The sequence below is a fragment of the Rutidosis leptorrhynchoides genome, chromosome 7 (assembly GCF_046630445.1).
Source record: "Rutidosis leptorrhynchoides isolate AG116_Rl617_1_P2 chromosome 7, CSIRO_AGI_Rlap_v1, whole genome shotgun sequence".
NCBI lineage: Eukaryota > Viridiplantae > Streptophyta > Magnoliopsida > Asterales > Asteraceae > Rutidosis > Rutidosis leptorrhynchoides.
In genome coordinates this window covers 347,251,828-347,323,916 of record NC_092339.1, presented here as the reverse complement: position 1 = coordinate 347,323,916, position 72,089 = coordinate 347,251,828, and positions in this window count along the sequence as shown.

The window sequence follows — 72,089 nt, the reverse complement described above, 5'->3', positions numbered from 1 at the left end:
TTAGAGAAACAAAAGATAAAATTTAGATCGCTGATGGTACAAAATAATATCGAAATATAATGAGTCGCAAAAACGTAGATTATAACTTTAAAACTAGCTTAAAGCCCGCGAATTTGCGGGGCTTTTTTATGGGTCAAATCAAATTCTCATTATAATCAAATGATTTTGGAAGATTGTCTCCAAGGAATACACAATACCCAGATGTAGAGCGACGAGTGTTGGGGCAGCCTCCCCAATCTGCATCAGAGTAAGCGATGAGTTTCGTGGTGGATGAAGGAAATATCATAAGCCCATTATTAACTGTCCCACGAACATAACGTAATACACGTTTAAGAGCACCGAAGTGAGGCTCTCGTGGGTCATGCATGAACAAACACAACTGTTGAACAGCATACGTAATGTCAGGTCGAGTAAATGTCAAATATTGAAGTGCACCAGCTAAACTGCGATATAAAGTGGGATCGGTGACTGGAGGCCCATCAGGTCCAAGTTTGGACTGTGTATCAACAGGAGTGCTGCAAGGCTTACAATTAGACATATCAGCCCTGTCCAAAATATCAAGTGCATATTTCTGTTGAGACAGAAACATGCCCTGTGTAGTACGAGTAGCAGATATCCCCAAAAAATAATTAAGCGGTCCAAGATCAGTCATGGGAAACTCCTTGCCAAGAGAGGTTATAATCTTTTGTAGGAGAGAGGTGGACGAAGCAGTAAGAATAATATCATCTACCTATAGTAGTAAATAAGCAGTATGAGTCCGTATCGGTAAATAAACAATGATGAATCACAACGGCTATGTTGAAAACCAACACGAAGAGCATACTGAGCAAATCTATGAAACCAAGCACGAGGAGCCTGCTTGAGACCATATAATGATTTGCGAAGATGACATACATAACCTGGTTTTGTCGGATTATGAAACCCTGGAGGTTGATGCATGTAGACGGTATCTGTAAGATCACCATGTAAAAAAAGCGTTCTTGACATCTAGTTGATGAATCGGCCAGTGTCGAGAAACGGATAGGCTAAGAACAGCCTGAATAGTTGCTGGTTTTACCACCGGACTAAAAGTCTCACCACAATCAATACCAGGTCATTGGCTTTTGCCATTAGCCACTAAACGAGATTTGTACCTATCTAAAGTGCCATCAGAGTGTAACTTATGTTTGAATTGCCACATAGATCTCACAATATTAACACTTGAATGTCTCGGAACCAGAACCTAAGTACCATTTTTAATTAAAGCATTATACTCATCAAGCATTGCCCGTTTCCAGTTAGGGTCGTGAAGGGCTTGGATGTGAGATTTAGGAATATCGGGTGAAGTGTTTGTAGTGACCCGGGAATTTCCGTTCAAATTTAAACTTTAACCTTTATATATTTCCGAAACGATGAGCAAAGTCTATTTGATTGAATCTCAAAAGTTTTAGAACTATATTCATGTAATCAATTACCCATTAACTATGCTCGACGATTCACGAACCTTTAGATATGAATGAAAATGTTTATATAAATAAGAATATATGTAAATAAATATATATTATAAATAAAAATATTATGCGATTTAGTTTTTATTAAATATAACTTAAGATAATTTAAAAACTGTTATTTAAAAATGTCTAGTTAATTATTGAGAGTATATTGAATGTAAATGATTTTGAATATAATTTGTCAACGTTAGCAAAGTAATTAAAAATGTATTCTGAGATTATTGTTTCAATATATATAATTAATATATTTGTGTTACATGCTATCTAAAACATAATTAAATATGTAGTAGAAGATATATATATATATATATATATATATATATATATATATATATATATATATATATATATATATATATATATATATATAATCTATAGATACGAAATTGTTATATATAAATGATTGTAGTATTATTATTACTAATATTATTATTAACGTTAATAACATTAGTACTATTATAATTAGTATTATTATCACCATTAATAATAGTATTATCATTTTTATTATTAACATTGTTACTTATTATTATTATTATTATTATTATTAATATATATGAAACTCGATTAGTGTTATTAATATCATTGATATTATTATCATTATTTTTATTATTATTATTATTATTATTATTATTATTATTATTATTATTATTATTATTATTATTATTATCATTATTATTATTATTATTATTATTATTATTATTATTATTATTAATTTCAATATTGTTAACAAAATTAATATTAAAAATTAATACATGTATAATTAACATTATCATGTGTTCTTTATAAATTTAATATACATATATACAGCCATACAAATTCAGTTATATATAAATACATGTATGTATACTAAATACAGTTATATTATATACAAATATCTATACTGCTATATATATATACATAAATACATTTACGGTTTATTATACATAAATAAATAATGAAGCATTTGGTAATCGGTTGTAATCGTTTTCAGATTATAGGTTGATTGATTTCCCTGTCTCCAATTAGTACCAATTAGGAATGCAAACAAACAGAACCAAACAAAATCAGTTATACATCTACATCTACTTTATTTATTTTATTGATTCTATATTTTCGTTGGCTGAGTAATACAATCAATAGCTGTGTTCTTTATAAAACAAATCAATTAACAATTCAAAACCACACAAGAACACCACCCATTTATAACCATGAAGAATAACTTGGCGATGGAATTGAAGATACATTTTTTCTTCGTTCAGTTGGTATATTCCTCTATCTAACCGTTCCTCTCGCTTTATGATCTTGTTCATTCACCTGGGTTGCCACCTCACACCATCCATAACCGCCACCTTATTCGAAAACCCATTTACATCCTTCGATTACTAGTCTGTTATCTGTTTCAATCCGAATAAACCTCACAACCATCACCTTATAAACACCACCATGAACAACTTGTATTTCTTGTTTCCTACGAACACCATTCAAACCCACTACTATTGCTCATGTTTAACCTTGACCGAACAATAACTTGTTACTCCGATTGTCTGACCAAACACCCAATTATGTATTTTTTGTTTTCTCGACTAATATCAACACCCTCGATCTCTTTTCTCTATCGCTATATATTTCTTTATATCTTCCATCGTTATAATTAAACCCACCTCCGTAAATCACCATCGAAGACCCACAACAAACCTGCAACACCCACGACTATATCTGTATATTTCTGTTTCAACCATACTCCAACTCAAAACCATCGAACAAATCTACAACTAGTGTGTTATGGCCGTTCCTGGTGTTGATTGATAATGAGGTTGAAGATAAATAATGAAAAGGATGAAACAGCATAATAATTATAATAATAATACACGATGAGCTGTAAAGATTTATCTTTATCATAGTTGTACCTACCAACTGCATACAAACCTCGGTTTCTATATTAGATCCGTAAAGTTGGACTGCCATTTGATTCTATTGGGCCACTCCGTTTTTTTTCTTTTTTTTTTAAAAGTGATCCATGGAATATTAATTGGCCCGTGAACATACTAAAAGGTTACATGTATTGGGCTTATAATTTCTGTTGGGCCGAGTTCCTTCCTTTGTTGGGCCGAGGTCCATTGCTTGATTTGTGTTGTTGGGCCGAAAAGAAGAAAAAGGATTAAATATAGTTCTGGTACACAAAGTAACCAACAGCTTCATGGTTTGGTGTGTTTCTATTAATTGAGAGGTCTTGGGTTCGAGTCCCGTTCGTTGCAGTTTATTTTTTTTAAGGCTTCCTTATGAGGTTCGTGAATCCGAGGCCAACCCAGCATTGTTCAATGTCGTCATATGTATTTTTACTACAAAATACAGTAGTGTGAGTTTCATTAATCCCTTTTTAAATGCTTTTGCAATATATATTTTTGGGACTGAGAATACATACGCTGTTTTTATAACTGTTTTACGAAATAGACACAAGTAATTGGAACTACATTATATGGTTGAATGATCGAAATCGAATATGCCCCTTTTTATTAAGTCTGGTAATCTAAGAATTAGGGAACAGACACCCTAATTGACGCGAACTCTAAAGATAGATCTATCGGGCCCAACAAGCCCCATCCAAAGTACCGGATGCTTTAGTACTTCGAAATTTATATCATGTCCGAAGGAGGATCCCGGAATGATGGGGATATTCTTATATGTATATTGTGAATGTCGATTACCAGGTGTTCAATCCATATGAATGATACTTTTGTCTCTATGCATGGGACGTATGTTTATGAGAAATAGAAATATGAAATCTTGTGGTCTATTAAAATTATGAAATGATTATTTATGCTAAACTAATGAACTCACCAACCTTTTGGTTGACACTTTAAAGCATGTTTATTCTCAGGTATGAAAGAAACTTTCCGCTGTGCATTTGCTCATTTTTAAAGACAGTTTTTGGAGTCGATCATCGCAATGGAACCAGTTGTTGGTGACTTCGTCCAGATGGATTAGGACGGGTCCTCACAGTTGGTATCAGAGCGGTGGTCTTAGCGAACCATGTCTGCATTAGTGTGTCTAACTGATAAGTCGATAGGATACATTAGTGAGTCTGGACTTCGACCGTGTCTGTATGTCAAAAGTTTTGCTTATCATTGTGTGTCAAAAATTACCTGCTTATCATTCTTAGAGAATCAATTGCTTATCATTCTTAGTCTAGACACGTTTTACTGCATTGACTGCATGAATAGTGTATAGACAAAATTCATATCTTAGCGTATCTACTACCTCATATCTTAACATATCTGTTACTGTAAACTTCGTAGATTCCTCTGTAACTTATGGGATTTTTAGTATTATATATGCAGATGAAAATTATGTATTGTAGATTACTAATCTACATCCTATAATCTATTTCTTATCGAAAATCCTTCATTTGATCGTACGGGATAAATCCCTCAACCAGTTCGAGTCCCTCAGATTTCGATAGCTATTCCGATAGTTATTCCGACAGTTATTCCGACATGGATATTCACCTAAGCTCCGAAAGCGGTGTCACCGGAATGAATCAATCAATCAGTCATCCCCAATTCATTTGATGAGTTCATAGTCGACTTAAACAATGGAGACGCTAAGAAAGCGATCCCTTCCACCAACCGAATTCACCTTTTAACAATGAACCTGAAGCGTTTACCGGCGAACCTGTTCGAGACACCATTTTCAGTCTCATTTCCAGGGTAACTTGACAAGATTATATTCTATCCACAATTCTGAACCTTATTCATCCGCTCGTTATGACCGACAATCATCCTGGAGTAATAAGTCAACGAACTTCGCGCTCGAATAATCAATTCGGAGAATATGGTGCAAAACGTACCATCTTCAGCAACAACACCGGCACCAACAGTACCATTAGTAACAACACCAGTACCACCAACAACCCAAGTTTCAACAATCCATGCCTCAACATCTCATTCTGTACCTCGAGTATAGTCATCATTCTACGTATCATTCTACATCAACTATCTTCGTTCTTCATGGCGATTATGTAATCTCTAATGTTTTAGAGATTATATATTCTTGTTCTAACGGTAAATCAAATGAGTTTAATATCATATTAACTCATTAAATCCATGATTACATCTGAAGAAAATATATATGTATATATGTTTTCATAAAGATTGTAATTTAAAAATTCTTTTGTACAAACTGTTAATGATGAAAATATTTTAACGGGTAGGTAATACCCGAGGAATTTCCAAGATTTCACATTAATAAGTTACACTGTACATTCTTCGAAGCTGATCCAACAGTCGTATACAATCCTACTTACATTCACAGATATACGAACCTGTTCACCACAGAATAACCATTTTCATTTAATTTCATATTTGGATTTTTACCTATCAGAATCCAACAAGTGGCATAATGAAGAAATAATGGACACAGTAAAAATTGATTAGAAACAGACTAATTAATAATATGAAATTTTGTTAAGAATCCACGCTAACAAAATCCTAGCTAACTGTTCCTAGCTAACTGTTAATTCTGTATTACATTTTATTTATCGCAATTTATTTATCGCAATTTATATTCTCGTAATTTTATTTATCGTCATTTAATTTGTGTTATTTACTTTACGCATTTAATTTATCATCATTTAATTTCTGTTATTTATTTTACGCACTTTAAATATCGGGACACGTATACAAGGTTTTGACATATCATATCGACGCATCTATATATATTATTTGGAATCACCATAGGCACTCTATATGCAGTAATGATCGAGTTCTCTATACAGGGTTGAGGTTGATTTTATAATAATATATATACTTTGAGTTGTGATTGAGTCTGAGACATGTACACGGGTCACGATATGTATTAATTAATTCGTATATTATATATAAAACTATATATGAAATATTGGACTGTTAACTGTGGACTATCGACTATGGACTGCCAACATTGGACAATTAAAATGAATTAAAATATTGATTATAACATATGAAACAAAACAATTCTTCAAGTTTGCCACTTGATTTCATCTTAAACCTCATTTGTACCTTGACAATTATAATCTGCGTTCAAACCTTTCATGATTCATAAAAACACCTCAATCAAGAGAATGAACCAACCACACTTCATCTACGGAGAAAAAGATTTATGCAATTAGTTATGCACCTGAAAACTCTCGGAAACTGAGTAAATGTTTAACACATAGCTGTGTTAATTCCTTTCATTTTATTATTACCCAGGATAACTTTGCAATCCCTTTCCAAATTAGCCAATTTTGTCACAGCTCCAGCAAATCAACTTCGACTTTTCGTTCGAAACAACCTTATTATAACCATGATATATATGCGTACTCTTTTATTGTTACCGGGGAACCTTTTATATTCCACCATATTACCCTCAGCGTTTAATCATCTAAAAACACAATTCTCTTAAAACCACCTCGGATTGGTAATCGATGACTCAGATATGGTAGCATTAAATGCAGGGGAAACAGAAAAATTATAGATGGTCTAAACGGCAAAAAGTTTGATGATAAAGAAGGGAGTGTTAGGAACGCTCGATAGAAAATTTGGTACTGAAAAACAGATTGAGCAAACCACGAAGGAGACTCTGAACGAATTGCAAGGACTAAACTTGTATATCAAGAATCCTGATGATTCTATTTCTGATGAAATCTTTAGCGAATACCTTGCTTCTGACTCCAAACTTTTGCGGCAAATTTTCTTCATCATCCTTCGATATTAGAAATTCCAAGATATCATCATATCTTTCATTATAAATATCCTCCATATTTCTGAAGATATTTTCGTGACTATTCTTATCTGAAATCATTAAACTATTCATACTATCAGTGTTACATCATATAGAAATTGTTAGTTTCTATATTCTGTAAATTTTCGAGTTTAAAATATGAATGATTTTGAAGTAGTGTTGGAAATTGATGCATGAGTTAGTATAATATAATGACACTTGATCAACGTGATTATATTACAGTAAGTCATGCTGAGTTTCTAATGGAATGTGATGATTAACAGTACCATCACCATGTGCCATGTTACATGACTCTTACATTCTATTTAATCTCTAAATATATCAAGAAAATATTTTTCTTGATGATTCGATCTTTTCCGGGATATCCTGGTAATTTGATAAAACAAAATCGTACCATTACGATTCACTTTTTAGAACATTGACTATGTTCATTCCGAAACTCAAATATACGAATTTCGGACCATTACAAGCGATGCTTAATCACAGGAAGAAGAAACGAAATAATGAAACTCCGAAATAGAAATTAGAGTATAAATCGCCGCAAATAGGAGAGGACATTAACTATGGATAACAATGATTATAAAAGACAGAAGCAGGGACCTCAAACTATAAGGGAAGATATAAAACCCAACAACCACTCAGAAATTATAAACCGTAGATATCGATGTATATAGCAACATAAAGACACGGGAGAACTAGAAACACTATAAACCCAAGAGTATAGTAGAAGTAAATAGATTCTTCCGGCAGTAGATGAAAGAGAAGAATGACAGATACGAAAGTTAAGAGTATAACGAGGATCAAAACGGGATGGAGCATATTAACAAACACTATAAAGTATGAAGTGAGGGAGGAAGAATAAAGATGTGAGATATGGAAATAAGGAAACCAAGAGGACGGATTTATAGTGGGAAATTCGACAAATAAATCGAAACGGATTATTGCATTTAATTAAAGAAGATTCTGATTTCCTTAATCGCCGAAGAACCAAATCTTATTATGAAGATTTTCTTCTAAATTCTTTGAATTCCGGAAATCAATCTTGACTACGCCACCGGTTAAGTCAAACATGCATTTATTCATTTTCACTCTTAAGTGATGGCTTCATTCGTGCTCTTCACAAAAACAAATCGTTTTATCTATATTACTCAATGATGATAAAACTCTATTATTGACTCATATTCGTCATGAAAACATTTTTTATTGTTAGCCATGACAACCTCACTCAAATTTCGGGACGAAATTTCTTTAACGGGTAGGTACTGTAGTGACCCGGGAATTTCCGTTCAAATTTAAACTTTAACCTTTATATATTTCCGACACGATGAGCAAAGTCTATTTGATTGAATCTCAAAAGTTTTAGAACTATATTCATGTAATCAATTACCCATTAACTATGCTCGACGATTCACGAACCTTTAGATATGAATGAAAATGTTTATATAAATAAGAATATATGTAAATAAATATATATTATAAATAAAAATATTATGCGATTTAGTTATTATTAAATATAACTTAAGATAATTTAAAAACTGTTATTTAAAAATGTCTAGTTAATTATTGAGAGTATATTGAATGTAAATGATTTTGAATATAATTTGTCAACGTTAGCAAAGTAATTAAAAATGTATTCTGAGATTATTGTTTCAATATATATAATTAATATATTTGTGTTACATGCTATCTAAAACATAATTAAATATGTAGTAGAAGATATATATATATATATATATATATATATATATATATATATATATAATCTATAGATACGAAATTGTTATATATAAATGATTGTAGTATTATTATTACTAATATTATTATTAACGGTAATAACATTAGTACTATTATAATTAGTATTATTATCACCATTAATAATAGTATTATCATTTTTATTATTAACATTGTTACTTATTATTATTATTATTATTATTATTATTATTATTATTATTATTATTATTATTATTATTATTATTAATATATATGAAACTCGATTAGTGTTATTAATATCATTGATATTATTATCATTATTTTTATTATTTTTATTATTATTATTATTATTATTATTATTATTATTATTATTATTATTATTATTATTATTATTATTATTATTATTATTATTATTATTATCATTATTATTATTATTATTATTATTAATTTCAATATTGTTAACAAAATTAATATTAAAAATTAATACATGTATAATTAACATTATCATGTGTTCTTTATAAATTTAATATACATATATACAGCCATACAAATTCAGTTATATATAAATACATGTATGTATACTAAATACAGTTATATTATATACAAATATCTATACTGCTATATATATACATAAATACATTTACGGTTTATTATACATAAATAAATAATGAAGCATTTGGTAATCGGTTGTAATCGTTTTCAGATTATAGGTTGATTGATTTCCCTGTCTCCAATTAGTACCAATTAGGAATGCAAACAAACAGAACCAAACAAAATCAGTTATACATCTACATCTACTTTATTTATTTTATTGATTCTATATTTTCGTTGGCTGAGTAATACAATCAATAGCTATGTTCTTTATAAAACAAATCAATTAACAATTCAAAACCACACAAGAACACCACCCATTTATAACCATGAAGAATAACTTGGCGATGGAATTGAAGATGCATTTTTTCTTCGTTCAGTTGGTATATTCCTCTATCTAACCGTTCCTCTCGCTTTATGATCTTGTTCATTCACCTGGGTTGCCACCTCACACCATCCATAACCGCCACCTTATTCAAAAACCCATTTACATCCTTCGATTACTAGTCTGTTATCTTTTTCAATCCGAATAAACCTCACAACCATCACCTTATAAACACCACCATAACAACTTGTATTTCTTGTTTCCTACGAACACCATTCAAACCCACTACTATTGCTCATGTTTAACCTTGACCGAACAATAACTTGTTACTCCGATTGTCTGACCAAACACCCAATTATGTATTTTTTATTTTCTCGACTAATATCAACACCCTCGATCTCTTTTCTCTATCCCTATCTATTTCTTTATATCTTCCATCGTTATAATTAAACCCACCTCCGTAAATCACCATCGAAGACCCACAACAAACCTGCAACACCCACGACTATATCTGTATATTTCTGTTTCAACCATACTCCAACTCAAAACCATCGAACAAATCTACAACTAGTGTGTTATGACCGTTCCTGGTGTTGATTGATAATGAGGTTGAAGATAAATAATGAAAAGGATGAAACAGCATAATAATTATAATAATAATACACGATGAGCTGTAAAGATTTATCTTTATCATAGTTGTACCTACCAACTGCATACAAACCTCGGTTTCTATATTAGATCCGTAAAGTTGGACTGCCATTTGATTCTATTGGGCCACTCCGTTTTTTTTCTTTTTTTTTTAAAAGTGATCCATGGAATATTAATTGGCCCGTGAACATACTAAAAGGTTACATGTATTGGGCTTATAATTTCTGTTGGGCCGAGTTCCTTCCTTTGTTGGGCCGAGGTCCATTGCTTGATTTGTGTTGTTGGGCCGAAAAGAAGAAAAAGGATTAAATATAGTTCTGGTACACAAAGTAACCAACAGCTTCATGGTTTGGTGTGTTTCTATTAATTGAGAGGTCTTGGGTTCGAGTCCCGTTCGTTGCAGTTTATTTTTTTTAAGGCTTCCTTATGAGGTTCGTGAATCCGAGGCCAACCCAGCATTGTTCAATGTCGTCATATGTATTTTTACTACAAAATACAGTAGTGTGAGTTTCATTAATCCCTTTTTAAATGCTTTTGCAATATATATTTTTGGGACTGAGAATACATACGCTGTTTTTATAACTGTTTTACGAAATAGACACAAGTAATTGGAACTACATTATATGGTTGAATGATCGAAATCGAATATGCCCCTTTTTATTAAGTCTGGTAATCTAAGAATTAGGGAACAGACACCCTAATTGACGCGAACTCTAAAGATAGATCTATCGGGCCCAACAAGCCCCATCCAAAGTACCGGATGCTTTAGTACTTCGAAATTTATATCATGTCCGAAGGAGGATCCCGGAATGATGGGGATATTCTTATATGTATATTGTGAATGTCGATTACCAGGTGTTCAATCCATATGAATGATACTTTTGTCTCTATGCATGGGACGTATGTTTATGAGAAATAGAAATATGAAATCTTGTGGTCTATTAAAATTATGAAATGATTATTTATGCTAAACTAATGAACTCACCAACCTTTTGGTTGACACTTTAAAGCATGTTTATTCTCAGGTATGAAAGAAACTTTCCGCTGTGCATTTGCTCATTTTTAAAGACAGTTTTTGGAGTCGATCATCGCAATGGAACCAGTTGTTGGTGACTTCGTCCAGATGGATTAGGACGGGTCCTCACAGTGTTAACATTTAGGTTTAAGCGAGTGATGGGTTTATGGATTCCGGTTTTGGCTCGGGTGAGCATGGGGTGTTGATTTTGGGTTGATGGAGAGGGGGTGGTCGAACCAGACATACTTTCAGCCGAGGTGGATGGAACAGAGGTTGAAACATCAGTAGAAGCGACATCATCGACAGAAGGAGGATCAAGGTTAGCGGAAGCAGAAACCGAAGTAGAAGCAGGAGGAATGATGGTGTTATTGGTGTCGTGGTGGTGTGGGTGTGGTTGGAACTCACTAGGAATATCGAGAAATGAATATGATGGAGATGAGATTGGTTGCATGGAACCAAAGGGAAAGATAGTTTCATCGAAAGTGACATGACGTGAGATTATAATCTTTTTGGTTTCAAGATCAAGGCAACGGTACCCACGATGATTGCATGGATAGCCAAGAAAGATGCAAGGGCTGGAACGTTTGGCTAGTTTGTGAGGTGTTGGAATGTGTGGATAACACAAGCAACCAAAGACACGGAGATGAGAAAATTTAGGGTTTTTGTTAAAAAGTCTACTGAAAGGTATATCATTTGAGATGGAAGTGGCTGGAAGAATGTTGAGAAGGTGTGTGGCCATATGAAGTGCCTCAACCCAATATTCTGGTGGGAGGCGAGCATGAAAAAGGAGAGAGCGAATACTGTTATTGATAGTGCGGATCATTCGTTCTGACATACCATTTTGTTGGGATGTATGCGGACATGAAAATCGAAACTCAATGCCATGGGTTGCAAAGAGATCACGGAAAGAGGCATTATCGTATTCACCCCCGTTGTCGCATTGTAGGGCTTTGATTGTTGTGTTGAATTGATTTTTAACATATGTGTGAAAATTTAGAAATTTGGAAAAGGCGTCAGATTTCTTGCGAAGAGGGTATATCCATAGAAAATGTGAAAAGTGGTCTAATAATAACATGTAATATTTAAAACCACTTACACTAACAACCGGAGATGTCCATAAATCAGAATGTATTATGTCGAAAGGTTTGGAAACAATAGAAGTAGAATGAGAAAAAGGTAATCTAACATGTTTTCCTAGTTGACACGCATGGCATAAAGTTTTAGTCGGAGGCTTGTTACAGTTAAAGAAACCACGAGAGACTAAAGTTTGAAGAACATGATCGCGAGGGTGTCCTAAGCGATTGTGCCAAAGAGGTTGACTTGAAGTAAGCAGAGCAATCTTGGATACGTTGGATGTGGTGACAGGGTAAAGGTCACCATCACTGTCACATCGAAGGAGAGTATGTCTAGTCCGGGCATCTTTTATAGAAAACCCAAATTCGTCAAATTCAATGGTAGATTTATTATCTTTATTAAATTGTTTGACAGAAATTAAGTTTTTCACAATATTGGGCGTAACAAGGATATTGTGGAGGTGTAGTGGTCGGTAGGGATTGGGTAATGTGGTGTGTCCAGATGTTAATACTGGTATGGTGGAACCGTCACCGACAATAACTGATGGTATAATGCTCTTATTAAAATTAGTATCGAGTTTACCTGAATCCGAGGTTAAATAAGCACTGGCCCGTGTATCCATGTACCACTTATCATCATTCGAAGAAATAACAGTGTTGTACGCCTGAGGAAGAGAATGACTAAACATATCACTTTTGAGCTGCTGAGATAAATTAGACTTACACTGCCAAGTCCAATGAGGGTAGGCCCAGTCATATCAGTATCTGGCCCAATTAAAAGGTATGTAATTATCAGACTCTTGATGAGAAGCCCAAGGATAAATATTTGGTTGCTCCAAATTTCGTAAAGCCCAAGAAGAATAATTCCAGGGATGCCATCCATAATTCTGTATACTCATTGTTACCGCCGCAATAATCACAAGCGAAAAGCGGTTTTCGTACGAGTTGCAAAACGATAGAAAATCTTTATGTTATTGACTTGACTAGCCACGTAGCAATATAAGGTGATTTTTTTTTTTAATCAAAATAATGAGATAAGATGGGTATAAGAATTACACGTGCAACTTTTGTACTCCAATTTGTCTATGCAAATTTGCTGGAGAATTATGAAGGGTGGATAAATTTGTTACCAATTAATTTTGGCACTTGAATGATGAATCAACCAATTGCTTTTGGTTGATATTGAAGACTATTCTCTACGTATGTGTGTAGGTAGCCCAACACAACGAATGCTCTCAGCAAAATGAAAAAGAAAAAAGCAGCGGTACTTTAAGATGATAAAGAAGATCGAAGCAAAAATAGAATGTCCAAGATGAAGGACAAATCAGAGAAGATGATAGAGAATAGAGATCTTGCTCTTGATACCATATAATCAAATGATTTTGGATGCCCTTTCTCATTACATCAAAAGCCTATATATAATACAAACACTCCATATGTTTAGGAGTAAATTATGCTACCTACTTAAAATACATACCAAGAATTGATCTATACTAAAAATAAAGACATACTAAATATACAATAAAATATACATAGACTAATACTCATTTGTTTCATTAATAGGATTTTACATAGTATTTGTTAGGTTGATTAGAAAGTAAAATATTTAGAAATAATTGTTAAAATACAATGCAAATTTGATATTAGTAGATATATAAATGTAAAATATCTAGATATTAATATGTATAAGAAAATATCTAGAATTTAGAATATGGTAGGAAAAATCTAGAAATTTGTATTGGATAGGAAAAATCTAGATATTTGTATTTGTAGAAAATATCTAGATATTTATCCATGAAAATATCTAGTTTCTAGAATGTTCCATGGGGTAGTATAAATATGGGTGATGAGTAGTTCATTTGTGTAAGGAGTGAGTAAGTGAAGTGTGAAGTAGAGAAGAAGTAAGAAGTGAAGAAGAGTTAGAAGTAGAAGTTGTGAAGAAGTAAGAGTGTGAGTTGAATCCATAATATTGTAATTGTTTCTTTGTATTAATAAAAGTGTTCTTTGTTAAGTTTCCCGGTTAAGCCTTAGTTCGTGTTTGAGTTCTTAGTGCACTTGTGTTATTTTTATTATATGGTCGGCTCTGCCGCCTAAGTGATACATGGTCAGTTATACCGCCTAAATGATATATGGTCGACACTGTCGCCTAAGTACTATTGTGCACTAAGAATTCATAAAATTAAAGGCTAATCAACGTCAAAGTGTTGGTGTAGTGAGTTTAGTATAGTCTAGATCCTCTATAGTGGGTGTGTTGAGCTCGTCGAAGCTTCCAACAATTGGTATCAGAGCGGGTCGTTCGGGACCATTACTAGTGGAGGTACTCATCGGTAAACGTTGGACGTTTACATCGTCTTGTTAACACCAAGGCCCTAAGGGAGATTCTGTCGGAGCACAGTTAGGAACTGTGAAAGCTCATCGGTCAGGGACCAAGCTTATTGGACGATGGACGTCATGATGGCAGATCTTGCAAGTACGAGCAGTGGAATCAAGAGTCTCAATAACCACAACTATGGTTATTGGCGGACTTGTATAGAATCCTACCTACAAGGACAGGATTTATGGAAAATAGTTGCTGGCAGTGACACAACGCCTCCACCAAAAGAAAATGCTGAAGCCTTGAGAAAATGGAACATCAAGGCTGGAAAGGCTTTATTTATACTGAAGACTACAATCGAGGAGGATCTATTGGAGAACATCCGTGACGAGAAAACACCGAAGGCAGCTTGAGAAACTTTTGACAAGTTATTTTCAAAGAAGAATGAAGCACGCCTCCAGCTCTTGGAAAATGAGCTCGCAGGTATCTCACAAGGAAGTTTGTCTATTTCCCAGTATTTCACCAAGGTGAAATCTATTTGCCGTGAGATAACTCAGCTTGCTCCAGAAGAGAAAGTGAGTGATGCAAGGATGAAGAGAATTATCATCCATGGCTTAAGATCCGAGTATAATGGATTTATAGCCGCTGTGAGAGGATGACCTACTCAACCATCATTAATAGAGCTGGAGAATCTATTGGCTAATCAAGAGGCATTAGCCAAGCAGATGAATGAAGTAACCATAAACGACGGAGAAGATGCACTTTTCACCAATAAGAAGAAAGCAACATCTCGAAGACAAGAGGCGATGAAAGAAAGTAAGACATATGGGTGGAAGGGTCACCCAAAATCAAAAGGCAACACTTCAGGGGGAGCTCAACAAGGAAGAAGAGATCATCGCCAACAATACGGGGAAAATGATAAGAGAAAGAATGGTGAATGCTTCAATTGTGGCAAGAAGGGTCATTTTGCTCGAGATTGTAGATTTCCCAGAAGGCGAACTTTCGAAGGAAATGTGTCCGCCGCAAGAGATGAGAAGAAAGAGGTTACATTCGAAGCAACCATTAATGAGGAAACATGGGATGCAGAAGCTGGACTCTCTGTTGAAGCTGACATAGATGATCAAGCTCTTACAACAACTTTAAAGTCAAAATTAAACTACAAATATGATTGGATCATCGATTCTGGGTGCTCAAATCATATGACCAACGATGGGACAAAGCTGCAAGAAATGGAGGATTACAAAGGAAAGAGAGTCGTGTTGACAGCCAACAATTCAAGGTTGTCTATTTCTCACATTGGAAAGGCAATAATTCCAAATGAAGGTGACTCTCAAAAGCTCCAACTTGAGAAGGTGTATCTTGTCCCTGGCCTAAGAAGAATTTACTGTCAGTACCACAATTAACAGCAGAAGGGAACTATGTGCTCTTTGGACCAGAAGATGTGTCCGTATTTAAGAGAGTAAAGGTGGTTGGCAATCCAGTTATGCATGGAAGAAGAATAGAATCGGTCTATGTACTATCTGCTGAAACAGCATATGTGGATAAGACTCGGAAAAATGAGACGGCTGATCTTTGGAATGAACGTCTTGGGCATGTGGGCTACAACAAGTTAAAGGAGATAATGGTAAAACATATAGTAAATGGGCTTTCTCACATTGATATCCGAACAGATACAATATGTGCTGGATGTCAATTTGGCAAAGCTCACCAATTGCCATTCAAGAAGTCACAACATCAGTCCAAGACACCACTAGAGCTCATACACTCAGACGTCTTTGGCCCAGTGAAACAAACATCACTTGGAGGAATGAAGTACATGGTGACATTCATTGATGACTTCTCAAGGTATGTGTGGGTTTACTTCATGAAAGAAAAGTCGGAGACTTTTCTGAAGTTTAAAGAGTTCAAGAATAAGGTAGAAAGTGAGCTCAATTATAAGATTCGATGCTTACGCACAGATAATGGAGGAGAATATTTATCAACCGAGTTCAATATCTATCTTGAGAAGCACGAGATCAGAAGGCAATTAACTTGCCCTAATACTCCACAACAGAATGGAGTGGCAGAACGTAAGAATCGTCATCTTGCCGAAACTTGTCGAAGTATGCTTCATGGTAAGAATGTACCAGGTAGATTTTGGGCCGAATGTATGAGGACGGCGTCGTACGTGATTAACAGACTCCCACAAACAAAGTTGGGATATATTTCACCATATGAAAGATTATGGAAGATCAAGCCAATCGTCAACCATATCAAAGTTTTTGAATGTGTATGTTACGTCTTCGTGCCAGATCATTTACGAAGCAAATTTGATAAGAAGGCAATTCGGTGCATTTTTATTGGTTATGATGAATCAAGAAAAGGATGGAGATGTTGTGATCCAAATACTGGAAAGTGCCATACTTCAAGAAATGTGGTATTTGATGAAGCTTCTTCATGGTGGTCACCTCAAAAGATAGAGCTTCCAGAATCACATGGATTAGAAGAAGGTCCAGAAGAAAAAGAAGAACCTAAAGAGCAGATATTGGATCCAATAAAAGAAGGAGAAGGGTCGTACTCTAAGGAAAAGAGTCCATGGAAAACTGGTGTACATCAATCTATATCCGAGGAGGTTCGTCCATGCCAAAAGGAAGTCGAGGAGCATCCACAAGAATTAAGGAGATCAACAAGGCCAAGACAACCTAAACCGAGGTATGCCAATGCTGCTCATGTGGATGAATCAATACCTATTGAGCCTTCCACTTATGAAGAAGCAACACAAAGTCAAGAGTGGAAGAAAGCAATGGAAGAAGAAATTAATGCACTAACAGAAAATCAGACATGGAATTTAGTTCCAAAGCCAAAAGATGTAAAACCAATATCTTGTAAATGGGTTTACAAGGTGAAGACTAGATCAGATGGCTCCGTTGAAAGGTATAAAGATTGACTTGTTGCTAGAGATTTTTCTCAACAATATGGGCTGGATTATGAAGAAACGTTTAGTCCAGTGGCGAAGATCACAACAATTCGAGCTCTACTAGCTTTAGCCGCTAGCAAATCTTGGAAGCTGTGGCAGATGGATGTCAAGAACGCTTTCTTACATGGAGAACTTGACAAAGAAATTTATATGGAGCAACCAAGAGGCTTTGAGAACAAGTTCCATCCTGACCATGTCTGCAAATTAAAGAAAGCACTATATGGCTTGAAGCAGGCTCCAAGTGCTTGGTACGGGAAAATTGGTGAGTTCTTGGTACAAGTTGGTTTCACAGTTGCTCCTTCAGATTCTAGTTTATTTGTGAAACAAGATCAAGGAAAACTAGCCATAGTGCTAGTATATGTGGATGACTTAATCATCACGGGAGATCACTATGAGGAGATCCAAAGAACAAGAGAGAATCTGTCTATCAGATTTCATATGAAGGAGCTTGGAGAACTCAAACATTTTCTTGGACTCGAAATAGAGCAGAAAAGAGAAGGATTATTTCTGGGACAACAAAAATATGCGCGAGATCTTTTACAAAAGTACGGAATGCTTAATTGCAAACCTATCTCAACCCCAATGGATCCAAATACAAAACTATGAGCAGATGAAGGAAAAAGTCTTCAAGATGTTACCATGTATCAAAAGTTGGTCGGAAGTCTTATTTATCTCACACTAAGCCGGCCAGATATATCTTATGCAGTTGGAGTGGTTAGTCGATACATGAGCAATCCGAAGAAGCCTCACCTTGATGTTGTACGACGCATCTTAAGGTATGTTAAAGATACTATTAACTTTGGCATTTTATATAAGAGAACAAAAGAATGTCGGGTGACTGGATATTGTGACGCCGATTACGCTGGAGACTATGATACACGACGGTCAACAACTGGATACATGTTTAGTCTTGGATCAGGAGTAATATCATGGTACAGCAAGAGACAACCAACAGTATCCTTGTCAAGCACTGAAGCAGAATATCGATCGGCATCATCAGCAACACAAGAAATTACATGGTTGAAACAACTAATGGAAGATCTTCATCAATCAACAGATTATCAAGTAAATCTTCTTTGCAATAACCTATCAGCTATACGACTAGCAGAGAATCCAGTCTTTCATGCAAGAACAAAACATATAGAAGTGCACTATCATTATGTTCGCGACAAGGTCCTTGAAGGGAGAATCAAGATGATGCCAACAAAGACAGATGAACAGGTTGCAGATATATTCACCAAGAGCCTAAGTAAACCGAAGTTTACAAAATTCAGAGAAGCACTTGGAATGGTCTGCAAAACATCGTTGGAAGAAAATTTGCATTGAGGGAGAGTGTTAAAATACAATGCAAATTTGGTATTAGTAGATATATAAATGTAAAATATCTAGATATTAATATGTATAAGAAAATATCTAGAATTTAGAATATGGTAGGAAAAATCTAGAAATTTGTATTGGATAGGAAAAATCTAGATATTTGTATGTGTAGAAAATATCTAGATATTTATCCATGGAAATATCTAGTTTCTAGAATGTTCCATGGGGTAGTATAAATATGGGTGATGAGTAGTTCATTTGTGTAAGGAGTGAGTAAGTGAAGTGTGAAGTAGAGAAGAAGTAAGAAGTGAAGAAGAGTTAGAAGTAGAAGTTGTGAAGAAGTAAGAGTCTGAGTTGAGTCCATAATATTGTAATTGTTTCTTTGTATTAATAAAAGTGTTCTTTGTTAAGTTTCCCGGTTAAGCCTTAGTTCGTGTTTGAGTTCTTAGTGCACTTGTGTTATTTTTATTATATGGTCGGCTCTGCCGCCTAAGTGATACATGATCGGTTATACCGCCTAAATGATATATGGTCGACACTGTCGTCTAAGTACTATTGTGCACTAAGAATTCATAAAATTAAAGGCTAATCAACGTCAAAGTGTTGGTGTAGTGAGTCTAGTATAGTCTAAATCCTCTATAGTGGGCGTGTTGAGCTCGTCGAAGCTTCCAACAATAATGGGGTATTAATATTATTTACAACTGATACACTTTGACATGTCTAAATATTAACTTGGTCCATACAAAAAATTCGTGTGAGGAGATTACGCTAGCAACTAACATTATAAGATTTCTATTATTATAGATCAATTTGTTTGTAGTGTATGATGATTATATTTTTTGTAATTTTGCTACTCATACTTGATACTTAGAGATAAGGCATATTGCATATTATTTATTTGATTTCAATTTGGGATCTTACAAATCGACCCGTTTTAACCATTTTTAACGATTCATTTTTGGCTTTAGTTATTGACCTATTACAAATCTAGCATAAGTTAAATCATTTCATTCATGAATAAGTAGGTTAAAATTTGACACGACTACTAATTATCATACGCAAAAGTGAATTGATTGTGCAAGAAATATTTTTATATATCCCTAAATGCATAGAGAATATATATGAAACACAATTGAACAACAACAAAAGGTATTGACCCAACAATATTGTCATGAAGTCATATACCACTTGAATGATCTTGAACTACACATCAAACTCTTTGTAACCAACTGCTTAAAATAGATGAGGCAATGCATACTCTTTGTAGCCAACTACATACCTTTGTTTGATTACAAAATTTTCAGTTAGCTTATATAAGGGTTGGCATTGGTTAAAATTTCAAAAATGCATAAATTTGCTTAAGTTAATGAAGAAACTTATACAATTAAAAAGAAAACTTACATGAATTCTTGCATTCTTCCTCTCTCCGACACTTGGTGGATCTTGCTGTTAAGGATGACATATCCATCCCAAATAAAAATTATTACTCTAAAGTATAGACATGACAAAACACCTTAGCTTCTTACACTGAAGTTAAAGATGACATATCCACTCCTTCAAGATTTCCAAAGTGTCTTGTGTAACGACCATGGATTTTCCAACGTTTACTTATTAATAATTATTATTAATACTTGTGATTTAATGAATGTATTGTTTATATACATTTACTTGTTACCATGCTTGACTTTTAAATGCCCGAAACGTCTTTGTGACACACGTACATTACACGAATAATATTTTAAGATATTATTTGCATTCATGATTAAGTTTTATTAATCATTTTAATTAACTAAGGTTACTAGTTAATTACTTGGGCTTTTACTTGGATTATTATTTATTTGGACTTGGACTTGTGCTAATGGACTTAGAAGCCCACTATACCACACTTAATGGATTATTTAGCCCATCTTAAAATGCAAGTATCACATTAAGTTACAACTAGATTGATTAGTGCATGAAGAATATAGTTACAAGATACTTGCACCTTATCCCCATGAACATACACCTAATAACCAACTTTTGAGACCTTTACATGCATGACACTTGTGGACAACTCCCTCCTCCCTCCCCCCTTTGAGAACCGTCGGCTTTGTTAATACAAGGGAGGATTCAAAATCTTTTTTTTTGTTACATATTACTAGTATTACTCTCTCACTTTCTCACACACTTACTTGCTTTCATTTTCCTCTCAAACATTTCTCTCTAACTTGTAAGTAACAAGTTTACTTCTCCTTTCTTTTCTTGCTTGAAAACCGTAGCCCATACACCCCATCATCATCATTCGTGTTCTTGTTTAATGTCTAGATTACTTACTAGTTGTTATTGTTGTTGATTGTTACTTGTTCTTAGTTATTATTTACTTACTAGTACAAGAATCAAACTTTCTAGTTTGATTCTTCTTATCATCTTGTATTACAAGAACAAACAAGAACAAAACTTTCTAGTTTATGTTCTACATTTATTGTTTCAAAAGATTGTTAGTTCATATGTTGTAAAATCATACTTGTAATTCATGTTTGTAAACTTAAAGTTTACTTTCTTAAAGATCAAGACTTTGGCTTGAACCTTTAAAGTATGAACAACCATGACTTATTTACTTGTTTATTTAGCTTATTTCTTCATATTATACACTTTTAAATTCATGAATCATGTTGTTGTTGGTCAAGTGTTACTAGTTAACTTTGATCTCATTTTTCTTGAACTAAAATTAACTTTATAAGTTCAAGAACATGGAAGTATAACTTTTTAGTTATAACTTCATACACTTGTGTTAGATTTAACTTAATAACTTTAGATCTAGACTTTTGGGTCTTGGATCTTCAAGATCTAACTAAGAACTATGTTCTACAACTTAAGATCTTGATTAGTTAGTTTACTTTCAAGTTTGTAGTTCAAATATTACTTTTATAGTTCATGTATGTGTTAAATCTAAGACTTTGATGTAACTTTGGTTCATCAAACTACATACAACACTTAATTGAGTTGTGCTACATGTCTTAGACTTACACAAGTGTTATGATGGTGAAACCTTGGTTAAGATGATGCAAACACATCAACGAGTTGTACACTTGAAGCTATATGCATCAAGGATGAGAACCGTGATAAGCATCGAGCATCGAGAACCCACCGGAACCTACTGTTTACTGTTTCTGGGTCTGATCAGTACGACCTGGGCTACTATAAAGATGATTTTCAGTTATCTATGTTCGATTAGATAACTTTTCATTTAGGAATCGTCTTAATCTAAGTTACGGTTTAGGATTTATGGCCTTCCGATCGTCACTATGTCCTTTTAACGTTGTGCTGAAAATTCTGACCTACTCGCACTTAGACCGTCGCCACGGTTAAACGAAGACGAGTTTGCTTCTGGAATTTTTACCACAACTAAAGGACTCATATATGGAGCCATGGACACTGGTCTCACCTTATTTCAGTAGGTATTGAGGTCGTGGTGACTAACCAAAGTCAGCCTTTGTTTTAAACTTCTTTCATAAACGAAACTTACTTTACACCTTTTGTTTGATGATGATTGATGATGAACTTTAAGACCTTATTTACATACATTTAAACCTATTGGGACAATTTACTGACTTAGTACTATTTTACTTAGGTTGAGGACTTTCCGGACCTACGTACTTGCTTATTTCCCGACTCGACTTTACCACTACTTTACCACTGTGAGTTATAGCATCCCTTTTTACTTTAACTATTTTGGGAACTGAGAATACATGCGCATTTTACGTTTTACATACTAGGTACGAGTACTTAAACTTATATATGTGTGGGTTATACAACGGCATAAACATTCCCTTTAGCTCGGTAACGTTTAGTCATTGGTTTTTGAACCGGTGAACGCGAATCTTAGATATGGATCCATAGGGTTTGACATCCCCACTCGGGCTAGTAGCGCTAGCATTTAATGGGTGTTTAATACTTCGTAAACATACGCACTCGCCAAGTGTACTTTCAGGGGGTTATAAATGTTAAGTTAGTTACTAAGTGCCCACGGTTAAACATATACTTTATCATACTGTTTTGAAACTCTCTTTGTAGCACTGAAATCTCGTGGCCTACCTTACATTACTGTTATACTTAAACTATAGCTCACCAACCTTTGTGTTGACGTTTTTAAGCATGTTTTTCTCAGGTGCTTAAGGTTAGCCGCTTCCGCTGTTGTACTAGTCTTGCTGTAGACACCCGCTGCTTTACTAGAGATGTCACCGCATGAACTACTTTATCTTGCATTCAAACTTTAATATATTTGAACTATGATTTGTAATGACCTGAGGGTCACATACTATTTCTAATTTCTTCTGTTCATTGAGGCATACTTTTGATGTAAAACATTCGACGTTAGTTATGACGTCACCTTTTATCATGAATGCAAACTTATTTTGAAAACGCATATAGTGTTTGACCTTGTAATGATCCTGTTGTTGATGATTCGTACACGATAATTTTGTACGGGGCATCACATTTGGTATCAGAGCATTGGTTGTAGGGAATTAGGATGCATTAGTGAGTCTAAGACCGACCCGAGTAGGATTCACTAATAGGACTAATCTACAACTTGCTAGTTTACTTGTTTTTGCTAAACTTACTGCATGCTGCTGCTTACTTTTACTGCTATATGCCGTATGCTATTACATGATTTCACTACTGCATGCTATTATCTGCTTTCGATTGCATGATACTTGTCGTTATTGCCATGCTACTTACTGTTATACATGATTTAGACTGTTGTAGTTACTTGGCCTAATAGGTGCTTGCTTTATGACTTAATGACATGGAAAATTTATTTTTCCTTATTCATATGTCGGATATACCACCTGCTATCATTTTGGGCAGTTCAGACTCGTCAGCCACCTCACCTACTGCTGCTGCCGACACACCGATCCCGTTACCCACCAGTGACCCTGGCGCTTCATCCTCCAGAGCTAGCAGCCATGCGCCTGCCCCAGTGGTTACTTCTAACAGAGCCCAGGACCCTCTGGAGATTCCAGCTCCATCTGCCCCAGGACCCTCAGGGTCACAGCCTCGCTCCGGTGATGTTGTGATTCCCGCAGAATTTGGGGAAGGTCCATTCCGTAATCAGTATCGCCATTGGTGCTGACGCGCTCCTGATGTACGACTCGTGCCGATCCCGCCTTTTAGATACCGACAGTTGATGGCCGCCCGAGGAGAGCCGGTACAGCCACCCGTGTAGCCACCTCCACATGATTCTGATGACCCTTCATCCGACGACTCATCCACAGACGACTCTAGTGACGATGACTCCGACGAGGAGGACCTTGATGATGCACCTGTTCAGCCACCCTCCACCCCGCCGAAGAAGCGGTACCGTTTCGACGGCACCATTATACCGGGGATCAACGGAGGTCGAGCATTCACTGACGCATTTGGTCAGCATCATAGGGTTACCGCCCGTAAGCGGCTTGTGCCGTATCCTGCTGATCCCTTCATCCATAAGCCTTACCGCTTTGCAGCCTCTACTTCTGGAGCCGGACCGTCTGCACCACCAGCTCCACCAGCACCACCTGTACCGACTGCACCGCCTGCCCCACCCACTCCCTCTATCGAGGAACTGATGAGGGAGGTGGAGATCCTCCGTGCTCGGGTAGCTGAGCTCGAGGACCAGATGTCTCACGTATTGGACATCCTACACCCGCCATCACCGTAGGGCTTTTGTAGTAGATTTCATTATATAATCTAGTTGTAGTTTTATGTTTCACTTATGTATTGTACGAAATTATGCGAATGTATGCAACTTATTATTATTAATGAATGGAACTTTGCGTTATTTAATTCTTGCACGATGTTCTATTTACGTTACTGTATGATGATTCTGTGGTATTTGTACCTGGATTATATTACTTAATAAACATGTGTTGTGCTGTTTACATGTTGGTTGTTGTATACTGTATTATTATATATTGAATGCTGGATTTTGACTTGAGTCAAAATTTTTGTTTAGAACACCATGGCCAACGGAAGATCAACACCTACTGCTGCCCAAATCGAGGATATGATCAATGAACGAGTCACCGCAGCTTTAGCAGAAAGGAACCTCCAAGCTCCACCGCCACCGCCACCGGTTATTCAACCCATTCGTAATGGGTGCACGTACAAAGAGTTCAAAAGCTGCAAACCCCACAACTTCAGTGGAACAGAGGGGCCGGTTGGTCTCACTAGATGGTTCGAGAAATTAGAATCTGTGTTTCGAGTTAGTAACTGCTCGGAGGAGAATAAAACCAAGTTTGCTTCATGCACTCTGTCTGACGGTGCACTAACGTGGTGGAACACGTTGGCTCAAGCAAAAGGTATTGATGAGGCATTTGCTACTCCATGGGAGGAATTCAAAGGGGCCCTGATTGAGGAATATTGCCCTAGGACTGAGATCCAGAAGATGGAAATTGAGTTTATGCAGTTGAAGGTCGTGGGAAACGATCTCGATGGATATAATTGTAGATATTTGGAACTAGCCCTGATGTGTCCTACCATGGTCACCCCGGAATTCAAGCATATGGAGAGATATTTGTGGGGACTTCCTAAGTCCATTAAGGGAAACGTCACCTCGTCCAAACCACCCAATGTCCCGGAAGCGATGCGCATGGCGCATACTTTAATGAACCAAATCATCATCGATGAACCGGAGAAGGCTAAGTCTGAAGCGGGTAGTAGTGAGAAGCGCAAATGGGATAACAACAGGGGAAGGACCTATGATCAAAACCCAGCGAAATGACATGAGGGTTTCAGAGGAAACAACAACGGTGGAAACCCCAATCCGAACACTAACTCAAACCCCAACTACAAGGGAACCTTACCATAATGCAAGCGGTGCTATAAGCACCATACTGGGTATTGTAACGTTGTTTGTGAAAAGTGCCAACGGACTGGACATATCGGTAAGGACTGCAAGGTCACCACTTTGAATGGGAAGCCGAACACCAATGGACCGAAAAAGTGCTACGAATGCGGATAAACGGGCCATTTTAGAAATGCGTGTCCCAACAAAAGAAAAGATGGCGGACCACCCCGTGGTAGAGCTTTCAACGTTAATGCAAGGGATGCACGCGAGAATCCCGACTTGGTGACAGGTATATTCACTGTCAACAATCTATTAGCTTCTGTCTTATTTGATACTGGTGCCGATAGAAGTTATGTATGTAGACACTTTTGTGATAAGATTAATTGGTTGTTATTTCCTTTAAAAGAGAGTATGCTTGTCGAGGTCTCCAATGGAAAACTTGAGAAAGTTGACCATATTAGTCGAGGAGCTTTTTATCAACATAGCTGGTGCAGATTTCGAAATTGATTTGATACCTATCAGATTGGGAAGTTTTGATGTTATTGTCGGAATGGATTGGTTGACCAAAGTAAGAGCCGATATTATTTGTGGAGATAAAGCTCTTCATATACCACAAGGAGATGGTGAGCCACTGATCATTTACGGAGAGAGATGTACCTCGAAGCTGAACCTCATTAGTTGCGTGAAAGCACAAAAGATCATGAAGAAAGGACGTCTTGTCGTGCTAGCACATGTGAAAATGGTAGAAACCGAGGTGAAGAGTGTGAACGACGTTCGAATTGTGAACGAATTTTTCGATGTCTTCCCTGAAGAATTGCCTGGATTACCGCCACCGAGAGCAGTAGAGTTTCAGATCGATTTAGTACCAGGAGCTGCACCTGTAGCTCGCGCACCTTATCGACTCGCACCTTCCGAGATGCAAGAATTACAGAGCCAATTACAAGAACTGCTAGACCGTGGATTCATCCAACCAAGTTTCTCGCCTTGGGGCGCACCTGTTTTGTTTGTGAAGAAGAAGGATGGATCCTTCCATATGTGTATCGACTACCGTGAACTCAACAAATTAACAATCAAGAATCGGTATCCTCTTCCCCGTATTGACGATCTTTTTGATCAACTTCAAGGATAGAGTGTTTACTCCAAGATCAATTTACGATCCGGTTATTACCAGTTGAGGGTGAAGGAAAGCGATGTGATGAAGACTGCATTCAGAACTCGTTATGGTCATTATGAGTTTCTCGTGATGCCATTCGGTTTAACTAACACACCTGCCGTGTTCATGGATCTCATGAACCGTGTCTGCAAGCCATACTTGGATAAGTTCGTTATCGTCTTCATAGATGATACCCTCATCTACTCTAAGAGCGAAGAAGAGCATGAGCAACACCTCCGACTAGTACTTGAACTCTTGAGACAAGAGTAACTTTATACGAAATTCTCCAAGTGTGAATTTTGGTTGAAGGAAGTCTAGTTTCTGGGTCATGTTGTGAGCGACCAGGGTATCAAAGTTGACCCCGCCAAGATTGAAGCTATAAGCAAGTGGGAGACCCCCACTACCCCCACGCACATCCGCAAATTTCTAGGTCTCGCCGGTTACTACCGAAGGTTTATTGAAGGTTTCTCTCTGATTGCGCGTCCTTTGACCGCACTGACTCATAAAGGGAAGAAGTTCATTTGGGAACCCGCACACGAATAAGCATTTTAAACCTTGAAGAAGACGTTAACCACCGCACCTATGTTATCACTTCCTGAAGGCAGTGACGATTTCGTCGTTTATTGCGATGCTTCGAAAAGTAATTTTGGTTGTGTACTAATGCAACGATCAAAGGTTATTGCCTATGCTTCTCATCAACTGAAGATTCACGAGCAGAACTACACTACTCACGATCTCTAACTTGGAGCCGTTGTCTTTACATTAAAGCTGTGGAGACACTATCTTTATGGAACTAAGAGCACTATTTTCACCGACCACAAGAGCCTTCAACACATCTTTGATCAGAAGCAACTGAATATGAGGCAGCGTCGATGGATCGAGACGCTGAACGACTACGATTGTGAACTCTGTTATCACCCTGGCAAGGCCAATGTTGTAGCTGACGCTTTAAGCCAAAAGGAGAGGACGGCACCTCTTCGTGTACGGGCTCTGAACATCACCATCCATTCAAACCTCAACAGCCAGATCAGAGTAGCCCAAGATGAGGCTCTCAAGGAGGAGAATATATCTCATGAACACTTGAACATCCTCGTTTCTTGACTCGAGGTTAGGGAAACCGAACTCCGATGTTATGCCGGAAGAATTTGGGTAACTTGTTATGGAGATCTACGAAACCTTATATTAGATGAAGCCCACAAGTCGAGATATTTGATTCATCCCGGAGCGGGCAAAATGTACCACGATCTTAAGGAACAGTACTGGTGGCCAAATCTTAAGAAGGATGTTGCAACTTATGTTGGGAAGTGTTTGACTTGTTCAAAAGTTAAGGCCGAACATCAAAGACCTTCTGGGTTACTTCAGCAACCGGAAATCCCGCAATGGAAGTGGGAAAGGATAACGATGGATTTCATCACCAAGCTACCAAAGACGGTGGGCGGATACGATACCATCTGGGTTATCGTTGACCGTCTTACCAAATCTGCACACTTCCTAGCTATGAAGGAAATGGATACGATGGAGAGACTCGCTCAACTATACATCAAAGAGGTGGTATCTCGTCATGGTGTACCTTTATCAATCATCTCAGATTGCGATCCCCGTTTTGCTTCTAGATTCTGGCGTTCTTTACAAGAAGCCATGGGAACTCGTCTCGACATGAGTACTGCTTATCACCCACAGACCGACGGGCAAAGTGAACAAACGATTCAGACCTTGGAAGACATGTTGCATGCATGTGTCATTGATTTCGAAAAGGCCTGGGAAAGGCATTTGCCACTCGCCGAATTTTCTTACAACAATAGTTATCACTCAAGCATTAATGCCGCACCTTTTGAAGTGTTGTATGGCCGCAAGTGCCATTCTCCTATTTGTTGGGCCGAAGTAGGCGAAAATCAAATCACTGAACCCGAGGTAGTCCATGAAACAATGGAGAAGATTGCTCAAATTCAAGCTTGACTTAAGACTGCCCGCGATCGCCAAAAGAGTTATGCCGATCTTAAACGTAAAGACTTTGAATTCAACGTGGGCGACCGTGTAATGTTGAAGGTTGCACCTTGGAAAGGTGTGATCCGTTTTGGAAAACGTGGAAAGTTAAACCCACGATACATTGGTCCTTTCGAAATCTTGGAACGTGTTGGACCCGTTGCTTACCGTTTGGATCTTCCAACTCAATTGAGCTCAGTTCATCCTACCTTCTACGTGTCAAACTTGAAGAAGTGTCTTACTGCACCCAAACTTATCATACCACTGGAAGAACTTACCATTGATGACAAACTCCACTTCGTGGAAGAGCCTGTTGAAATTATGGACCGTGAGGTCTAAACTTTGAAAAAAAACAAGATTCTGATCGTCCGAGTACGATGTAAGGCCAAACGAGGACCTGAGTTTACTTGGGAGCGAGAGGATCAAATGATGCAGAAGTATCCTCACCTTTTCCCGACTCCTCCATCTACCTCAGCTTAAAATTTCGGGACAAAATTTTCTTTAACAGGTGAGTAATGTAATGACCCTGGATTTTCCAACGTTTACTTATTAATAATTATTATTAATACTTGTGATTTAATGAATGTATTGTTTATATACATTTACTTGTTACCATGCTTGACTTTTAAATGCCCGAAACGTCTTTGTGACACACGTACATTACACGAATAATATTTTAAGATATTATTTGCATTCATGATTAAGTTTTATTAATCATTTTAATTAACTAAGGTTACTAGTTAATTACTTGGGCTTTTACTTGGATTATTATTTATTTGGACTTGGACTTGTGCTAATGGACTTAAAAGCCCACTATACCACACTTAATGGATTATTTAGCCCATCTTAAAATGCAAGTATCACATTAAGTTACAACTAGATTGATTAGTGCATGAAGAATATAGTTACAAGATACTTGCACCTTATCCCCATGAACATACACCTAATAACCAACTTTTGAGACCTTTACATGCATGAGACTTGTGGACAACTCCCTCCTCCCTCCCCCCTTTGAGAATTGTCGGCTTTGTTAATACAAGGGAGGATTCAAAATCTTTTTTTTTGTTACATATTACTAGTATTACTCTCTTACTTTCTCACACACTTACTTGCTTTCATTTTCCTCTCAAACATTTCTCTCTAACTTGTAAGTAACAAGTTTACTTCTCCTTTCTTTTCTTGCTTGAAAACCGTAGCCCATACACCCCATCATCATCATTCTTGTTCTTGTTTAATGTCTAGATTACTTACTAGTTGTTATTGTTGTTGATTGTTACTTGTTCTTAGTTATTATTTACTTACTAGTACAAGAATCAAACTTTCTAGTTTGATTCTTCTTATCATCTTGTATTACAAGAACAAACAAGAACAAAACTTTCTAGTTTATGTTCTACATTTATTGTTTCAAAAGATTGTAAGTTCATATGTTGTAAAATCATACTTGTAATTCATGTTTGTAAATTTAAAGTTTACTTTCTTAAAGATCAAGACTTTGGCTTGAATCTTTAAAGTATGAACAACCATGACTTATTTACTTGTTTATTTAGCTTATTTCTTCATATTATACACTTTTAAATTTATGAATCATGTTGTTGTTGGTCAAGTGTTACTAGTTAACTTTGATCTCATTTTTCTTGAACTAAAATTAACTTTATAAGTTCAAGAACATGGAAGTATAACTTTTTAGTTATAACTTCATACACTTGTGTTAGATTTAACTTAATAACTTTAGATCTAGACTTTTGGGTCTTGGATCTTCAAGATCTAACTAAAAACTATGTTCTACAACTTAAGATCTTGATTAGTTAGTTTACTTTCAAGTTTGTAGTTCAAATATTACTTTTATAGTTCATGTATGTGTTAAATCTAAGACTTTGATGTAACTTTGGTTCATCAAACTACATACAACACTTAATTGAGTTGTGCTACATGTCTTAGACTTACACAAGTATTATGATGGTGAAACCTTGGTTAAGATGATACAAACACATCAACGAGTTGTACACTTGAAGCTATATGCATCAAGGATGAGAACCGTGATAAGCATCAAGCACCGAGAACCCACTGGAACCTACTGTTTACTATTTCTGGGTCTGATCAGTACGACCTGGGCTACTGTAAAGATGATTTTCAGTTAGCTCTGTTCGATTATATAACTTTTCATTTAGGACTCATCTTAATCCGAGTTACGGTTTAGGATTTATGGCCCTCCGATCGTCACTATGTCCTTTTAACGTTGTGCTGAAAATTCTGACCTACTCGCACTTCGACCGTCGCCACGGTCAAACGAAGATGAGTTTGCTTCTGAAATTTTTACCACAACTAAAGGACTCATATACGGATCCATGGCCACTGGTCTCACCTTATTTCAATAGGTATTGAGGTTGTGGTGACTGACCGAAGTCAGCCTTTTGTTTGATGATGATTGATGATGACCTTTAAGACCTTATTTACATACATTTAAACCTATTGGTATGATTTACTGACTTAGTACTATTTGACTTAGGTTGAGGACTTTCCGGACCTACGTACTTGCTTATTTCCCGACTCGACTTTACCACTACTTTACCACTGTGAGTTATAGCATCCCTTTTTACTTAAACTATTTTGGGAACTGAGAATACATGCGCATTTTACGTTTTACATACTAGGCACGAGTAATTAAACTTTTATATGTGTGGGTTATACAACGGCATAAACATTCCCTTTAGCTCGGTAACGTTTAGTCATTGGTTTTTGAACCGGTGAACGCGAATCTTAGATATGGATCCATAAGGTTTGACATCCCCACTCGGGCTAGTAGCGCTAGCATTTAATGGGTGTTTAATACTTTGTAAGCATACGCACTCGCCAAGTGTACTTTCAGGGGGTTATAAACGTTAAGTTAGTTACCAAGTGCCCACGGTTAAACATATACTTTATCATACTGTTTTGAAACTCTCTTTGTAGCACTGAAATCTCGTGGCCTACCTTACATTACTGTTATACTTAAACTATAGCTCACCAACCTTTGTGTTGACATTTTTAAGCATGTTTTTCTCAGGTGCTTAAGGTTAGCCACTTCCGCTGTTGTACTAGTCTTGCTGTAGACACCCGCTGCTTTACTAGAGATGTCACCGCATGAACTACTTTATCTTGCATTCAAACTTTAATACATTTGAACTATGATTTGTAACGACCTGAGGGTCACGTACTATTTCTAATTGCTTCTGTTCATTGAGGCATACTTTTGATGTAAAACATTCGACGTTAGTTATGACGTCACCTTTTATCATGAATGCAAACTTGTTTTGAAAACGCATATAGTGTTTGACCTTGTAATGATCCTGTTGTTGATGATTCGTACACGATGATTTTGTACGGGGCATCACATCTTGACCCATTTTCGTTTGTTGCATAATCTAAAATGACCCATTCAGGGAACTGGGTCAAAATTTCCACTCTAATCTGGGATGCAGATTAGACGCGGTTGATGAGTGTTGCACCTACATGACTATTGGGTTGGTCAAAGCCACAGTTCAAGAAAAGAAAAAAAAGTGCTTACGAACATATGATATCGATAAAAAAATGAACTAATGATGCCATTATTATAATTGCTTACAACATTTTAACATGCTGACAGTTAAATTACATGACAATTGCTCGGTCAATAACTTATAAAATACATGTATAAGCATAGAGCTCCACGTTAGTAAAATTAATCACCTACAAAATAAATCATCAATAGGTTTATTTTTTAACTACCAAGATCACGGCAATGACATGATGATTAAAGTTGAGCCCACTCATTATGTCATGGGTTAGTCATTGCCATGACTGACCTTTATCACATTATGTCAGGATATTAGCAATTGTAAGCATATTACTTACAATTGCATTTACAATTATAAGTTTATAACGTTTTAAATAGTCCCATCTTTCGAAAAACACTTGAGAAAGACTGTTATGACAAATAATATTATAAGACCGCATGAACCCTCTACCATAAATGCTACATTATCCTTTTGGAAAATGTCTCGTGAAAACTCAGTATTACATTTAATATTTGCCACCTTTTTTTGTAAAATACAGAGTATCTGCCGGCAGATGAACCTAAAGCTTGACGACATGAGATACAAAGCTCTCATGTAAAGGCTAGCTGCAAGCATCACACTTGCGAACACTTAAACTGGCCATTTTAGTTTAAAACATACTAATATTCGTGTTGAGGAAATAAGTCTATCTTGTCATAGTTTATACCAGATTCATTGTGTTAAATAACTTTTCATAACAAAATGACAACAATTTACATATGAAACGATTTATAAGGCATTTAACCAATACTATGCAGGCCCAATATGACTCAACCTGACTAAAATTTTGAGGAACTAAGTGGTGTGACTCCTTATCCATGCCACAAGCAATAAAAGACGTTACACAATCAATTTATGAAGTCGATCAAAATAAAGTTGAAAAAAATTTGAGAATTCATTTACTCAAGAGTTGATATAATCATATACTTAGATGATCTTTTTGTTGTACGACAACCGTAATCATGCCATGAATATATTTTATAATTATGCAATTTCAAGTCCTAATCACAAAATATTGGCATGTATTAAACATAAAGCAATTAAACATAACTTTTCATACAATAAAAACATGCATAAAAGATGAAAATAGTTCTATGATCGAATCTGTGGAACTTCAATCGGCTGACTGGTTCTCCAGAGGTGATTTCAACTGGCAGGTCGAAAAAATTATTAACATTTAGCTGTGAGTTTCTCATGTAGTAAACAAACCTATAAGATTCATGGTCAAAACCATTGACAAGCTAAGGTTGACCATCACAAGTGTCATACCCCCAAAAATTGTCTGGGGTAAATATGACTTTTCCAATATCATCACATGGTTAAATAAACGAGAACGACTCTAAATGAGACGTTTAAATAATTCAATAATTCAATTGCAGCGGAAAATGAAATGTTTTACATGGTAAACCCAAATGTAATAAATGTTTAACAAATGATCAGATATAATAAATGCGGACTTCAATGCAAAGCAGGCAAGCAACATAGGGTAGCACATAAGTTATTCTTCACCTGAGACAAACATGCTTAAAATGTCAACACAATGGTTGAGTGAACATCATAGGTTTAATAATTAATAAGTTTTAGACCACAAGATTTATTTCAAAACATAAAAATATTAAATATGGCATGAGTTATAATATCGAGCTAAACATTAACCCCAGACACTGCGCGTGTGTCGGTAATCATTATTATGTACCCCCTTGACGATCGATCAATGGGTAGATATGTCACTCTCAATAGGCCTACTCACAATAATTAAGCTTGCAACAATTCAATTCCAGCAATTAACGATATTATGGTGGGGATTTGCATGTAAGAATAAAAGTTAACAAAGTCTCACGAAGTTGCATATCAAAAAGTTTAGGCACATGTGTCTAAATTATAAATCATTTCAAAAGCAAGCATGTGTCTCACCCCAAGATTTATAAAATTCAATAAAATATGTAAAAACGGGGTTATGAGTTCACCTTAGTAGCACAGAAGAGATATTACACAAGAGTAATGGATTGAACGGAAGAATATGATCGGAATCTCAACCTAGAGATAGAATGTACGATCAGATATCACCTAAAAGACTTAAGTATAATAATTATACTAATGATGATGATTTTCTAAATTAATTTCCATTTTCGAAAAGTTACCATTTATGGAAAGTTTTCATTTATAGTATCTTTCTAATTATAGAAAGTTCGGGTTATAATCTATAACAAGACGTTGTACAACTTTCCCAAATCTCGTTGCTATCATATAAGTCACTTGAATGATTAGTTGTTACCGGGCGCCCAGGATTCTTGACCAGAATCTATGTCATGGCATTCAAAATCCACAAGAGGTTCCCATAAGGCAACAAGGACCACCCTAGGCCATATGTAGCGGTGAGTTTTGTATATAGTGCACTTTATCTTGATTATAACCTTCACATATCTAGGTGTATAATCTTTTATTATATAGTTAAGTTGATTGTATATATATAGTTATTATTAGTATTATATAACTATTAATAGTTTTATAATTATACATGCATCATTACTTAAATCATAATTATTATCTTAGATTAATTAATATTTATAATATACTAATTATTATCTCATACAATATATAATATAATTAGTTACATTATTTATTACTTAGTTACAAGATACTTATTAATATAGTACATAATTAATTCAATATATTCCATAAATACTCTAATAATTAATTAAATACCTAATAATAGTATAAATAATTTTTATAGCCTTAGTTAGTTATAAAAATCAGTAGAAAAATTTAAGAAAATAGTTTTATTAAAATTTTGTATTTTAATTCATTTTTATTCTTAATTTAATCACAAACCAAGATTAATTCTACATAAAATACCAAATAAACATAAATAATTATTTTTAAAATTTTTATATATTTCTTATAGTAAATAAACCTGTAAAAAAATATTAAATAAAAGATTTCTTTAATTTTATAATTATTTCCTTATTTACTTTCTATTTACATTACAATAGTGTTTAATTATGTAATAATTATTAATTCGACTCATAAATAAATTTTTATATTTTTATCATATCTAAACAATGTTTAATAACTCAGAAAAATTATTTATTATATTTTATTTACTTTACATATTTTTATTACGAATTTCACCTAGTTTTCTTAATTAAATAATACATAATTCGAAATTAATTTTTATAAATTATATTATAACGTAAATAATTAAGTTAAATATTAACTTTACTAGAAATATATTTATATATCTTAAATAGTCTTTTTCTTATTTTTTATAAATATATGTATGTATACCGTATATATATATATATATATATATATATATTAATAAACTGTTTTAATTAAATAAAATATAAAAACACGTTATAAATTAGAAAAATTATTTTTCCTAGATCTTATATTACTTATTAATATTTAACATGTATAATACATAATTTAATAAACTCAATACATAATTATTATACATATATATGTGTTTCGGCCGATTGAAACACAAACAAATTTATTAAAATTGTTTAATCAACTCATAAATCTGAAAAACGAATTTTTATAGATCATAAACTTTATGTTGATAATTATCATATAAAAAGTTAGATTTAATCAAGCTTGTAACAATTTAAAAAAAATATTATTGTTGTTGTTGCTTTCGACCGAAAAAAACAAAAAAAAGAAAAAAAACGAAAAAAGAAAGAAAGAAAGAAAGAAAAACTCACAAAATTTTTATGGTTTTTGAGAGCTCCAAATTTGTGTATGAAAAATTATGATGGATTGTAGGGTTTTTATAGTTGAAAAATACTCGGGCTCCAAGAAAATACATTCCATTTAAAAATACAAATTAATTTCCTTTTTTCTTTTTCTTTTCTTTGGCCGACTAGGCCTTTTCCTTTTTTTTTTATTAAAAAGAACATTCTAGAATTGTTATATATTATTTATTTATTTATTTTAATTATCCTATATATATATATATATATATATATATATATATATATATATATATATATATGCACAAATATAAATACATAAATATTTATTTTATAAATTTTACATTTATAACCCATTAATTAATTATTTTATATATATATATATATATATATATATACCCATATTGATATTTTATTTATATTTTATTTACATTAATAAAGAGTATATACATTTTAATACGTAATATATACATTTAATAATAATAATAATAATAATAATAATAATAGTAATTATTATTATTATTCTTATTATTATTATTTTTATTATTATAATTATTAGGGTTAGGGTTACATTAAATAATTAGGGTTTTAGGGTTTAGTTCATTAATTACGAATATTAATTACTTCATTTAATTCTTCCGGATAACAACCCTAATAGGTATATCACAGAAATACAAAACATCAATGAAACCCTAGGGGCATTATAGTCATTTCAGAGTGGAAAAATGAGGGTTGTTATAGTACCTTCCCGTTAATTTAAACTTCATCCCGACGTTTCAGGAAGACTTCTCTGATGTATCAGCGATTGGAAAAAGATGAGGATATTTCCGCTTCATCTGGTCTTCACGTTCTCAGGTATACTCGGGGCCTCTTCGTGAATTCCAACGGATCTTAACAATAGGAATAGAGCTTTGTTTCAAGCCTTTTACCTCACGATCCATAACCTCTATCGGTTCTTCAACAAAATGCATTTTATCATCTATGCGGATATCATCCAATGGAACAATAAGTGTATCATCAACAAGACACTTTTTAAGATTTGAGACATGAAATACATCATGCACATTATTAAGTTCAGAGGGTAATTCCAACCGATACGCCACATGACCAACTCTTTCAATAATCTTGAAAGATCCTACATAACATGGACTTAATTTGCTTCGCTTACCAAAACGAACGACGCCCTTCCAAAGGGATAATTTCAACATGACTTTATCACCAACTTGGAATTCTAAATCTTTCCGACGTTTATCAGCATAGCTCTTTTGTCGGCTGCGGGAAGTTTCCAATCGTTTATTAATCTGAACGATCTTTTCGGTAGTTTCATGAATAATTTCAGGACCAATTAAATGTCTGTCCTCTAACTCATCCTAGCACAATGGGGATCTACATTTTTGTCCGTATAAGACTTCAAAAGGTGCAGCCTTAATACTTGAGTGATAGCTATTATTATATGAAAATCCAACTAAAGGTAAGTATCTATCCCAACCTTTGCCGAAATCAATTGCAACAAGCACGTAGCATATCTTCCATTGTTTGAATGGTTCGTTCACTTTGACCATCAGTTTGCGGATGATAAGCTGTACTCATGTTGAGTTAAGTTCCAAGAGCAGATTGCAAAGTTTTCCAGAATCTAGAAACAAATCAACTGTCGCGATCCGAAATAATTGAGATAGGAACTCCATGACGTGAGACAATCTCTTTAATATAGAGTTGTGATAATTTCTCCATCTTTTCGGTTTCCTTGATCGGTAAGAAATGTGCAGATTTAGTAAGACGATCAACTATGACCCAAATAGTATCGTTACCATTGGAAGTCTTAGGCAACTTAGTAACGAAATCCATAGTGATACATTCCCACGTCCACTGCGGAATATTCAGCTGTTGAAGTAAACCAGACGGCTTTTGAAGCTCGATCTTAACTTTCAAACAAGTAAGGCACTTGCTCATATAATCAACAATGTCAGACTTCAGATTAGGCCACCAATAAAATTCTTTCACATCGTGATACATTTTACTGGAGCCCGGGTGAATAGAATACCTAGTCTTATGTGCTTCATCCAAGACTAGTTCTCGAAGATTCTTGAAAATTGGGACCCAAATTCAGTTATTAAAATACCTTGTTCAGTTTCCCTTGAGTTCGAGTTGCCTTTCGAGACCCTTCAGTCCCTCAAGTTGGACATTCTCATCCTTCAATGCCTCAAGTTGTGCTTCTCGAATTTGAGATGTAAGATTCGTACGAATACGTATATTTAAAGCTCGGACTCGAATCGGTTTGGCATGATCCTTTCTACTAAGGGCATCGGCAACTACATTCGCCTTGCCAGGATGATATCGAAGTACACAATCGTAGTCATTTAATAACTCAATCCAACGCCTTTGCCTCGTGTTTAACTGCTTCTGAGCAAAGATATGTTGAAGACTTTTATGATCGGTATACACCGTGATTCTAACCCCATAGAGGTAATGTCTCCACATCTTTAATGCAAATACCACGGCTCCTAATTCTAGGTCATGTGTGGTATAGTTCTTCTCATGTTTCTTCAACTGTCTAGATGCATAGGCAATAACCTTTTCACGTTGCATCAAAACACATCCGAAACCTTGATTCGAGGCATCACAATAGACTACAAAATCGTCGGTACCTTCAGGTAATGACAGAATCGGGGCTGTGGTCAATTTATCCTTCAGAATCTTGAAAACAGATTCCTGTTCTTCGGACCACTCAAACTTCTTCCCCTTATGAGTTAGCTTAGTAAGAGGTTTAGCTAGAATAGAAAAATTCTTGATAAACCTTCGGTAATAACCAGCAAGTCCCAAAAATTGGCGAATTTGTTTCGCACTCTTAGGCACTTTCCAGTTCTGAATAGCGGTGATTTTTGATGGATTGACATGTATTCCTTTACTATCAACTACATTTCCGAGAAATTGAACTGTACGTAGCCAAAATTCACACTTGGAGAACTTAGCATACAATTGTTCCTTATTTAAGAGTTCTAGAATCAATCGTAAGTGTTGCTCATGTTCCTTCTCGCTCTTGGAGTAGATCAGTGATGTTAAAGCTAAGGGGTATAAAATACTATTAAATTTTACAAGGAAATACTATTAAATACGATACAATTTTACACAAGATATTTATTTATTTATAGAATGGATATACTTAAACCTTGCTACAACACTTATAGGCAGTGTACCTAATCGTACAGTAGTGTAGTTTTTAGTAAGTCCAGTTCGTTCCACAGGGAATCTTTTAGACAAAGCTTAACGCTATATTAGTTAAATTTATAAAAATACAAATATATATAAGTAATATTATTATTATAAAGGGGGGTTTTTACCGTTTAATGACCGGTTTGTCGATTTTAAAAACTTTAGCCGCAGTTAAAACCTAATGTAAAATATTAAAAATAAATACAACTTAATTTAAAGCGTAAAGTAAATAACGATAATGAAATTGCGATAAATAAAAGTGCGATAAAATAAAATTGCGATAATTAAAAAGTACGATAATTAAAAGTGCAATTAAATACAATGACAATAAATAAAAGTGCGATAATTAGAAGTGCAATTAAATGTAAAATAAAGGAAATTAAATATGAAATTAAAGAATTATGCTTATTTAAACTTCCGTAATCATGATGTTTGACGTGTTGATTTTAGTTTTATGCCCATGGGTTAATTGTCCTTTGTCCTTGATTATTTAATATGTCCGTCTGGTTTTTGTCCATAACAGTCCATCAGTCATAAATATAAAGTGCGAGTATCCTCGTCAAATTATCCTTATACCCGAATTTAAATATTCCAACTAATTGGGGACTTAAACTGTAACAAGGTTTTATTACTTTATTTTATAATTACACCAGGATATCGACTGCGTGTAACCCAAGGTTTTAATACTTTGTTATCAATTATGCCAAGTATCCTTGTACATAATTTAACCCCTGTTTTAATAATTTTAGTGGCTATTAATCCATTCCCGTGTCCGGTTAAATGAACGATTATTCATACATATAAATACCCCGCCTATCGTGTCCGATCGAGTGTATATGGTTATTTATAGGGACATTTAATTGTAAATCTTTATATTAAAATTAACAAACTATCATTTAGTTAAACAAATATAAAGCCCATTAATAGCCCATAGTCTAATTTCCACAAGTGTCGTTCTTTTGTCCAAACCCCAATTATGATACAAAGCCCAATTACCCAATTTTAATATTTTTAACCCAACATTATGATTACTTCGTCTTAAATAAGCATAATAATAACTTAAGTACGAGACATTAATTTAAAAAGGAGAACATAGCTTACATTGATTATTTATCGCTTAGTGTTACACGGACAGAGCTCCGACTTTAAAACCCGTAAAATAACCTTTGCATAACCCAAAACTAATCTAATATAAAACTACCCTATACTATAATATATATATATATATATATATATATATATATATATATATATATATATATATATATATATATATATATTATTAGAGGAGTATTATTATTATTATGTTTATTATTCGTCGAATAAGCTTGCTATTAATAGAACCTGACCAACTTTTTCGGGCCATGTGATCGCATGGGATATGTGCCTTCTGGCCATGCGATCGCATGGCCAGCTGGATCCAGCCACATTTGCTTGTTTTCTTCTTTGCCGACATAATATATAAATATATATAATATATATATAATTTATATAATTATATATATATATTATATTATATTCTTGTGCATAGTAGACTTGTAATTTTTGGTCCGTTGCGTCGGGCGTTGATAGTTGGCTCAGGTCCCGGTTCCGGATTTTCGAACGTCCTTTCGTATAATTTAATATCTTGTACTTTGCGTTCCGTAACTTGTACTTTTGTCATTTTTAGACGTTTCTTATCAATAAATTGAACCACTTGGATTGTATCTTGTACATTTGAGCTTTTTGAACGTTTGCGTCTTCAAATCTTCATTTTCGCCTTTTGTCTTCGCACTTATTTAATATAAATGAATATTACTTGAAATAGAACAATTGCAACTGAAAATTTTACATATTGGAAGGATATTAATACTAAATATATATTCATTTGGAGCACTATCAAATATCCCCGCACTTGAATGTTGCTTGTCCTCAAGAAATACATAACTTGAAATTAAATCACACGAATCACTTCTTTATTCTTCACACTTTATACATCAGTGATTTTGATACGGCGGTATAGACAATGATAATAACATTGTGGTTTACAGTTCCACATGACTATGAAAATTTAGATCCTTTAAGGAAATTGGATCTTTATGAAAACATTTGATCTTTTGAAAATTCATTCTAGCTTTTACCCTAGATAAGTTTTCCGGAATAACCCTTCACCGGTGTTTGCAAATTGTTTTTGTGGGTTTGGTGGGTTTCAGATTTGAAAATTTTAGCTCAAAACTTACGATTTTGTGTCACCCACTTGCTAACCTTGTATTGGGAAAGCAACACATCCAGTATACTTGCTCCGTATATTACCTTTCGGTAAACTACCGTCCGGTTGTAAAGGAAAGCGTTGAACAAGCAATTGTTAAGGCAATGTCCCATGACATGCTTTTGATTATGGTCTATAAATGTGTCGGATGCTAGTACTATCCTTTGTAGGAGCAATAGTAAAGATCATCCTATGATTTTTCGGTCTGGCACAAGGTCCTGTCTTCGACCATGCTATGCAACCACCGTTCTTACGGTTGACACCCGATTTGGTTCAGGTGACCTAATGAATTCCAGGTGAATTCCTAGGATTTTACGTTCAATGGTAATGAACGCATTGAAAATAGGTTTTCAGAAAACAAATCGGTTTGTAATTTTGATCAAAATATTTTCTCATTCAAGCTCGAGTTTAGATATCATTGAATTCCATAAGTTTGTAATTCTCAATCTTTAAGGTCAATCTCTAGGATTGAGTAATATCAGTCTTAAAAGCTGATTTTTGATCTTTAAGGAGATTATCCTCTCTGGGGATCTGATTTATTAGTCTTATCAAGCTAATTTGCACGGCGTCCTCCCCATTTTACAAGACAGATCCTCTCATGGTTAGGATAAGTCTGACCACTTGGCGACCCTGTTTGATGCTGAGGTTCGTGGATTTTCTGCTGATTTTAGAGATGACTTTTCTAGATTTTTCGTCAACCTACAGCTGGTCTGGACGACAACTTCTTGACCTAAATCAAGAAGCGCGTGTCTTTTTCAGAAGACTTTACTTCCTTTTAATGATGGAATTGATTCATCGTGTAGATCCATCTTTCTTACAGTAAATCGGGTAAAACTGTTTAGTTTAGTCAAAAGCAAAAGTATCTTTAATTATTTGTTACAGAAGTATGTGACATATGTTTAAAATAACTTGGTAATTTTCCCACACTTGGCTTTTATTTTCCTTTTTATTGTCCTCTATTCCATTTTAAATGAATTCTAACATTTTGGTTTGTTTCTCAATTTATGTCCTTTCCGAGGTAACAATAATTTCGGTGTTAACACCTAGTTTTATCGTTCATAAATATGTATAAACATGATTTTGAGCTCATTTAATTGAAAATTTTGAAAAATTTACTAGAATTGGGTAGTCAGTATATAAGACTAGGGCTGTTCTTTATTATCAGAGAGCACCAGATTCTAATACAACTACTGCGTTACTAGTATTTTTAATTGTAACCAAGTGTATAAAGTAAAAATTTTAAAATTCCGAAAGAATTTAACCCCTTCCCACACTTAAGATCTTGCAATGCCCTCATTTGCAAGAAATTAGTAACAATTTAAATTATTGAGGGTGATTAGCGCAGAAAAATGATTAAATTTTACCAAAGTTTCCAAACATATTGGCGTTTGTTTGCTGAATGATAAATGGTGCATATCATTTGTTCATTCCGTCTTGTTGTTACATCACATTTATTGTTCATCTTGTCGTCAAAATTACTAGCTTTTGCTGAACTTAATGCCAGTCTTTGAAAATGCGCTGTTTTACCCTGTTTTGTACAATCGACAATATACATACATACAAATATAAACATGCATGGCAATTTGAAATGGGATTTAAAATCCCACTTTCAAATCCTAAATGTAAAATATTAGTACACAATAATAATAAAAATAATAAAAATTACACAAATATATCCAATAACATAAGTTTAAACATGAATAATTAAAAAGATAAAAACATAAAAATCATAAAAATAACCAAATGGAACCAAATCAGTCTGGATAGGGGTTCCAGTTCATCTCATCAGGTGGGTTCCATTATTGGTTATAGGTGTCCTGATAGGCTTGGATATAGTCATACCGGTTAAAGGGTGGTCGGATATCGGGGTTGTGTGGCGGAAAATGAGCAGGTCGAGTAGGCACGTAATTATTTGGTACCTGATATGATAGCTGGCTCATGATTTGGTGCTGATGAACTAACCAGCTATCGTGTTGGCGTCGCCTATAATCCTCGTATACTCGCTCGGAGTTCCACTGCTCGTACATACTATGTCTGGCCGCGCTCGTCATTGCTTCCTCATCTATACGAACGTGGACACCAAGAATAGCATCTCGTAAGACATCCCTAATGTCTTCCGCCTCCTCCATTTCCTCGTCTGAGCCCCTTTCTACCTGTGGATGAGGGCCCTCATAGGGTACTGCCTGGTTGCGTCTACTTTTCAATACCTTAGCACCCACATAAACTTTCAATCCTAAAGGCTCAACCTGTTCTCTACAAAGCTGTAATGGACCCCCTTGATTCCTATCAACACCTAAATACTCTCCAATGAGAGTAACAAAAATACCTCCTCCTATTATACTCCCGTCCTGCATTCCTTCTACCATTTTAGATAAATAAAAACCAACACAGTAAGGGATATTGACAAAGCTTCTAGGATCCCGAATACACTTTAGGTAGAATAAATCATGTAAGGTTATTTTTTCTTTATTGTTACCCCTTTGTGTAATCGAGTTAGCCAAAAATCTATGAATGATACGAAGCTCGGCTCTGTCAATATGTGTATAGGAGTGTCCTCCCGCTCGTGTAAAAACATCAAAATGTGACATACGCCTCCAAATGGCGTCAGCGTCAAAGTTGCTATCTACCCTTTCACCATAATGAAGTAAATTTGTACAATCGGGTAGTAGCAACTCACCAGGAGTATATATCTGTAAAGCCCTGGCCATGTCCAGCATGGACATTCTGTACATCCTACCGCCAAGGATAAACCTAAGAAATCTCTTATCATCTATTCTAACTATATTTGTATCAAGTGATACAGTACTCATGAGCTCAACACACCATTCTTTATATACAGATCTACGAATGGTGAAAAGACGTTCCCAATCTGTAAAAGAAGAGTTCCCGTACCTCTGAATCAGTAGCAGTCTGACTCTATTAGCTAGCTGAACTCTTTCTAAAGGATCCCAATCGATTACCCTTGGCACCTCTACATTTTTAGTTACCAATCTGAATTTGTTCCTTTGATATGTCTCGTAATCCCTCCATCTTCTATCAAATCTCAGATTTGGATGCAAAGTGTGCTCAGGAATTGTTAGGAATTCCACTGGCAGCCTCATCGGGAATACTATGAATTCATTAACAAACTGTACCGGATCATAATAAGGTACATGTTGATCAGGTTGTTGTTGTGGTTCCTGTTGTGGTTGTTGTTCAGGTTCTGGCTCGTGTTGTATTTCTGGTTCTGGTTCTGGTGCTGGCGCTGGAGCAGATCGTCTAGATGATGATGCTCCTGAACCTCCAGTATCGGCTTTCTGCAAAAACACATTAAACACAAAATTTGTGCATCTAAATATGCATTAGTGTTAGCAAAATAACAACTTAAAACAGTCACAATAACATGTTAAATCAAAATTAAACTTATACACATTTTCACAATTTTTCACAATTCTACACTTTTCCAAATAAGCACATATGAAAATGTATACAAAGTTCATAAGTATTTAACTCAAATAACATGTCAAAATAGTCATTACTAATAATTAAACAAGTCTCAATTGGCAATTATATCAAATTAATCAAGTTCATGAATTTTTCACCTAAAAAGTCCACTTTAATCTTTAAAAATCATGTTTATGATCAATGTTTGGATCATTTAACTACCTAAACATGTTACATTACTCAATTAAGCAATAATTCATGACAAAAATCGGCCATAACATGTTTATATCAAAAAGCCCCAAATTGCTCAAGAACACAAACCCTAGATTTCTAAATTTTTTGAAGTTTTTGGCTTCAAATCATGTTAAATAGCATCAATCTAGGTTATACATGCATAAAATACTAACAATTTATCACTAATTACACTAGAAATTAATAAAATTGCATTAGGTAAAATATTGGTAATTATCATAAAAACTAGCAAATTTATGAGTTTAGGGGTGTAATTTTTACCTTTTTGCTGAAGAATGAGAATCTAGGCATGATTAGAGCAAGAAAAATGACGAATTACGGTGGAAAAATGATGAAATTTGGTGAGATTTTGAGAGAGTTTCGTATATGTGTGTGTGTTGTGGTGAAGAAGACAGACTCGCTGTCTGTTTTGTATCAGGCCTGGAATCCAGCCTCATGCGATTGCATGAGGTTGGTGTGTAAACCCCATGCAATCGCATAGGGTGCCTGCTACAGTGTTTTGCTCTTTTTTTTTTTTTTTTTTTTATAAAACCTTATGCTTTAATAAACATATAATTAATATAATTTTAAAATTTTGTTTTCCTTTTATGATGAGGGCGTTTCGGATCGTTGTCCTAGTCCATCCCTCGACAAAATTTTAAATTTTGTCATTCTTTAAGCGTCGTTTTAAAAGCAAAGATTTTTGGGTTTTTTAATTTTTTTGGCATACTTTAATTCAATAAGATTAAAAATAATGATAATAAAAGTTCTCGTCCCTCCCTCGGGTAAATCAATTTCGGTTCAAAGATCTAGTCTTCAACTCACGACGAATTTAAAAATCATATTTTTAACTTAGCGAAATAAAGTAAATTTTTGTTTTTTTTTTTAAATTCACACCAAACTTAAATTTAAAATGCATAAAATTAAAAATTCATATTTTAAAAATTCACACCAAACTTAAATTATATTTTTGCTTTTATACATACAAACTTATATTAAAAATATTAATTTCTCAAATATTTACAAACTTAAATATATTGATTAAAAAGTTTACAATATCAATTTAAGATTTATATATTAATTTTTTTTAAAAACATGGTAAAAATAAAATTAAAAATCTTTTTGGCTTTTATCTCACTTTAATCAATCAAATATTATCAAAAATATACGCCCCTCTTTTCGGTAAAGTAATTTCGGTTCCATGACCTAATTTAACTCATGACGAATTTTTGAAATATTTTGGGTTGATTGATTAAAGATATTTATACCTTAAGAATAAACGTTAAATTTCGCAGTGATGTAATAAATTTTTGAATGATATCAATAATTTCGGTCGCAAGACCTAATTTTATTGAATACCAATTTAATACTTTATAGCGAACAAATTAGCGTTTATTATCAAAAGGTTAAAAAAATAAGAATAAAAATAAAAACTGTACAAACTTACCTGTGAAATATATTTCTTAGTGATATGCTCTAGTCCACTCATAAGATAGTCGGACTAATTGATTTTCCATGGCTACATAGGCGTAACCTCGAGCATTTAAAATTTTTTCTTCTAAACATATGAACAGTCCATCTCTGCATAGAGTAACAAATTCGGTATTTGAATAGGTTTGATTATTTGAACATTTTCCTTCGTGTGACCATTTTCCGCATTTGTGACATTTTTCAAGGTGTCGTGCTCTTCTTTTCGCTGCGGATTTTGATTTTCCTTTACCAAATTGTAACTTATTATCTTCGCATCTGGATTCTTTTCTTACTCCGTCCAATTTACCTCTGATTAATGATACTATTTCACTCGAAAGTGTGTCATTATTACGTTTAGTGATCAAAGTGTGTAGCATTAGACCATGGTTTAGTTCACAGGAAGTCTTCATTTCGTAAAAACCTAAAAAAAATAAAAATTCAGAATGGGGGAGAAGACTAGTTCTTTAGGGTCTGCTAGGGAAAGAACATTCAGGTTCCATTTTCGAGAACTATACGAAAACAGAAAATCTAACTCTAACAGAAATACATATTATCCTTAAAAGACTTGATTCTCCCCACACTTAGTTAGCTGTGGTATCGAAATTGTGATTAACTTCGTTGTCAACTTTCATCGGACTATCTATGTAATGTTTAACACTGTGACCATTAACTTTAAATTCAATTCCATTTGAATTTATTAATTCTATAGTTCCGTATGGGAAAACTCTTTTGACTATAAATGGTCCAGACCATCTTGATTTCAATTTTCCAGAAAATAGCTTGAATCGTGAATTGAAAAAAGAACTCTATCTCCTTCTTTAAATTCTTTTGAACTTCTGATTCTTTTATCATGCCATTTCTTCGTTCTTTCCTTATAGATTAACGAATTTTCGTATGCTTCTTGTCTTAATTCTTCTAATTCGTTTAATTGACTTAACCGTAGACGTCCAGCTTCATGTAAATCAAGATTACATGTCTCCAAAGCCCAAAATGCTTTGTGTTCAATTTCTACTGGAAGATGACATGCTTTTCCGTAAACGAGTCTAAAAGGTGTGGTTCCGATTGGAGTTTTGTAGGCTGTTCTAAAAGCCCAGAGTGCATCCTCCAATTTTATGGACCATTCCTTCGGATTTGATCCTACGGTTTTTTCTAGAATACGTTTTAAAGCTCGGTTGGTATTTTCAACTTGTCCACTAGTCTGTGGATGATATGTAGTGGAGATTTTATGAGTTACTCCATATCTTTTAAGAACTTTCTCAAGTTGATTATTACAAAAATGAGTACCCCGATCACTTATTAAAGCTTTCGGTGTTCCAAACCTTGCAAAAAGACGTTTTAAAAAGTTGACTACAACTCGTGCATCGTTAGTTGGGAGAGCTTGTGCTTCCGCCCATTTAGATACATAATCAATGGCTACGAGAATATAGAGATTATTATGAGATTTTGGAAATGGACCCATAAATTCAATACCCCAAATGTCAAATACTTCACATACTTGAATGACATTTTGTGACATTTCATCACGTTGACTTATTTTTCCGGTCCTTTGACATGCATCACAGGATTTGCAAAGAAGGTGTGCGTCTTTGTAAATTGTAGGCCAATAGAATCCAGCATCATAAACTTTTCTTGCTGTTAGTTGAGGCCCATAATGCCCTCCTGTTGGTCCTGTGTGACAATGGTTTAAGATTTTACTAGCTTCATCTCCAAATACACATCGGCGTATTATTCCATCGGGACAACTTTTAAACAAATGTGGATCTTCCCAGAAATAGTGTTTTATATCACTGAAGAATTTCTTTCATTTTTGGTACGACAATCCTTTTTCAAGGAATCCACATACTAAGTAATTTGCATAGTCTGCAAACCATGGAATTTCATTATAATCTATCTTCAATAGATATTCATCAGGAAAGTTGTCTTGTATGGCCGATTCATTTAGAACTTCTAATTCAGGATGTTCAAGACGAGAAAGATGATCAGCGGCGAGATTTTCTGCTCCTCTTTTATCTCGAATTTTAATATCAAACTCTTGTAAGAGTAAGATCCAACGGATTAATCTTGGTTTTGAAAATAGGTATCTAAGAGCAGAATGGTCAGTATAGACTACCGTTTTAGCTAGAACGAGATATGATCGAAATTTGTCAAAAGCAAAGACAATAGAAAGGAGTTCTTTTTCAGTAGTTGTATAGTTCGTTTGTGCTCCTTGTAACGTCTTACTAGCATAATATATAGGTTGAAATCGTTTTTCAATCCTTTGTCCTAAAACGGCTCCCATTGCAAAATCACTTGCATCGCACATAAGTTCGAATGGTAGATTCCAATTTGGTGTTATCATGATCGGCGCATTAGTGAGTTTCTCTTTAAGAATATTAAAAGATTTGATACATTCATCTGAAAAGATGAATGGAGCATCCTTTTCTAGGAGTTTATTCATAGGAGTGGCAATTTTAGAAAAATCTTTTATGAAACGTCGGTAAAAACCGGCATGCCCTAGAAAACTCGTAACTCCTCTAACATTGGTGGGATGTGGAAGTTTAGCAATTACATCTACTTTAGCTCTATCCACTTCAATTCCTTCCTTTGAAATTTTATGACCAAGAACGATGCCTTCTTTAACCATGAAATGGCATTTCTTCCAATTAAGTACTAGATTTGATTGTTCGCATCTAATAAGCATTCGTTCAAGATTAATTAAACATGTTTCAAAAGTATCACCGAAGACTGAAAAGTCATCCATGAAAACTTCCATGCATTCTTCTATCATGTCATGAAAAATCGCCATCATACACCTTTGAAAGGTTGCAGGGGCGTTGCAAAGTCCAAATGGCATGCGTTTGTAAGCAAAAGTACCATAAGGGCACGTGAACGTGGTTTTCTCTTGGTCTTCGGGTGCTATTGGAATTTGAAAATATCCGGAAAAACCATCAAGAAAACAATAGTAACTATTTTCGGCTAATCTTTCCAACATTTGATCAATAAAAGGTAAGAGAAAGTGATCTTTTCTGGTGGCGTCATTTAATTTTCTATAATCAATACATACATGCCATCCTATTACAGTCCTAGTTGGAATAAGCTCATTTTTCTCATTTGTGATGACAGTCATGCCACCCTTCTTAGGCACGCATTGAACTGGACTTACCCATGGACTATCAAAAATTGGATAAATTAAACCTGCATCTAGCAGTTTAATAATTTCTTTCTTAACAACACCTTGCATATTAGGATTTAGTCTTCGTTGGCGTTGCACATACGTTTTATGACCTTCTTCCATAAGGATTTTATGTGTGCAATACGAAGGACTTATTCCTTTAATATCATGAATCTTCCATGCAATGGCTGGTTTATGAGCTTTCAACACAGAAATGAGTTGAGATTTCTCATTTTCAGTAAGAGAAGACGATATTATTACAGGTAATTCAGATTCACCATGTAAATAAGCATATTCCAAATGGTTTGTAAGTGGCTTTAACTCTAATGTTGGTGGTTCTTCTATCGATGATTTATATCGATATCTGTCTTCTTCTTTTAGCATTTGAATTTCTCCTGTTGTTGGTTCATATCCATTAGCCATTAGTGTAGCTAACATTTCAGTTTCATCAATTGGTTCATTTCCTTCTCCTAAAGAACATTCTCCTGTTCCTTATAATTCTGGAAATTCTTCTAACAATTCTGCATGTGATTCTATAGTTTGAATATAATAACATATATCATCTACAGATTGCGGTTGTTGCATTGCTCTATCAACTGAAAAGGTAACACTCTCATCCTCTATACTTAGGGTCAGTTTCTTACCAAACACGTCTATCATTGCTTTAGCCGTGTTTAAGAATGGTCTTCCTAATATTAGAGGAACTTGAGAATCTTCTTCCATGTCCAGAACAACAAAATCTACTGAAAATACTAAAGTACCAACTTTAACTAGCATGTTCTCCATTATCCCTCTAGGATATTTTATTGATCGATCGGCTAGTTGTATACTTATTCTTGTTGGTTTCAATTCTCCAAGGTCTAGTTTAGCGTATAGTGAATACGGCATTAAATTTATACTAGCACCTAAGTCTGCCAATGCTTCTATTGAACTAAGACTACCCAGAAAACATGGAATTGTGAAACTTCCTGGATCTGATAATTTTTCTGGTATCTTATTCAACAGCACTGCTGAACAATTAGCATTCATAGTAACATCCGAGAGTTCTTCTATTTTCTTTCTATTTGTGATTAAATCTTTCAGAAATTTAGCATATCTAGGCATTCCTGAAATTACATCAATGAAAGGAAGATTGACATTTATTTATATCCAAGAATTTGGATTGCTCGGCTTCAAGTCTCTCTTTTTTCATTTTACTCGGGTAAGGAAGTGGTGGTTGGTATGGTTTAACATAAGGTTTAGCCTTAACTGTGTTATCTTCATTAACCTTTTCAACTATCGGTTCTTTTTCCTTATCTTGATCAGGTTGTGGTTCTTGTGGAGTAGGAATAGCTTCATCAGAAATTACAGGTATTTCAGGTGGTTTAAGTGTTGTACCACTTCTTGTGGTAATGGCTTTAGCTGTTTCATTCCGGGGGTTAGCATTTGTATCACTAGGTAAACTTTTCGGTTTTCTTTCTCCTATTAACCTTGCTAGGTTACTTACTTCTTGTTCCAAGTTTTGAATAGAAGCTTGTTGATTTCTAAATGCTTGAGCATTTTATTCATTGGTTTGTTTATGAGATGTGAAAAACTGCGTTTGAGTTTCAACTAGCTTCGTCATCATATCTTCTAAATTCGGCTTTTTATCATCGGTTTGTGGTGGTTTGTTTTGAAAATTAGGTCTTTGCTGGTTGTAAGTATTATTGGATACTTGTTGATTACTAGGACCTTGTTGGTTGTTGTATGGAATATTTCGGTTATAATTCTGGTTTTGATTGTAAATCGGTCTTGGCGGTTGATAATTATTCTGATAATTATTTCCAGGCCTTTGGTTTATGTATGAAATATTCTCTCTTTGTTCCATTGTTAGTTTAATACTGAGACAATCTTTTGTCAAATGTGGTCCTCCACACTGCTCACAACTAATTCGTATTGAGTGAATATCCTTAGTCATCTTTTCCATTCGTCTCTTGACAACATCTATCTTTGCGGAAATGGAATCTAAGTCATGGCTAGAATCGGCTCTAGCTGCTTTAGATGATCTAACGATATCTTTTTCTTGATGCCACTCATGTGAGTGGGAAGCAGTGTTATCAAAAATTTTGTAAGCATCAGTTTCTGTTTTCTTCATAATGGAACCACCAGCTGCTATATCAATGTCTTTTCTTGTAGTGATGTCGCATCCTTGGTAGAATATTTGTACTATTTGACAGGTGTCTAAACCATGTTGTGGACATCCTCTTAATAACTTTCCAAATCTTGTCCATGCCTCATATAGAGTTTCATTCGGTTTCTGTGTGAACGTAACAATTTCTCCTTGAAGTCTTACGGCTTTAGATGCCGGAAAGAATTGTTTAAGAAAATTTTCAACTAAAACATCCCATGTATCAATCGCCCCTTCAGGTAACGATTCCAACCAATCTTTGGCTTCTCCCTTTAAAGTCCAGGGAAATAACATGAGATATATCTGTTCATCGTCAACTTCTCTTATTTTAAATAGTGTGCAGATCCTATTAAAGGTACGAAGATGTTCATTTGGATCTTCCTTCGGCGCACCACTAAATTGGCATTGATTAGTCACCATGTGTAGAATTTGTCCTTTGATTTCATAATCTGGCGCATTAATGTCTGGATGAGTAATTGCGTGACCTTGGCCAGTGCGTTTAGCTCTCATTCGGTCTTCCATACTTAAAGGTTCCAGATTCTCCATAATTGAATTTGTTGAATCTGAATCAATAGAGGATTCTGATTTAATGGTTCGTTCCTCAACATTCTCTGTTTGAATGATTGGTGGTTCCGGAGGAAAAATTAATGGTTCAGGATCTATGAATCGTCCCTGAATATTCTCCGGATTCTCAATTGTGAGGTCGGGTTCAAAAAATGGATTATCGGGAATTTGAATTGGAGTACTTGGTCGACTGGATGACGATTCTAAAGAAAAATCAACGGCGGTAATATTTGCTAAATGTCTTGATCTAGTTACAGGTGGTGAACGTACAAAAGGTGGTGAACGTCTTGCTCGGTGCATTCACTGAATATCCTATTAGTTTTTAAAAGGAAAGAAAAATTATATAAGTTATCCAATTAATAGATTTTTCTGATTTTGCCTACGTTTCGAATAGCCAAAAGATGCAGCAGAGGGGCATGATTCGTTTGGTCTCAATATAATTGAGTACTGTTTGGCTCCAATAACCCGGTCCACGTACAAATCCAACTATTACTACGAACCAGAAAATTTTGATGTCTATCAATTTAACCACTTAAAATAAATTTTCGTAATTTTAAGAAATTTAGATAAGAAGTAAAATAAAAATCTATGTCCTAAAAACTAGAATGACGAGAAATAAGAAAGAAAAAGAGTGCGTCGAAATAGGTCGAAAAAGAAAAGGGTTGAAAAATAAAAGGCGTCGAAAAATAAGAAAGAAAAAAAATGACTTATAAAACTTAAAAACACTCGACTAACCCAACCTTATTACTATCACTAACTTAAAATTAAAATTGTAAATTGAGATTACTAATTGGAGTGATAATTGATACATAGGTAAAAGGCGTCGAAAAATAAAAATAAGAAAGTAGCGCGTTAAAACTTAAAAAGGAACTAAAAACTAAGAATTAAAAGTTGCGTCTAAAAATATTTAAGCTTACAAGTAAAACTATATCCCAAATGGCAATATCTTAAAAAGGAACTAAAACTTAAAAAGGTGTCGCAAAATTCTAAAGCACCTAAATCTTAGTCTAAAGAAAAAGCACTTAAGGAATTTTACGGCAAAGCCTAAAAATCTATAAATAAAAATAAGCTACGGCAAAAACTATGAATTAAAACTAAATATGAGCGAAAAAACACAAATATTACGCTAAAACAATTAAAAAGGTACAAAATATAAAAATATACTAAAAGTTGTAAAAAGTACAATTTTTATAAAAATATTATTTTTATATTATTTATTTAATAAAACTATTAATTTTAAAATTTAATTAAACTAATTAAACTAAAAATACAAAATAATAATAAAAACTAATAACTAATTAAATAAGAAAACCTAATTAGGGTTTTAAATTAAATAATAATTATAATAATTACTCCATATTTAATGCTGTTTTAGGGCAACAGTGGCGTGTCAGGTGATCTCATACGATCGCATGAGATATTGCCTTCGGGCTCATGCGATCGCATGAGCTGAGGATTTGGGCCAGGATACGGGCTGCTACAGTAGCAGGCCGAGAGTTTTTATTATATTTTTTTTTTGTTTTGCTGTGTTTATTTTTTCTATTTTAAAAATATATTTATATAAATTAAATAAAACTTATATTTTTATAAAATAAAGATAAAGAAACTTTTATAGAACTTAAATATTTAACAAATTCTTAAAAATATTTATATTTTTGTTTTTCTTTTTATATTTTTGGTTTTAAAAACATATTTTTACAAAAGCGTATTTTTTATAAAAGTAAACTTAAAAATAAAAATCTTTTTTTTTTATATTAGCGTTGTACTTCCGGTTTTTAAGCTAGATTGTAGTCCCCGGCAGCGGCACCAAAACTTGATGTTAAAGCTAAGGGGTATAAAATACTATTAAATTTTACACAAGTTTTAATTAATTTATTTACAGATGGGATATACCTAAACCTTGCTACAACACTATAGGCAGTGTACCTAATCGTAGAGTATTATAGTTTTTAGTAAGTCCGGTTCGTTCCACAGGGAGCGGGCTTATTTAACACTATATTTTTAAACAACTATATTTGTACAAAATATATATTTTTATATATAATAATAATATAAAAGGGGGTTTACCGTTTAATGACCGGTTTGTCGATTTTAAAACTTTAGTCGTAGTTAAAACCTAATGTAAAATATTAAAAATAAATACAACTTAATTTAAAGCGTAAAGTAAATAACGATAATGAAATTGCGATAAATGAAATTGCGATAATTAAAAAGTACGATAATTAAAAGTGCAATTAAATATGAAAATAAAGGAATTATGCTTATTTAAACTTCCGTAATCATGATGTTTGACGTGTTGATTTTAGTTTTATGCCCATGGGTTAATTGTCCTTTGTCCTGGATTATTTAATATGTCCGTCTGGTTTTTGTCCATAACAGTCCATCGGTCATAAATTTAAAGTGCGAGTGTCCTCGTCAAATTATCCTTATACCCGAGGTTAAATATTCCAACTAATTGGGGACTTAAACTGTAACAAGGTTTTATTACTTTGTTTAATAATTACACCAGGATATCGACTGCGTGTAACCCAAGGTTTTAATACTTTGTTAACAATTACGCCGAGTGTCCTTGTACATAATTTCACCCCTGTTTTAATAATTCCATAGACTATTAATCCATTCCCGTGTCCGATTAAATGAACGATTATTCGTGTATATAAATACCCCGCCCATCGTGTCCGATCGAGTGTATATGGTTATTTATAGGTACGTCCAATTGTAAATCTTTATATTAAAATTAACAAACTATCATTTAGTTAAACAAATATAAAGCCCATTAATAGCCCATAGTCTAATTTCCACAAGTGTCATTCTTTTGTCCAAACCCCAATTATGGTACAAAGCCCAATTACCCAATTTTAATATTTTTAGCCCAACATCATGATTACTTCGTCTTAAATAAGCATAATAATAACTTAAGTACGAGACATTAATTTAAAAAGGAGAACATAGCTTACATTGATTATTTATCGCGTAGTGTTACACGGACAGAGCTCCGACTTTAAAACCCGTAAAATAACCTTTGCATAACCCAAAACTAATCTAATATAAAACTACCCTATACTATAATATATATATATATATATATATATATATATATATATATATATATATATATATATATATATATATATATATATATATATATATATATATATATATATATATATATTTATATTTATTTATTATTATTAGAGGAGTATTATTATTATTATTTTTATTATTCGTCGAATAAGCTGGCTATTTATAGAACCTGACCAACTTTTTCGGGCCATTCGATTGCATGGGATATGTGCCTTCTGGCCATGCGATCGCATGGCCAGCTGGATCCAGCCACATTTGCTTGTTTTCTTCTTTGTCGACATAATATATAAATATATATAATATATATATATAATTTATATAATTATATATATATTATATTATATTCTTATGCATAGTAGACTTGTAATTTTTGGTCCGTTGCGTCGGGCGTTGATAGTTGGCTCAGGTCCCGATTCCGGATTTTCGAACGTCCTTTCGTATAATTTAATATCTTGTACTTTGCGTTCCGCAACTTGTACTTTTTTCATTTTTAGACGTTTCTTATCAATAAATTGAACCACTTGGATTGTATCTTGTACATTTGAGCTTTTTGAACGTTTGCGTCTTCAAATCTTCATTTTCGCCTTTTGTCTTCGCACTTATTTAATATAAACGAATATTACTTGAAATAGAATAATTGCAACTGAAAACTTTACATATTGGAAGGATATTAATATTAAATATATGTTCATTTGGAGCACTATCAATCAGAATGTCATCGAAAAAGACGATCACGAACTTGTCAAGATAAGGCTTGCATACACGGTTCATTAGATCCATGAATACCGCAGGAGCATTGGTTAAACCAAAAGGCATGACAAGAAACTCATAATGTCCGTAATGAGTTCGAAAAGCAGTCTTAGAAACATCGGTTTCCTTGACTCTCAGCTGATGGTAACCGGACCTAAAATCAATTTTTGAATAGACGTTGGACCCTTGCAATTGGTCAAACAGGTCATCAATGTGCGGGAGTGAATAACGATTCTTGATGGTTAGCTTGTTGAGTTCACGGTAATCAATACACATCCTCAATGTGCCATCTTTCTTCTTAACAAATAGAACGGGTTCTCCCCACGGAGATGAGCTAGGACGAATGAAACCTTTATCCAAAAGTTCTTGGAGTTGGTTAGATAATTCCTTCATCTCTGGTGAAGCTAAGCGGTATGGCGCCTTTGCAATAGGTGCAGCACCGGGGGTTAAATCGATCTGAAACTCAACTTGTCTTTGGGGAGGGAGACCAGGGAGTTCATCAGGAAATACTTCAGGAAAGTCTCTAACTATTGGTACATCTTCAATGCGCTTCTCTTTCGATTCGACTTCCTTAACATGAGCCAAAATGGCTTGGTATCCCTTCATTAGATACTTGCGGGTCTTGATGCAAGAGATGATGTTGAGTTTGGAACCACTCATTTCCCCTTGAATAATTAAGGTTTCTCCATTTTCAAGAGGTATGTTAATGGTTTTCTTATAACACATGATTGTAGCTCTTAATGGGCTTAACCAATCCATCCATATGACTACATCAAAGCTTCCTAATTCGACTGAAAATAGGTCGATCTTAAAATGTTTTTCGGCTAAAACCAGATACAATTTTTATACACATTGTCTACTTTCATAACCTTACCGTTTGCTTCTTCTACAAGACGCTTAATTTCTAAGGCTTGTTATTTTTCAGCGAATAAGGCACAAAACTCAGTAGACACATAACTTCTATCGGTACCAGAATCGAATAAAACAGTAGCATAGAAATTGTTAACAAGAAACGTACCCGTTATGTAACGACCCGACATTTTCGACTTGCTTTTGTGCTTTGTGCTTTCACGAAACTGCGTATTTGTGTGTACTAAACTATATTATACTCTGGGATCTTACTACATGTAGATTACTTTCGTTTATATATTAAAACATGCCTTTAAGTACGCAGGTTACTTAACTTAACCCCCGGAAGCCTTTATGACCGTTAGTGTTACTTAACGTTTTTAACAAACTGCGTACTGCGTACACGTTTAACTTTTGTCATAATCGGAATATTATGACTACGAAATACTAATTGTTATTTTATAATAACAATTACTTGGGTTTTGGGATGCTTAATTACGCTTAGTAATTCACTAGAGCACACTAGTTAGTCTTGTTGGACTTTCTACCTTGTTGGACCTTATCCCACCCTATACTAGCTAGTGGACTATTTAATTAGCCCAATTATAAATAACAAGTGACCCATTAATAAGTAAGACAAATGCCCATTTATTAGAGGAAACATACTAGCATTTTTGTCAAGTATTATCCTTAATGTTGCATGGGATCCTAACATAAGCACCAACTTTAGACAACCATTAACTAAAAAGCAAAAAGGTGTCCCCCTTGTCCCCCCCCCACTAACCTACGGCCACCATCACCCCTCCCTCACCTCACCACCTATAAATACAAGCCTTATTTCACCCATTTCACACTTAATCTCATTTGCAATTTACACACACTTACTCTCTAACTCTAGCCTTTCTCTCTCTAAAAAGTTTAAGTATTTGATTTTTCTTCTTCTTCTTCCCTTCTCTCTCACGAAATCATCATCATCATCAAAGGGTCTAGCTTTTTAGCTTTTGATCTTGATTACATCTTGTAGATTCAAACATGGATTTGAATCCTTCAAGAACATGGAAGATTCAAGCTTTCAAGCTTTGAATCTTCACCTATTTTGTAGATCTAAATCTTTTAGATTTAATATTGTTATTTTGTTATAAAGATTCAAACTTGTGTTTGTAATCTTCATGTAACTTAAAGATCCAAGCTTTATGCTTCAAGATCTTCAAGAACAACCAAGATTCAAGCTTTCTAGCTTTGAATCTTTATTTCTTTTGTTGGATCTAAGTTTTCTAACTTATGATCTCATTATTATGTTATAAAGATCAAAACTTGTGTTTGTGGTCTTCATGTAACTTGAAGATCTAAGCTTTATACTTCAAGGTCTTCAAGAACACCAAAGATTCAAGCTTTCTAGCTTTGTAATCTTATAACTTGTGTGAAAATGATCCAAGCTCTCTAGCTTAGGGTTCCATCACTTCATTTGATTAAGATTGTGTTCATATTTTTTTGATTGAAGTAAAGTTTGTAACTTTAGTGGTAAATAGAACTTGTATTTGTGTTAAGACTAAGGATATGATGTAACCTTGGTTCATCATCCATCTAAGACTCTTAAATGAGTTGTGTTCTTACTTGGTCTTAACATATTGTGTGTTGATGGTTGAATTTTGGTCAAGGTGATGCTAACCCATCAAAGAGTTGTACACTTAAAGCTTACAAGCATCAAGGATGAGAACCGTGATGAGCATCAAACACCAAGAACCCCACCGGAGTACTTGTTTACTGTTTTTCGGGATCTGATCAGATTCCTATACTTCTCAAAAATTGATTTTCACTTAGTTTGTTTCGATTAGATGACTTTTAGTTTAGGCCTCTCTTAATCCGATATACGGTTTAGGATTTATAGCCCTCCGAAAGTCACTATGCCTTTGTAACGTTGTGCTGAAATTTCTGACCTACTCGCACTTAAACCGTCGCCACGGTCAAACGAAGACGAGTTAGGTTCTGAAAATTTTTCAGAGGTTAGAGGACTCATATACGGAGCCATAGCCACTGACTACGCGTCTTTTAGTTTTGTATAGAGGTCGTAGCAGCTGATCGAAGTCAGCCTATTGTTTCGATCTCTATTCTTATCAAACTTACTTAGCTTATATGATGATGAATGATGATGATGATGACACTTAAACTTAATTTATGCACTTTTAAACCTTTGGGAACAATATACTGACCTAGTGACCTTTGACTTAGGTTGAAGACCTTTCAGACCGACTTACTACTTGCATACTTTCATTATCGACTTTACCGCTTTTATCACTGTAAGTTATAGCTTCCCTTTTTTACTTATACTATTTTTGGGACTGAGAATACATGCACTTTTTACGTTTTACTTACTAGGCACGAGTACTTAAACTTATTGTATGTGTGGATTATATAACGGTATAAACTTCTCCCTTAGCACGGTAACGTTTAATCATTGGTTTTTGAACCGGTGAGTTATAGCACGGGTTTGACATCCCCACTTGGGCTAGTCACGCTAGCATTTAATGGGTGTTTGATACTTCGAGGACATACGCACTCGCCAAGTGTACTTTTAGGGGGTATTACTATTACGTTAATTTAGTTACCGGGTGCCCACGGGTAAGCATATACTTTTCATACTGTTTTGAATACGATAACTCGTGGTCTACATTACTTTACTGTTTACAAACTATAGCTCACCAATATTCGTGTTGACTTTTAAGCGTGTATTTCTCAGGTGCTTAGACGATGTTGCTTCCGCTGTTAGACTTGCTGTCTTGGTGTTATAGACTTGCTGTTATGAACCTGCTGTGTTAGATTTCCGCTGCATTACTTAGAGATGTCTCAATCATGAAACTTTTATCTTGCATTCGTAACTTATGTTATTTTCAAATAATGACTTTGTAACGACCTTTGTGTCACGTTATCTTTTGTATACGCTATCTTTTTATGAATGCAAAATTGGTTTTCAAACAGCATGTAGTATTTGATCGTGTAAAGATCCTGTTGTTGACGAATCGTACACGATGGTTTTGTACGGGGCGTCACACGTTATCACTTCATCATCATCACTGGCTTCTTCAGCAGTCATCACAAAAGCTCGGCTTTTAGCATTAGCATTCCCCGTGTTGCTCTTTTTCTTCGGACACTGGTTGCGGAAATGCCCTTTCTCGCCACAGTCATAACAAGTAGGAACTATTGCATTGGCTTTTGTTGTAGGAGTATCCGTTGGAGAAACTGCAACTCTATAATTCTTGGCTATATGGCCAATCTTCTTGCACTTTGTGCACTCAACCTTGCACCATCTAGAATGGTGTCTCTCACAACGCTTACAGAAAGGTTGTTTCCCAGAGTATCCTCCTTTTGAATTATCGGCAACTTTCTTATTCGAACCTTGGCTCGATCCCTGAGCAGGTTCAAACTTCTTCTTGCCTTCATTTGTCTTAGCCTCGGCTTGCTTATTTGCCGCGACTTTCCTCCTCTTAGCCATCATGAGGTTTTGAGCCATTAGTATCACTGCATCTAGAGTCTCCTTACTAGCAGCAATGACATTTCCCTGAATCTCGTCAGGAAGACCTTCCATGTACCGCTCTATCTTCTTCTACTCAGTTGGTACCATCTCTGAACACAAGGTCACCAACTCTATAAACCTGTTGGTATAAGCTTCAATGTCAGTTCCTTTTGCCTTCAATTCCCAGAACTCAACTTCCAGCTTTTGAATTTGGTTTCGCGGATAGAATTTTTCCGTCATCATTCGCTTCAGAACAGGCCATGGGATGGCATTTGCAGCATCTAGCCCTACAGTTTGGGTATAGCCGTTCCACCATGTTAGAGCTAAGCCACTTAGCATGTGGGTGACATACATCACTCTGTCGGCGTCCGCACAGTTACAGATACGAAAAATGGATTCAAGCTTTTGGAACCAACGAGTTAGTTCTACAGCTTCTTCACTCCCTTTAAAAGACGAAGGCTTGCAATTCATAAACTCCTTGTAACTGCAAGAAGTTGGAGGATTTCCTTGGTTGTTCCCATGGTTGTTGTTATGATTGCCTTGTGCGGCAGCCAATAGCCGTTGGAATTGTGCAGGAGTCAAAGAGACATTCGAAATGTTGGTAGCACCTCAGGTTGATTAAGCCATCGTTCTTCAATATATAAATACAGTATTAGTTGAAGAGTTCGTGGTGCGAATAAATGATAATTTTGATAAATGCACAAGGTTCACACAACAAATACAACCAAATAAATATATCCAAACAGATATGAATAAAATATGATAGGAGCAACAAGACGAAATCAAAATAATTGAATTAAACCGTAAAAACCACTAGTTTTACATGAATCAAAGAAAACCAAGGTAACTTAGGCATATACCTTTACATAAACATCGAAAATGGAAATGAATAAGAATCCTAAGATCTAATCTTTCTTAGGTGACGAAGGCTTGAAATGATCCTTAATGTACCCCTTGAAGTACATTACAAACTTCTCTAATTCCTCCAGTGCATAACGCTGACGGTCAAGCTCTCTCTCTTGCCTAGCAAACATCACGGAGAAATTGTCATAGACTCTTTTTACATTGCTTTTTGTATAGTCCATGCGCTTCTCCATTTTAGACAAACATTCGCGGAACGTATCTCTCAAAGTTACAGTGCGACTCTGTAGGTTCATGATATCACACCGAACCAAGGCATGGTCATACTCAGAGTAAACAAACTCAGAAGTTTTTAGCTTTTTGGATGAACTAGCACCATCAGTAGCGGGAGTCTTCGGCTCCTTCCTCTTAGGTGAGGGAGTCTTAGTAATAGAAGGTTCAACTTCCTCCTCGGAATCATCTTCTAAACTGCAGATAACTCCAAGACCATCATAAGCCGGATCAGCCTCCTCATTAACTGGTTCCCAAACCACATCCTCTTCTTTGAGTTCGGACTCTTCCTCGGGTTCCTCCTCGAAAACATCTTCACCTTCAATGTGTTCTTCAATTTCTTCATCATCACCCTCATCATCTCCATCAAAATCATTTTGAGGTTCTTCCTTCACCGTTGAGTGTGGTGGAGTGGCAGGTGTATAGGCCGGAGATGCGGGTGGAGTAGCCGGTCGGTAAATTGGAGATGTTGGTGGAGAAACGGGTCCATAAGCGGGAGTGTGAACAGATCTCTCCATATCAGATTCTTCGGAGTCAAAAATAACGATCGGGTTGTGGCTCGACATCCTAAAAGAAAGGTAAGAGAGAAATCAGAACGTTTCTAAGGTAGACTTAAAAGCACGAAAAGGAATTAATAGAGAAAGGCACAAAAATCTTAAGTCATGAAGGTTATAGTCCGAAAGATTGCTAAGGCACCCTAACTAGCACATAAGGCACACATAAATGCAATCCTGGTTCTCTATAACTAACCATGCTCTGATACCAATCTGTCATACCCCCAAAAATGGCCTGGGGTAAATATGACTTTTCTAATATCATCACATGGTTAAATAAACGAGAACGACTCTAAATGAGACGTTTAAATAATTCATTAATTGAATTGCAGCGGAAAATGAAATGTTTTACATGGTAAACCCAAATGTAATAAATGTTTAACAAATGATCAGATATAATAAATGCGGACTTCGATGCAAAGCAGGCAAGCAACATAGGGCAGCACATAAGCTAGTCTTCACCTGAGACAAACATGCTTAAAATATCAACACAGTGGTTGAGTGAACATCATAGGTTTAATAATTAATAAGTTTTAGACCACAAGATTTATTTCAAAACATCAAAATATTCAATATGCCATGAATTATAATATCGAGCTAAACATTAACCCCTGACACTGCGCGTGTGTCGATAATCATTATTATGTACCCCCTTGTTGATCGGTCAATAGATAGAGACTTCACTCTCAATAGGCCTACTCGCAATAATTAAGCTTGCAACATTTCAATTCCAGCAATTAACGATATTATGGCAGGGATTTGCATGTAAGAATACAAGTTAACAAAGTCTCACGAAGTTGCATATAAAAACGTTTAGGCACTTGTGTCTAAATTGTAAATCATTTCAAAACCAAGCATGTGTCTCACCCCAAGATTTAAAAAAATTCAATAAAATATGTAAAAATGGGGCTATGAGTTCACCTTAGTAGCACAGAAGAGATATTCCACAAGAGTAATGGATTGAACGGAAGAATATGATCAGAATCTCAACCTAGAGATAGAATGTACGATCAGATATCACCTAAAATAGTTAAGCATAATAATTATACTAATGATGATGATTTTCTAAATTAATTTCCATTTTCGGAAAGTTACCATTTATGGAAAGTTTCTATTTATAGTATCTTTTTTAATTATAGAAAGTTTGGGTTATAATCTATAACAAGACGTTGTACAACTTTTCCAAATCTCGTTGCCATCATACAAGTCACTTGAATAATCAGTTGTTACCGGGTGCCCAGGATTCTTGACCATAATCTATGTCATGGCATTCGAAATTCACAAGCGGTTCCCATAAGGCAACAAGGACCACCCTAGGCCATATGTAGTGGTGACTTTTGTATATAGTGCACTTTATCTTGATTATAACCTTCACACATCTTGGTGTATAATCTTTTATTATATAGTTAAGTTGATTGTATATATATAGTTATTATTAGTATTATATAACTATTAATAGTTTTATAATTATACATGCATCATTACTTAAATCATAATTATTATGTTAGATTAATTAATATTTATAATATACTAATCATTATCTCATACAATATATAATATAATTAGTTACATTATTTATTACTTAGTTACATGATACTTATTAATATAGTACATAATTAATTCAATATATTTCATAAATACTCTAATAACTAATTAAATACCTAATAATAGTATAAATAATTTTTATAGCCTTAGTTAGTTATAAAAATCAGTAGAAAAATTTAAGAAAATAATTTTATTAAAATTTTGTATTTAAATTCGTTTTTATTCTTAATTTAATCACAAAACAAGATTAATTCTACATAAAATACCAAATAAACATAAATAATTATTTTTAAACTTTTTATATGTTCCTTACAGTAAGTAAACCTGTAGGAAAATATTAAATAAAATATTTCTTTAATTTTATAATTATTTCCTTATTTACTTCCTATTTACATTACAATAGTGTTTAATTATGTAATAATTATTAATTTGACTCATAAATAAATTTTTATATTTTTCTCATAACTAAAAAATATTTAAGAACTCATAAAAATTATTTATTATATTTTATTTACTATACATATTTTTATTACAAATTTCACCTAGTTTCTTTGATTAAATAATACGTAATTCGAAATTAATTTTTATAAATTATATTCTGACCTAAATAATTAAGTTAAATATCATACTTTACTGGAAAAATATTTATATAGCTTAAATAGTCTTTTTCCTATTTTTTATAAATATATGTATGTATACCGTATATATATATATATATATATATATATATATATATATATATATATATATATATATATATATATATATATATTAATAAAATTTTTTAATTAAATAAAATATAAAAACACATTATATATTAGAAAAATTATTTTTCCTAGATCTTATATTACTTATTAATATTTAACATGTATAATACATAATTTAATAAACTCAATACATAATTATTATACATATATATGTGTTTCGCCCGATTGAAACACAAACAAATTTATTAAAATTGTTTAATCAACTCATAAATCTGAAAAATGAATTTTTATAGATCATAAACTTTATGTTGATAATTATCATATAAAAAGTTGGATTTAATCAGGCTTGTAACAAATTAAAAAAAAATATTATTGTTGTTGTTGCTTTCGGTCGAAAAAAACAAAGAAAAGAAAAAAAAATGAAGAAAGAAAGAAAGAAAAACTCACAAAAATTTTAGGGTTTTTGAGAGCTCCAAATTTGTGTATGAAAAATTATGAGGGATTGTGAGGTTTTTATAGTTGAAAAATACTTGGGCTCCAAGAAAATACATTCCATTTAAAAATACAAATTAATTTCCTTTTTTCTTTTTATTTCTTTCGGCTGACTAGGCCTTTCCTTTTTTTTTTTAATTTTTTTATTAAAAAGAACATTCTAGAATTGTTATATATTATTTATTTTAATTATTTGATATATATATATATATATATATATATATATATATATATATATATTTATTTATTTATTTATTTATTTTAGCACAAATATAAATACATAAATATTTATTTTATAAATTTTACATTTATAACCCATTACTATATATATATATATATATATATATATATATATATATATATATATATATATATATATATATATATATATATATATATATATATACACACCCATATTGATATTTTATTTATATTTTATTTACACTAATAAAGAGTATATACATTTTAATACGTAATATATACATTTAATAATAATAATAATAATAATAATAATAATAATAATAATAATAATAATAATAATAATAATAATAATAATAATAATAATAATAATAATAATAATAATAATAATAATAATAATAATAATTATAATTATTAGGGTTAGGGTTACATTAAATAACTAAGGTTTTAGGGTTTAGTTCATTAATTACGAATATTAATTACTTTATTTAATTCGTCCGGATAACAACCCTAATAGGTATATCACAGAAATACAAAACAGAAATGAAACTCTAGGGGCATTATAGTTATTTCAGAGTGGAAAAATGAGGGTTGTTATAACAAGTCTTCACAAATTATTGACGATCACAAATACAGTATTAGTGTTAAGGGGTTATTACATGCAATACACACAAGTTGACAACCTAAAAAATATAAACTTTTTATCATGTAACTATAACACCGTATTTTTTATTTAAATCACAGTGGAAGTATTTATAGCATATAATACTCATATGTTAAAAACATCTCATTAATATACATTACAGTTCAATCGGTGTTACTTTTCAAAACAGTTTAGCATAGTTATCCCAAACATCAGAGTTCTTCATTGTGTCAAATGATAATGCTAAAAACGAACATATATTTCATAGCATTATTCCTCAAGAAAGACAAGCTTTTAGTTGCAATTGTTCTATTTACAAGTGATATTCGTTTAAATAATAAAAGGTGAAGACAAAAGACAGATTCGACGAATTAAAGACGCAAACGACCAAAAAGCTCAAAAGTACAAAAGACAATAAAAAAGGTTCCAATTATTGATAAGAAACGTCTCGAAATTACAAAAGTACAAGATTCAAAACGCAAAGTACAAGATATTAAATTGTACGCGAGGACGTTCGAAAATCCGGAACCGGGACCAGAGTCAACTCTTAACGCTCGACGCAACCGACTAAAGTTTACAAGTTAACTATGTATATAAATATAATATAATATATAATTAATTATATTAATTATATATATATTATATATATATTATTAAAACCGTCGGCAGCAAGAAACTCCAAGGGTGTGAGCTGTAAATATATCTCCGCGACTCGCGGAGTTTTAAGGGCATTTTGCCGCGAGTCGCGGAGCCCCAATTTTCAACTCTGGCTATAAAGCCAACCGAATTCTGATCAAATTTATCATCTTTTTTTCTCTTCCTCTTCATACGTAAATATAATTATATTTATAATTTATATTTTAATTTTAATTATAATTCTAATAATAAGGGTATGTTAGCGAATGTTGTAAGGGTGTAAGTCGAAATTCTGTCCGTGTAACGCTACGCTATTTTTAATCATTGTAAGTTATGTTCAACCTTTTTACATTAATGTCTCGTAGCTAAGTTATTATTATGCTTATTTAAAATGAAGTAATCATGATGTTGGGCTAATTACTAAAATTGGGTAATTGGGCTTTGTACCATAATTGGGGTTTGGACAAAAGAACGACACTTGTGGAAATTAGACTATGGGCTATTAATGGGCTTTATATTTGTTTAACTAAATGAAAGTTTGTTAATGTTAATATAAAGATTTACAATTGGGCGTCCCTATAAATTACCATATAAACTCGATCGGACACGATGGGCGGGGTATTTATATGTACGAATAATCGTTCATTTAACCGGACACGGGAATGGATTAATAGCCACTAGAATAATTAAAACAGGGGTGAAATTACATTCAAGGGTAATTGGTGTAATTGTTAACAAAGTAGTAAAACCTTGGTTTACACGCAGTCGATAACCTGGTGTATTCATTAAACAAAGTATTAAAACCTTGTTACAATTCGAATCCCCAATTAGTTGGAATATTTAACTTCGGGTATAATAATAATTTGACAAGGACACTTGCAATTTATATTTATGACTGATGGACTGTTATGGACAAAAACCAGACGGACATATTGAATAATCCAGGACAAAGGACAATTAACCCATGGGCATAAAACTAAAATCAACACGTCAAACATCATGATTACGGAAGTTTAAATAAGCATAATTCTTTTATTTCATATTTAATTTCCTTTATTTTATATTTAATTGCACTTCTAATTATCGCACTTTTATTTATTGTTATTTAATCGCACTTTTAATTATCGTACTTTTTAATTATCGCAAGTTTATTTTATCGCATTTTTATTCGCAATTTCATTATCGTTATTTACTTTACGCTTTAATTTAAGTCTTGTATTTATTTTATATTTTACATTAGGTTTTAACTGCGACTAAAGTCTTAAAATCGACAAACCGGTCATTAAACGGTAAAAACCCCCCCTTTATAATAATAATATTACTTATATATATTTGTATTTTTATAAAAGTAAACTAATATAGCGTTGAGCTTTGTTTAAAGATTTCCCTGTGGAACGAACCGGACTTACTAAAAACTACACTACTGTACGATTAGGTACACTGCCTATAAGTGTTGTAGCAAGGTTTAAGTATATCCATTCTATAAATAAATAAATATCTTGTGTAAAATTGTATCGTATTTAATAGTATTTTTCTAGTAAAATAATAACTATTTTATATACACCTCGTTCGACATCAAGTATTTTTGGCGCCGCTGCCGGGGAACTATCTTAAAAGCCGGAAGCGCAACGCTAATATAAAAAGAAAAAAAAAGAAAAAAAAGATTTTTAGTTACTTTTATTAAAAGTCGTTTTTGTAAAAATACGTTTTAAATATTCGAAAATATAAAAAGAAAAACAAAAATATAAGCATTTTTAAGATTTTGTTAAATATTTAAGTTTTATAAGTTTCTTTATTTCTATTTTAGTTTATAAAAATATAAGTTTTATTTTAAAATCGTTTATTTAAAAAAAAAAAAAAAAAAAATTAAAGAAAAACGCGTAAAAAGTGAAACCTGTCAACTGAATTCTGGAACCCCGCGACTCGCGGGGATTTCTTCTTTATTTGCCGCAACTCGCGGAGGGCATCTGACACACGGACAAAAACCCTAATCAAGCATTGATTACGGGTTATTTTTAATTATTATTATTATTAAAACCTAATTATTATTATTATTATTATTATTAGTTTTAATTTTACTTTTACTTTTTATTTATATATATTTTAGTTAAATTAGTTTTATTAAAATTGTAAAATTAATAGTTTAATAAAATAAATAATATAAAAATAATATTTTTATAAAAATTGTACTTTTTACAACTTTTTGTATATTTTTATATTTTGTACCTTTTTAATCGTTGTAGCGTAATATTTGTATTTTTAGCTCATATTTAATTTTAAACTTAGTTTTTGCTATAGTTATTTTTACTCCTAGATTTTTAGGCTTTGCTATAGAATTCCTTAAGTGCTTTTTCTTTAGACTAAGATTTAGGTGCTTTAGAATTTTGCGACGCCCTTTTTAAGTTTTAGTTTCTTTTTAAGTTATTTCCATTTGGGATTTAGTTTTTCCTGTAAGCTTTAATATTTTTAGACACCTTTTACTATGTACCAATTATCATTCCAATTAGTAATTTCAATTTACGATTATAATTTTAAGTTAGTTGTAGTAATAAGGTTAGGTTAGTCAAATATTTTTAAGTTTTTAAGTTTCTTTTATTTTTCCGTCACCTTTTATTTTTCAACCATTTTTTTTTCTTTTTCAACCTTTATCGACGAACTCTTTTTCTCTCTTATTTCTCGCTATTCTAGTTTTTAGGACTTAGAATTTTTTTTCTACTTCTTATCTAAATTTCTTAAAATTACGAAAATTTATTTTAAGTGGTTAAATTGATAGACATCAAAATTTTCTGGTTCGTAGTAATAGTTGGATTTGTACGTGGACCGGGTTATTGGAGCCAAACAGTCCTCAATTATATTGAGACCAAACGAATCCTGCCCCTCTGCTGCATCTTTTGGCTATTCGAAACGTGGGCAAAATCAGAAAAGTCTATTGATTGGATAACTTATTATAATTTTTCTTTCCTTTTTAAAAACTAATAGGATATTCAGTGAATGCACCGAGCAAGACGTTCATCACCTTTTGTACGTTCACCACCTGTAACTCGATCAAGACATCGTTTAACAAATATAACCGCCGTTGATTTTTCTTTAGAATCGTCATCCAGTCGACCAAGTACTTCAGTTCAAATTTCCGATAATCCATTTTTTGAACCCAACCTCACAATTGAGAATCCGGAAAATATTCAGGAACGGTTCATAGATCCTGAACCACTAAACTTTCCTCCGGAACCACCAATCATTCAAACAGAGATTGTTGAGGAACGAACTATTAAATCAGAATCATCTAGTGATACCGATTCAACAAATTCAATTATGGAAAATCTGGAACCTTTAAGTATGGAAGACCGAATGAGAGCTAAACGCACTGGCCAAGGTCACGCAATTACTCATCCAGACATTAATGCGCCAGATTATGAAATCAAAGGACAAATTTTACACATGGTGACTAATCAATGCCAATTTAGTGGTGCGCAGAAGGAAGATCCAAATGAACATCTACGTACCTTTAATAGGATTTGCACACTATTTAAAATACGAGAAGTGGAGGATGAACAGATATATCTCATGTTATTTCCCTGGACTTTAAAGGGAGAAGCCAAAGATTGGTTGGAATCGTTACCTGAAGGAGCGATCGATACATGGGATGTTTTAATTGACAAATTTCTTAAACAATTCTTTCCTGCATCTAAAGCCGTAAGACTTCAAGCAGAAATTGTTACGTTCACACAGAAGCCAAATGAAACTCTATATGAGGCGTGGACAAGATATGGAAAGTTATTAAGAGGATGTCCGCAACATGGTTTAGACACCTGTCAAATAGTACAAATATTCTACCGAGGATGCGACATCACTACAAGAAAAGACATAGATATAGCAGCTGGTGGTTCTATTATGAAGAAAACCGAAACTGATGCTTACAAAATTATTGATAACACTGCTTCCCACTCACATGAGTGGCACCAAGAAAAAGATATCATTAGATCATCTAAAGCAGCTAGAGCCGATTCTAGCCATGACTTAGATTCCATTTCCGCAAAGATAGATGCTTTCGAGAGACGAATGGAAAAGATGACTAAGGATATTCACTCGATACGAATTAGTTGTGAGCAGTGTGGAGGACCACATTTGACAAAAGATTGTCTCAGTATTGAATTAACAATGGAACAAAGAGAGAATATTTCATACATAAACCAAAGGCCTGGAAATAATTATCAGAATAATTATCAACCGCCAAGACCGATTTACAATCAAAACCAGAATTATAACCGAAATATTCCATACAACAACCAACAAGGTCCTAGCAATCAACAAGTATCCAATAATACTTATAATCAGCAAAGACCTAATTTTCAAAACAAACCACCACAACAAACCGATGATAAAAAGCCGAATTTAGAAGATATGATGACGAAGCTAGTTGAAACTCAAACGCAGTTTTTCACATCTCAGAAACAAACCAATGAACAAAATGCTCAAGCATTTAGAAATCAACAAGCTTCTATTCAAAATCTGGAACAAGAAGTAAGTAACCTAGCAAGGTTAATAGGTGAAAGAAAACCGGGAAGTTTACCTAGTGATACAAATGCTAACCCCCGGAATGAAACAGCTAAAGCTATTACCACAAGAAGTGGTACAATACTTAAACCACCTGAAATACCTGTAACTTCTGATGAAACTATTCCTACTCCACAAGAACCACAACCTGATCAAGAGAAGGAAAAAGAACCGGTAGTTGAAAAGGTTAATAAAGATAACACACAGTTAAGGATAAACCTTATGTTAAACCATACCAACCACCACTTCCTTACCCGAGTAAAATGAAGAAAGAAAAACTTGAAGCCGAGCAATCCAAATTCTTGGATATGTTTAAACAGATAAATGTAAATCTTCCTTTCATTGATGTGATTTCAGGAATGCCAAGATATGCTAAATTCTTGAAAGATCTGATCACAAATAGAAAGAAAATGGAAGAACTCTCGGCTGTTACTATGAATGCTAATTGTTCAGCAGTGCTGTTGAATAAGATACCAGAAAAATTATCTGATCCAGGAAGTTTCACAATTCCATGTTTTCTGGGTAGTCTTAGTTCAATAGAAGCATTGGCAGACTTAGGTGCTAGTATAAATCTAATGCCGTATTCACTATACGCTAAACTAG